The 72,089-nt window shown below is 37.6% G+C and overlaps 4 protein-coding genes and 1 long non-coding RNA gene across 15 annotated transcripts; 1 reads left to right on the top strand and 4 right to left on the bottom strand.

Moving 5' to 3' along the window:
* Positions 1 to 2,486: 2,486 nt before the first annotated feature.
* LOC135673794 (uncharacterized) lies at positions 2,487 to 7,400 on the bottom strand. Of its 3 annotated transcripts, none has more exons than XM_065183104.1 (6): positions 7,143 to 7,400; positions 6,971 to 7,045; positions 5,632 to 5,959; positions 5,082 to 5,373; positions 3,102 to 3,152; positions 2,487 to 2,950 (listed from the first exon to the last, which is right to left on the bottom strand). In XM_065183104.1, exons 3-6 carry the CDS (start codon positions 5,928 to 5,930, stop codon positions 2,546 to 2,548), a joined length of 1,047 nt encoding a protein of 348 aa, XP_065039176.1. In that variant the 5' UTR covers positions 5,931 to 5,959; positions 6,971 to 7,045; positions 7,143 to 7,400; the 3' UTR covers positions 2,487 to 2,545. The 3 variants fall into 3 exon arrangements, with proteins under 3 accessions (XP_065039176.1, XP_065039175.1, XP_065039174.1); XM_065183103.1 differs by having other exon boundaries at positions 5,632 to 5,962; XM_065183102.1 differs by lacking the exons at positions 6,971 to 7,045; positions 7,143 to 7,400 and having other exon boundaries at positions 5,632 to 6,960.
* Positions 7,401 to 8,541: 1,141 nt separating this feature from the next.
* Positions 8,542 to 14,497, bottom strand: LOC135673795 (uncharacterized). 7 transcript variants are annotated; one of them, XR_010513446.1, is made up of 9 exons: positions 14,313 to 14,497; positions 14,101 to 14,184; positions 13,911 to 13,982; positions 12,536 to 12,651; positions 10,607 to 10,856; positions 10,454 to 10,527; positions 10,225 to 10,335; positions 9,220 to 9,354; positions 8,542 to 8,904 (listed from the first exon to the last, which is right to left on the bottom strand). It is a non-coding gene; the product is annotated as an uncharacterized LOC135673795 (long non-coding RNA). The 7 variants fall into 7 exon arrangements; XR_010513441.1 differs by having other exon boundaries at positions 12,536 to 12,662; XR_010513442.1 differs by having other exon boundaries at positions 10,218 to 10,335; positions 12,536 to 12,662.
* A 741-nt stretch (positions 14,498 to 15,238) lies between these two features.
* Positions 15,239 to 21,754, bottom strand: LOC135673796 (threonine dehydratase 1 biosynthetic, chloroplastic-like). Its single transcript, XM_065183105.1, has 9 exons — positions 21,240 to 21,754; positions 20,515 to 20,694; positions 20,108 to 20,377; positions 19,020 to 19,226; positions 18,470 to 18,718; positions 18,316 to 18,389; positions 17,991 to 18,108; positions 15,930 to 16,064; positions 15,239 to 15,617 (listed from the first exon to the last, which is right to left on the bottom strand). Exons 1-9 carry the CDS (start codon positions 21,687 to 21,689, stop codon positions 15,477 to 15,479), a joined length of 1,824 nt encoding a protein of 607 aa, XP_065039177.1. The 5' UTR covers positions 21,690 to 21,754; the 3' UTR covers positions 15,239 to 15,476.
* Positions 21,755 to 31,900: 10,146 nt separating this feature from the next.
* Positions 31,901 to 34,379, top strand: LOC135674985 (laccase-6-like). The gene is made up of 6 exons (XM_065185244.1): positions 31,901 to 32,023; positions 32,280 to 32,431; positions 32,548 to 32,792; positions 32,870 to 32,998; positions 33,073 to 34,014; positions 34,110 to 34,379. Exons 1-6 carry the CDS (start codon positions 31,901 to 31,903, stop codon positions 34,238 to 34,240), a joined length of 1,722 nt encoding a protein of 573 aa, XP_065041316.1. The 3' UTR covers positions 34,241 to 34,379.
* Positions 34,380 to 35,117: 738 nt separating this feature from the next.
* LOC103984996 (uncharacterized) lies at positions 35,118 to 39,639 on the bottom strand. 3 transcript variants are annotated; one of them, XM_009402600.3, is made up of 8 exons: positions 39,157 to 39,639; positions 37,561 to 38,697; positions 37,360 to 37,450; positions 37,086 to 37,243; positions 36,946 to 36,997; positions 36,484 to 36,560; positions 36,268 to 36,361; positions 35,118 to 36,170 (listed from the first exon to the last, which is right to left on the bottom strand). In XM_009402600.3, the coding sequence occupies exons 2-8, from the start codon at positions 38,686 to 38,688 to the stop codon at positions 35,581 to 35,583; spliced, it is 2,190 nt and encodes a 729-aa protein (XP_009400875.2). In that variant the 5' UTR covers positions 38,689 to 38,697; positions 39,157 to 39,639; the 3' UTR covers positions 35,118 to 35,580. The 3 variants fall into 3 exon arrangements, with proteins under 3 accessions (XP_009400875.2, XP_009400872.2, XP_009400873.2); XM_009402597.3 differs by having other exon boundaries at positions 37,561 to 39,051; XM_009402598.3 differs by having other exon boundaries at positions 37,561 to 39,077.
* Positions 39,640 to 72,089: the final 32,450 nt, after the last annotated feature.

Genomic DNA, 72,089 nt, shown 5'->3' on the forward strand with positions numbered 1-72,089 from the left:
TATTTATGGTCGAGGGGAGTCGAGCTGGATAGATAAGATCCTATGCTATAAAAGAGATGGGACATTCCTGATTTACCTTGTAGCAACCCAAAGAGTTATCATCAAGCATGTAATTGTATAATTAATGGTCACCTATAGGTTAAGGAATGGGAAAAGAAAAAAAAAAAAAAACAACTCTTAACTTGAAGTTGTGAGGAATTCATCATAAAGAAATTTATCTTTATGGTAACATGACATTAAACTTATGAAAGATTCATCGCTATGGTAACATGTCAGTGTGTTGCTCTTTTCCTTTGGATGATTAAATCTCTCATTAGACTTAGGACTTGTTAGTGTGTCATTTTGTCTCGTAAATATTCCACAACAATCAATAGTTCGTTATGTCTCCCTTTTGGTCATGTCTTGGTAGTCCTAAGATCTTTTGTTTGAACTCGAATTGCAAGCTTATTTGTGTCACCTCCATCTTCACATCATAAGGCCTTTGCCACTTTTGATCGTGTTCATTTTGTTGGTAATTGACCTTCATCTGCCCTCAAATGAGGCAATCGAAGATGAATTTTAGCTCTGGATTAGTTTGTCGTCTAGTAATTCTTGAAGTATACTAACTTTGTTGAAGAATGGTGCTTCGATATTAGGATCTTAGGACTGCCTCAAACACAAACTCTAGTGCCTATTGCTTCTCTTGTAAATTTAAAGGACAAAACATTGATATATTCTATAAGAACTCTCACCTCTACAACCTCTTGTCCCTCGTGAATGTCTTCTAGCTTCAATTTCAACTTTATAAGTTGAGTCGAGTCACTTCGTCGCAGTATTTATTATCAATTGTGCCTTTTGAGATCAAGTGTATGTCTCAAAACTCCCTTCGACTTTTACACCATATAAGAAGAGTCTTATACCATTAGGAAATTGAAGGACAACATGATTTCCCTTTTGCGTTTGTAAGGGATCAGGTCATTGACCTCCATCCACGGAAAACACTATGAAATTGATGCTATCGCACCATGTTTCTTCTTCTAAATAGACTCCATTCATGAACCACATATAGCCTAAGATGCTCTACCCCTCACTCTTCATTAGGTTGAGTAGGCTTGCTTTTCAAAGGTATCTCTTCATAACGTGTGATACATTACACAAGAAGTATTTGTTGAGAAATCAAGACTTATCTTTTGTAAACTTGATCTATTGGAGCAACTTTACTTTCTTTATATTCCATGTAGTAGAAAAAATTTTCATGCTCTATAGCATTATTGCTTTGTGATGACCATGGAAAATATATCATTCGCATACAAAATCATCACATGAATACCAAATTTTATGAATAATCAATTCTCTCCCTTCCTGGGCCCTTGCCTGAACTTAACCATTCTCCAACCTGTAGAGTCTCAATGCTCTTACTTACATCAAGCACTGTCAAGTTAGATTAACGTTATCGAGTTATTACTCGAACTCAACTATCTTAACTTTTGTGCACACACATGTTCTTCCTAACTCATTTATTCTTGTGATGCCTCTTACGTAAAGGGTTAACCATTCATTTGAATATTATGCTCGTTCCTTTAAATGATTTCATTTTCCACGTCTCTATGCTCATTTTTCCCAAATAATCGGGTGTGCCTTCATATAGCCCCGCTACGTTTGCACGTTATATACCAAATGTTGGATTTAGCAGGTGTTGTCTAAAGATGTGTGACACACTTGTGATATTCGTCTACAAAAGGTTAGCATTCTAGTAATCTCATACAATCCCATAGAGACCTACAAGGAAAAGAAAAGTTAATGGGAGCCAAACACTAGATCACACAAGCAAACATTATATAAAAATGAACTTTGAATGATTGAGTAACCTATGCACGTAAGTGTACATGTGACACCAGTTGTAAAACCACATTGACGAAGAGATTGCCCCTCAAAATGTCATGTGACTTGAAGGATAGGATATGATTCAAATGGAAAGACCAAACCAAAAATCATAACAGAAACATTAGGAGCTTGAACCTCAAAAGAAAGTAACCTTTTTCCTAGGATTGGGCATCATTCCTTATTCTAAGTGGAAGATTTTGATTATCGTTTTCCTTGTAACTATCTGAGACACTAAGGATGACCCATCTAGACATATAACCCATTCGTAGACATATAATTGAAGCTTCAGCCGAATTAGTAACACCAAAGGATACCAGGGTGATAAGACAATTGATGTTTTACATTACAAGATCATCAAGCAGAAATCAACTATGAAAATGGGATTCGTTGAGCGCGACTGTTGCTCTACCCAAAATGTGTGACAGTGTGGAGTGTTCATGCCGTGCACGACCCAACGTACAAGCTTAAAATGATGTCAGTTAATGTTTCCACGATCAAACACATATTCTTATCATCAATTTCTCAGTAACCAAAAGTTCTTTTTCCTAACAGTAATAGAGCTCCCTTTTTTCCTTTATCTTCTCCATGATGACAGAAAAAATAAAAAAAAGAATAACATGATGTATAAGAAAGGATTATATATGAATTGACACCGAAAATGCAGAGAACTAAGTAATGGCAATCATACGTATCTACGGGTTTCAGGTTGTAACATAAATAAGAATATTCCTCCAGCAACTGAAACATTAAGGGACTCGAAACCACCAGCCATAGGAATGCTTACTAGCTTGCAGGCCTGCACAGTTTGCTTTGACAATCCATGTCCCTCACTACCTAATACCAAGCAAAGAGGCTCACCTGCCAATGACTCTGCAAGTTCATGAGACAATGAACGAGTCGTATTGGATCCATCAGCGCTACTCCCTGGATGACCTGCCAACATCTTCATCTTATTCTTAGTCTTTAAGGTCATTAGATGAGACCACGTACCAGAAACCACAGGGAGCTGAAAGGAAGCTCCACGAGATGCTCGAAGTGCCTTCTCATTTAAAGGATCACAGCAGTTAGGAAGCAGAAAGGCACCATCCTGTGTATAAGACAAGCCAATTGTTTCAAGAAAGTTGTTATTGCCCTCTCATAATATTCTCAAACTTGTGTCACCACAGAATTTTTTTTTTCTAAGTTAGTGACATATAATAATAGAAATACAATTAGCTTCAAGGAATGATAAGCCCTACCCATTTGAAAGCCATAGCTGATCTTATCAGAGTGCCAAGGTTACCAGGGTCCTGCAACACAAATGGAAAGAAATATTTAATTTGGTTGAAGCATCATGACCTGAGACAACAGAGTTATTGAAGACGATAATTTGCAGACTCCAAAGTTGAACAGATGAACACTCATTTCTAGATACCACAGAGTTGACCATACTCAGCTATAGAGCATCTCTATGAGTGTTGTTACCCAAAAGAATAAAAAGAAGGTTGCAAGCTATCACATGGAAGATTTAGAATGAATATTTTATCTATATGTCAAACAGGTAGAAGAGGGAAAAATTATATTTCTCATATCCGTGGGTCCACCCACTCTCTGAAGGATGCTTATTATTATACAACAAACCTCATACAATGAAATCTTTGCAGATGCAATCAGAAGATTGGTAAAGGAGATCTATTGTTGCATTGTTACCAGAAATTTAAGAGAAAACCTGGCATGAAGCATGTAAATGAAAATAAGTTACATCAGAGGTTCTTTCTGTACATTCAGTGAAAATGTGACTAACAAGAATGAAAAAATCAGATGTCAATCGAAAAACAGCCAAACACTGTGGTATATGATACATGAGCAAATCTAACTTCCCTTTCCATGTTAAAATGGCATACAGTTCTGGTTAGGTTCTCCAGGTGGTATAATAGAGATCATCTCCAAAACTCAAAATATGATGAGGAATTGCCAACAAACAAGGGTGTTCCAATCCTACAGCTACCCGGATACTATATCCAAAAAGACACATTGAAACTATAGTAACGTGCTGCACCTGTATAATGCACAACAGTCCCCTTTAATCTTTGCAATAGGTTGTGATTACTTCTAAAGCCCTACAAACAGTTTAGAGAATTTGAACATTGTGAAATCTTGAGATCGATTGAATTTCCTGGCGTGTTTTGTCTTCCACATACAACTTCCAAGTAGCAACTGAAACTAGGCCATATAACTGGAAAGTCTAAAAGCAAACAACTTATGACAGTTAATAGATGCAAACCAGCGCTAAATCTTTGTGAAGAACATAAAAGCGAACAAATTGTGATGGAAAGGTCAGGAAAACTGCAGCGATTGTAAACACTGCATAAACAAGATTGGAATCTCTAATTTTCAAACAGATGTAATAGTTATTCGGTAAAAGTATAGTTCATGGGTGAGTGATATAAGAGCAATCTCATGCATAGATCTTATATTAATGCTGGAGGTCAACCAACAATTGAATGTTTCATCCCATTCGCTTTTACCTCCTAGGAATCTACATCAACGCTGCCAGAAACTGCATACATACAAAACCATGTAACATTTTTCATTGCACTACTGTAGTCCTGGTGATAATTCATTAGTAATGCCATTTCACTGTAACAAGCCAAGTTTACTATGAGAATTTAACAATTATAAAATCAAATCGAGCTAATTGGACATAAATAACTACCCGAAGTTTTTTTCTTTTTTTTTATGTTCACTTTTTTCCCCGGGAAGGAATGTTCCTTGGGACATCTAAAAGATCTTTCTTTTACCATATTATTAGTAAAATTAGTCAGAAATCTGATTAAAACCTCAAAGATCTTTCTTTTCATGTTTAAAGCAGAGCTACTACATTGATCAATCAGATTGCAAGACAATCAGATCATACGTAGTTTCCCCGAGGATGATTAAAATTGATGCATAGAGAAGCAAATTTACTCAAGAGTGATAATGGATAGACTTAACTGAACTGCACTTGTGATAGCTGTTGGTGCGAGACAATTTTCTTTATAACTGCCTTAGCAGAGGGATCAATTAAGACACCAGTAATCTTGATTTCTATGTAGCAAATTTGAGAAACAAGTAATGGAACAAAAGCAGACAAACAGGATCAATTAAGACACCAATAATCTTGATTTCTGTGTAGCAAAATTGAGGAACAAGTAATGGAACACAAGCAGACCCCAGGATCAAACAGGAAAAATTGGTACCTGGATCCCGTCAAGCACCAATAGCCGGTGAGATGAAGGGAACCAACGTTGACAAATTTCATCATTCTCCTCAAGGTTTAAGAAAGTTCCAGGGAGCCTCATAAGGGCAATAGCTTCAATGGAATCAATTGACTGCATACCAGAGACTTTCTTCATCACAATAGGGCTCACATGCACGACAGGAGCAGAGAAATGATGGAATCCTCCAAGAGTGTCTGCGCCATCTAGCAAAAGCAAGCAATCCACCATAGACTCATCATCCCCTTTCAATTGCTGAAACCTGCATATCTCCCTGCAAATTTTTGTGCCAAAAAATAAACATTTTTTTAGCAAAGATGTTATAGAATGCACCAATTTCATATATACAGAATGTTATGTCGTTCTAGGTTATTCCACGAACCAGAACTTCTAAGAAATCCCATAACAAAAGGGCACGCGTTAGAAAAGATGCAGCTTCTTCTGCTCTTTTCTACAACAATGCTTCTCAAAGATTCAAACTTTAACACACATTAAGATATGAACGACCGGTTTAATCACCCAGGAGACTGACAAGATGGGGGTACGGCCCACAACAAGGGCGGAGCCGCAGGACCGACGGTAGGAGGAGCTGAGCCGGAGCTTGACGCAGTGCTTGACGAATGGGTTGGACGCGCTCGTTATCCTCGCAGGCCACCGCAGGAACAGAGGAGAAGGAGACGAAGACCACGATGAGACTTGATCGCCGCCATCGATCTCAGGTACTCCTCTTCCCCCACCTCCTCGTCCGCTGCCAGCAGAGGAAGGAACAGCCGACGCGCCGGAGTGGACACGAAGCCGCGAGCCGGCCGGCATCACCATCACAGCCACCATCTTCTGTTCTTCTTCTTCTTCTTCTTCTTCTACTACGGTGAGAAAACACGATACAAGTAACGAGCAGTACAAAATTTGGGTTGGGCCATATAAGCGCCATATTTTGATGGACCTTGTTCCCATATCCACTTCTCTATCCATCATCAAGTTAATTTATTTGAATAAGCAAACAGAAAGTAGATGTCATAGTAATCAGGATCAAAGTCGACATCAATCAAATCAAGTCACATATCACTTGGTCATCAGTTTAATTAGAGGGTCAACTCATTGAACTACAAGTTTAATTATTTTTTGAAAATATATAGGTTATGCAAAATATATATTATATAAATATTTTTTATGACATGAAAGAAGATGATAACGATGAAATAGACATGAGAGAATAACGAGTGTTCTGAAAGACACCCAAATGCTCTTGGAAAATTTTCATATATCTTTGATAATATGACATTAAGGATATTTTGATCATTGCTAGGTAAAATAGTATATAAAAACATGGTACGCAATCCACGCTCTTGCTATGTAAAGATGCTAACATATGCAATTAGGCGAGCATGCGAGAAAAGAGAATAAGACGATGCTTTCATTAATAATGTACACGATTATTCTACCAGAGGCTATTGTTCTTTTTGGTTTATGTCCTGCAAAAGCAAGGGAAGCAAATGCTCCATAGCACTGACAGTGTGCAGAGGAGGAATAATATGGTCATGATTTATGGGGGTGTAGAGTGAGTTCCCTTCCCACGAGAGAAAATTGCTGCAGTCCAAATGAACAGCAAGTGTAGAATCATGTTTGTTTATATGATAATAATGGCGGCAACAGTTTCAGGAGGCTCACTTAGCAACATTATTGGACGCATCAACAGATTCCTACTTGCAGAAGGTGGTGAAGGTGAAAAGAAAGCTATTATTGTAGATCAAGAGATGGTCAAACATTTAGAACTCAGACCAGAAGATAAGCATATAAATGGGGATCCAAAAATTCAATTCACAACCAGCCGTTAATCCAACGCAAGCAAGAACTGCATTCAAGAAACTTACAGGGTTTATAACATCGATCCAATCTTTAGACAGCGACTCCACAAATTCTCCTCCTATGAGATTCCGGACCTTCGGCTGCAAATTCCTCATCAAGTCAATCCTTGAATTCAGAAAAGACGAGATGTTTCGCCGATAGAATCAAAGGCATTGATTAGAACAAGGATCGAATTACCCGATGAATGGCGTGGACCGGAGATGCTTCGGAGGCAGTGGAGCAACGGACCTCGAGGACGGGGGCAGGAGACGGCCGTGGCGCAGAGGAAGGAGAGGACAGAATGCGTCAGATAGAAGGGCGGGGAGGAGAGGGATCGGTGATCAATGGAGTATGGAATTAGGGTTTCGGGGAGAGGGGAAGAGAAGAGGATCGGGGGGTTATTACCACCCGCGAAGAGGAGCGCAACTTACTCGACGAGAGCCGACGACGAAGAGTGCCGAGTGAAGGCGTCATTTATCTACATAAAGCGTCAGCTACCTGTTTAATCGTACGCGACAACCTACCTACCTACCTACCTTAATGATGTCATCTCCAGGGGGACCCGACGACCTACCATAAGCATTCACGAGGCTTCTGGCTAAACGAACGGCTAATTATATATTAACGTTTGTAGTTTTAATATTTCGATCTATAGATTTAAAAAAATTATATTAGAATCTCTATAATTATAAAAATAAAATATATTATCATAATATTATTAATTTTATCGAAAAAAATATAAAAATAATAAGTAAAAATATAATTTTAATATACTAATTATATTTTTGGTGATGATGAATAACGATGCTATTAGGGGTCGTGAGTGACTATTGTTGATAAGAAGAAAGAGCGGTGATAAGAGGTGAGGCGACGACGCAGATGTCTGTATTTGTGTTAAGTCACTTGGCAATTGCTTGGGGCCAACACAGATGCAGATAATGCAAAAGGGCAACTCAACATGTGCATTGATGTCGACGAAGATGTAGTGCAACGTCAACGTAGATGTAAAGTGACACTAACACAAATGCATATGTAGAGTGGCACCACTTAGTATATATATCAACACCAATGTAGATGCAAAGTGACAAAAGGATTATTCAACATTTGCATCGACGCTAACACAAATATAGAGTAGCATTGTCATTCCCTGCATTATTATTGGCTCCGATATAGATACAGAGCATCGGGATCTATGTCATCGTCGACCATCATAAAATAATATTTTTATGCTTTCGTCAATAAAACCAATAACGTTAAGATACATGAAGCTAGGTGCTTCACTTTGAATTCAAATATAAAATTTTGAAGTCTAAAGATCCAAATGTTGAAGTTTAACTATAAAGACAAGTGACAACCATCAAACTATGTGTTATTGTTTCTTTAGACATATTGATCTTTAAGTTTCATCGGCGTACCTTTGAGATCCGCACTAAGACAGATAGGCGATGGGATTTTCAACTTCTAAGGCATTCGTGTCCAAAGTATAACTTTGGACATCTACATCGAAAATATATTTAAATTCACAAAGACATTAATCTGTCAAAAAAAAAAAAAAAACAAAGTTTCTTAGTCAAGAGTAATTATCTATCATTGACAATTTACTCGAATAAAGATATGAATAGACTTATCAAAGTAAATAATTTGAATCAAAAATTTAAGCTTTACAATCAATACTATAGACTTTACAATAACAACATGGTTTTAAAAAATAATAAAAACAATCAATAAAAAAATAAGACAACATGGTTCTGTTCATTCTCAAGTGGCAGATTACTCCCTCAACTCAAAATCACATACAGCTTCAGATGCTTGATCTGGCTACTCACTGCATCAGAAGACAATAGGACTCGTTGTTGTCATAGGTATACTCGTATGCCAGATCTTGAGCTCGACGCTTAAATTCTTGCATGTTCTCCTTCGGCATTTGGATGCCTACTAAGACATTTGCACCAGTCTCACCCTATCAAAAATCAGACAATAAGGATACAATTAAGTTACCGTATTTGATGAGCTTCTTATGGAACTCCAAGAAACCTCCATCACAGGAGGTGAAACTGTTTAATCATCTTTCCTCACACCTTCTGTTCGTTTTGTGAGTTTAGCAGAATGAATCTTGTACAGGTTATTGTTCACTTTTTGCCTCAAAAAAATAAAAAGAACATGTCATTGCATTCTTCCATATATAAGGTTTTAGTTGTGGTGTATCCAAGGTACTGGTAACAAATAAGTAATAATCTCACGATCAGCATAAAGTAGAAGAGGATAAGTACCAAACCTGTGCTCGATAATGGAACAGGCTGATTTTCCATCGTGGACTAAAGGAGTCCAAGAATTTAACAAGAGCACCTGGCCTCTATAGGAAGATAAATCAGCAAAGTAGTTCATCTTGCACATTTGACCAGCCTCCTATCTGAATAGGTAAGGAAGACGAGTAGAAGAGTTTATACCATTACACAGTATGAAGCTTTCATAAAACCATACATGTACCATCTCTGTTATCTATATGCAAAATGAATATTACTGTGGAACTGTCAAAAATGTGTTGGTCTTTTTGAAGTTCAAACACTAATTGACAAGTCTAAACAAGGATAAGCCCAAACCTACCAATATGGTATAAGATAAACCCATTTCAAACTCAACAAATGTAAATTTTGGATAGAGGTGGCTACAATATAAGACTACACCACTTACAGCAAACAATTGTCAATATCAGTAACTTGATGAATTGCCCTTTTGGAAAGCAGGCATTCAAACAGTATACAGCCATTTAAATATCACATGCTACCTTTGTGCAATGCCAAGTGCATCGAGTAACTGAAGAAGGAAAAGAATAAAAAATAAATGAAAACAATGAGATGCTTTTGCCATCACGGTTTGTTGGGGTAGGGAAGAAAATATTTTCCAAGATCCAAGTAAAGGACAGATCCAATCACTGAAGAGTTTCTCTTGAAAATCAAATATTTTACAGTGACATCTATAATCATTTATTAAGTTTCACTGTTATGGAACTTATTCTATACAAGTGATATCTCTCCAGGTTTACTGTCTGTCACCTTCCCCTCTGTGCCTCCTCTTTTGTTTTTTTGTATTACATAATTCAGGCACTTTATGAAATAAGTTTGACAGTCTCTCTGTCTTTTGGCTCAGAATAGAAAAACAAAAGAAAACCCCAAATTCATTTATTTATTCTTTTTGGAATCATGTAACATCAGCTTTAGCTAATAGGATAGCAAATGCCAAGTATATTAAGTTATTAAAAGCCAAGTAACTTACAAAATACCTCAGATGATCCTTTGCCAAGTCATAATTAATAAGATTGATAGTTTGAAATTGTGCAGATTTCATTCGGTTCACCATGGCTCCTAGTTCAGTGTCAGTATGAAGTCCCACACTGCAATATCAAAAGACCAATTGGCTTTAACAAGAGAGCAAAACTTTTTACCACCACATAAAGTGCAAGACTGCATTTAAAATAAGATATTGAAGGAATGAAAGAACATCTTACTTGCCTGTAAAGAACAAGAGCATCTTCTCTACATGAATCATATCTGTATTTGACCTCTGTAATATTCATAGAGCCTACCTGCAAGGCTCTCCTGTGTCTAGAATTTAGAAGTCAAACACTAAAAATAAAGTAGATTAAAGTAATGTTTGCAGATTACCAGTTTACAGAATGTCTTAAAAACTCCCATGCTCCTCTGGTAGAATAGTTGCAAGCATAGCCTCACGTTTCCGACCAACATCAGCAAGTCCAGTTAACAACCTCAGCCTATCAAAGTTCATGTTTGCTCCACTGGTTATTGCAACAACATTTGTACCTTTCAAACCATAGTATTTGCAGTATGCTTCTGCACCAGCTAGAGGGAGTGCACCAGCTGGTTCTAGAATGCTCCTTTTCTCCGCAAACATATCCTGTATTTGAATGTAAAACTTTTGAGTGATCCAACATCAACTATTTTGAAATTATACATTAGTTGCGAGACAGCCAAAAATTAACAAGTGGGCAAAAGCTAATGTTCACAATGTTAGAAATAATGAAACAACATGAAACACAATGTTAGTTGCAAGACATGTTTGAATGGTGTCTTTATTAACGGTCAAAACTTGTTTAGTGTCAACCCTCCTAACAGCCAGAGACTCGAGAATCAGAAACAGAATTTAAGTATATTCACTGACAATATACAATTGTAAACAAGACACACCTTAATAGATGCACAAATAGCATCATGACTGACAAGAACCACTCCGTCAACAAGTTCCCTGCACAAATGAAATGTCTCTTCTCCAACTACTTTTACAGCAACACACCTACATGCTCTAGCATCACAGCCACCGTCTTCTGCTTTTTTCTACAATAATGATTCTCAAAGATCCGGACTTGAACACACATTCAGATGTTAACCACTGGAAACTGGTTCAATCACCGTAGCAGGTCATTTAGAAAGACTAGATTTGAAGAGTAGAGACAAGGAGAGTGACAAGATGGGGTTGAGGCCAACAACGACAACGAATTCGAAGGAGTGACGGTAGGAGGAGCTAATCCGAAGCTTGATGAATGGGTTGGACGTGCTCGTTATCCTTGCGGGCTACCCCAGGAAGGAAAGAGGAGACAAAGACCAGGATGAGACTAGTTTCGTGTCCTCTTCCAGCTGGAAAGGACACGAAACTGCAAGTCGGACACCATCGTCATCATAGCCACCGTCTTCTCTTCTTGCTCTCCTTTGGATGACACGACAGAAGTAACACCAGCTGTAGTCATTGGGTTCGGCCAAATAAGGTCCATATGTGGTTCGGCCTTGTTCCGAACCATCTTCAAATTAATTAATTTGCACATGTCATGTCTACAAAGCATAGTAATCACCTATCCATCTGGTCAGATCTCAAATCAATCGATCCAAGTATACGTATAACTGTATGATAGGCTAGAAATATATCACATATGGATAATATTATATAAATAACTTTTATAATGTGAAAGAGGACAATAAGACATGTTGAGGTGATGACAGAGTCTAAAAGGTTTTCTTCTCTTTCATCCTTACAATAAAATAAAAGACTCAAATGCTTAAAAAAAATCATATATTTCTTATAATAAATTAGACTAAGATTCAAATGAATTAATTAGTGAACCAGGCCAATTGATGTTTTGATTCTCAGTTTAAAGTTTAAACCATCCAAGTGATTGGTTTGATCCGGATTTTATAACTGTTATAGATGCACATCTTGAAAAATAACAATTTTTCATAGTTCATTTAATTTATTTGATCTGAACCAAAAATAAAAAAATCCCTTGTTTGGCAACAGAAATTTAAGCAAAACCTACACTACTCAAAAGGCTTAAAGGGCATGTGGATTAGTGTCCCCAGCAATTGCGTGACACATTTATCACACAATACAAAGCTCATCACCTAGTTGTGGAGAGTAGGCCACGGAGAGAATACTTAAGTCGAGAATTGCATGTACAGATTGAACAAATATTTTAATAGCAAGTGTTTTACTAGGAAACTAAGTGACAAGATATAATGAAAGCAGCAACATATCATATCAATAATAATTATCTTAAAGGAACTCTTTGGGATGGATATGATCACCTGACTGTGTTTGCCATGCCACCTGGATCACTCAGAAAGAAGTTGACTTTGGAGGTAAAACATGAATTATATCCCTAGAAATGGAAATGACGTCCAGGACGTAACACCATGTCTATCTGCAAACAAGCTGACATGATAGCAAAACATTATACAAATTTCCACAAGGTCAACTAAACTCCACCACTACAAATTAAAGAGAGTATTGTTGCTCAATTCAAGCCAGCCTTCATCACACCTTAACCCAATATCCGAAGGTTATCAATTGGTAGGCTTAACTATTGTACTGGTTAATCACAAATACCAAGAGTTTAAGCTTTTAGAAAAGGACCCTCTTCAGCATCTCTTCTCAAGAGCAAACCAGTTAGGTTTGACGTGTGAATGAAACCCAAATGTTATACTTGTGCAAGTCCAAATAATGTTTGAATTACCTACTCTATATTTTTAATTGAACACAGGAAAAGAGAGGACAGATACAGGATTCAAACTCATGACCTACTCTAATTCTATCTTCACGTTTGAATTGTGTAATCATAAATTTAAAAATCTTAAATTTTAGGAAAGAAAAGAATCCAATATATGCTTTAAGATCCTGACAACATTTACAAGTAGGTGAGCATGCAAGAAACCGTTCAATACTTACCAGACTTGCAAGCATGCAATCCACACTCTTGCTAGATAAAGATGCTAACATTTACAAGAAGGTGAGCATGAATAAAAGAGAATAAGATGATGCGTTTATTAATAATGTACAAGATTATTCTACCAGAGATCATATTGTTCTTTTTGGTTTGTGTGCTGCAAAAGCAAGAGAAGCAAATCCACACTCTTGCTAGGTAAAGATGCTAACATTTACAAGCAGGTGAGCATGGATAAAAGAGAATATGATGATGCTTTTATTAATAACGTACAGGATTATTCTACCAGAGACCATATTGTTCTTTTTGGTTTGTGTGCTGCAAAAGCAAGAGAAGCAAATGCTCCATAGCAGTGACAGTGTGCAGAGGAGGAATAAAGGAATAATGTGTTCATGATTTATGAAATGTAGGCATTGCAAGTGAGGTCCCTTGCCAAATGAATAGCAAATGTAGCATCATGTTTATGATAATGATGATGGCAAAAGTTTCAGGAGACAGGGCAGAGAGGCTCACTTAGTAGCATCATTGGAAGCATCAACAGATTCCTACTTGCAGAAGGTAGTGAAGGTGAGAAGAAAGCTATTATTGTAGATCAAGTGATGGTCAAACATGTAGAACTCAGACCAGAAGATAAGCATATACAAAATAAGATTCAAAAACCCAATTCACAACGAAGCCCGTCACAATGATTGATCAGCCATTAATCCAACGCAAACATGAACCGCGTTTAAGAAACTTACAGGGTTTATAACATCGATCCAATATTTGGACTTTGACTCCACAAGCTCTCCTCCGATGAGATTCCGGACCTTCTGTTGCAAATTCCTCATCAAGTCAATCCTTGAATTTTAGAAAAGACGAGATGTTTCGCCGATAGAATCAAATAGAACAATCAAAGGCATCGATTAGTACAAAGATGCAGAGAACTACCGGATGAGTGGCGTGGATCGGCGATTTTCGGAGGCAGTGGGAATCGAAGGACCCCGAGGCCGGAGACCGCCGTGAAGCCTGCCGCTGTAAAGGAAGGGGAGGATAGAATGCGTCAGAGAGAAAAGCGGGGAGGAGAGGGATCGGTGATCAATGGCGCATGGAATTAGGGTTTCGGGAAAAGGGGGAAGAGAAGAGGATCGGGGGGTCATTACCTCCGCGAACAGAAGAGCGCAGCCTACTTTAAGAAAGACGACGTCGAGCGTCTAAGCTTTACCCGACAACCGACGAGCCTTAATGATGCCATCTCCACTGGGAGTGAGCAATCCCAAACGGATAGGAGAACTATTGCCTTGAAGGAGGAGCTCACTGGCCAAGTGCCTTGTGACTTAGAGAGAGCCATGAGACTCGCTGTTGCCTCAGAGATTAGTTCTTGTAATTAATTATAGGAGAACGACGAGTAACTATCGAACGATGTGTTCTTGTTTCAGCTAATTACAGAGATTAGTTCGTGTAATTAATTATTTTTAATATTTCTATTCCTATCTTTTTAAAAATTATATTAATTTTTTTTTATAAAAATAAAATATTTAACTTCGTTTCTTTTTACAATGTCGACTAAAAATACCCAATAATAAATCGAAATGATAATTTTAAAATATAAGAATCGAGATATTAAAAATATCCAACTTTAAGTTTCTTACGTATACCTTTGAGATTTGAGATCCGCACCAAGACTGATGGGTGGTGGTATTTCAAGTCGATTCATGATCACAGTATAATCCTGCTAAAATCCAGCTTCCAAAGATATTTAAACTCAGAAAGACATTAATCCAATCCCAAAAAATAGTTTCTTAGCATTTCAGAAGTCATTATGTAACACCCATAATTTAATGATTTATCCTCAACAAGAATCATGTTAATTTATCAGTCACCTTATCGATCGTGCAACACACAATGTAATGATTTATGCTCATCAAACACCAAGTTAATATATCAGTGGATCACGATACATTCACCTGATTGGCATGAGGTACAATGGACAACATGATTCTCTTCTTTCTCAGGTGGCAGATTAGTCCCTCAACTCAAAATCATACACAGCTTTAGATGCATGTTCACATTCTTCCATCGAGAAAGCTTCCGAGAAAAGAGATATTGATAGTAAATAGCAGACACAGATAAACAAAGGAATTCAGCTGTTCTGCTCTCAGTACCTACTACATAAATAGAGAGAGCCAGGGCTGCATCCGCATTTCTACTGGAAACCAAAACACGAGAACAAACAGAAGAGCAGTCAAGAAAATTCGAAGAACAATCAGTACTACTCATGAATTTCTCCTCCAATCGTAAAGCTTCTGATGCTTGATCTAGCTTACTCACTGCATGAGAAGCCGATAGGACTCGTTGGTCATCTCATAGGTATACTCATATCCGAGATCCTGAGCTTGATGCTTAAATTCTTGCATGTCCTCCTTCGGCACTTGGATGCCTACTAAGACATTTGCACCAGTCTCACCCTATCAAAAATCAGACAATAAACATATGTCACCTCACCATCTTCGATGAGCATCTAATGGAACTCAGATGGAACTTCCATCACGGGAGGTGAGACTGTTTAATCATCTTTCGCATGTCTTCTGTTTGTTTCAGAGTTTAGTGGAATAAATCTTGTATAGGTTATTGTTCACTAATTCCCTCAAAAAATAAAAAGAAAATATCCTTGCATTCTTGCAAATATAAAGTTTCCTTTGTGGTATATTCAAGGTAATGGTAGCAAATAAGGAATAATCTGGTGATCAACGTAAAGAAGAAGAGGAAAAGTACTAAACCTGTGCTCGATAATGGAACAGGCTAATATTCCAACGTGGACTAAAGGCATCCAAGAATTTCATAAGAGCACCTGGCCTCTCTGGGAAGATAAATCTGCAAAGTAGTTCATCTCGGACATTCGACCAGCCTCCCATCTGTATACGTAATGAATACCAGTTCAAGAGTTGATACCATTACACAGTATGAAGCTTTCATAAAACCATACATGTATGTTAAATACAAGATTACATGATGAGTCAGTTAATAAGTTGGGAACAAAGAGTCGACTAATTGTACAAATAAATATAAAAAGGTAAAATTCCACACACACACACACACATATATATATTGAAGAAATGAATAGAAGCAGACTGCTCTGTCATCTATTTGCATAATGAATATTAATTTGGAACCGTAAAAAATGTGTTAGTCTTTAAAGTTTAAACACTAATCTAACTGGCAAGTCTGTGATAAATGATTAACCCAAACCTACTGATATGATATAACCCAGAGGCATATCAAAAGTAGCAAATGTAAATTTTGGATAGCAATGGCAACCATATATGACTACACCACTTACAGCAAACCATTGTCAATATCGGTAACTTGCTGAATTGCCCTTTTGGCAAGCAGGCATGGCAAACAGTATCCAGCTATTTAAATATCACATGCTACCTATGTTCACTTCAATGCCTAGTGCTTTGAGTAACTGAAGAAGAAAAAGAATAAAAAATAAATGGAAATAATGTGATGCTTTTATTGCAGTGATTTAAAAAGTATTAGGCGCCAAAAAGCACCAAGGTTTTAAAATGCTTGAGGCACTAGGTGCTCACCAGAACAAAATGAGACGTTCTGAAATATTAAAATATAAATAATATATAATATAATTGATAAATAGAGATTAACAGTGCTAAAATCTAAATAGAGACTATTATATGATAATAGTAGTTAACAATCTACTGTTAACAGTATTTAATCTATTGTTAGCAGTAGCCAGACGGGAGAAAAGAGTCACCGACGATGAAAAGTAGGGAAGGAGAGCGATGGTGACGGAGGAACTTTCGGACGACAATACCGACGACAGAGGAAGCTCCGGACAGCAATAGCAACGGCGGAGAAAGCTTTGGATGATGACAACGGAAGTTGCAGACGGTGACGTCGTGGGCAGAGGAAGCTTCAAATGTGTCCGTCGGTGGCGAAGGAAGCTGCGGTCCTCTCCGTCAATGGTGGAAGGAGCTACACACGGAAGCAACGATGGTAGAGGGAATTGCGCATGAAAGCTACACCTTTGGACTTGTTCGTTAGCGGCAGAGGAAGCGTCGGTCCTGTGCATCGGCGATGAAGGCAATGAAAGAGATGCGGCGGAGGCAGAGGTTGTGCTAGGGTTGCTCGAGGTCATGCGGGGGAGGGGGGGCGCGGGGCAAGTGGTGGGTTTGCAAGTAACTTTATGTAGCTTAGTTGGTTCAATCAAACCAATTAGCTACTATTCAATCGAACCGTAGACGCTAGGGTTCATCATGGTTTCAGCCAGGTGCTCGCTCGAGGCGCCCAACGCCTAGATTTAGGCAAGTAGCCAGGTGGTGCTTCACTGAAGCGCATCGCTTGGCGAATTTGTGAGGCGCTCAGGCCTTGCCTCGCCTCACCCAAGTGCCCGAGTGCCTATTTAAACTCCCATTTTATTGTCTTAATTTGTTGGGTCTTAGGGAAGAATATGCTTTCCAAGTTCTAACTAAAGGACAGACCCATTCACTGAATGGTTGTTCTCTTAGAAATGAAATATTTTATGGCAACTACTGTAGTTATTTAACAAGTTCCTTTGTTATCGAACTTATTCTATCCGCTGTCTGTCTCCTTCCCCCTCTATGCCTCCCCCTTTCTTTTTTTATTTTTTTTGTATCACATAATTCATACACTTTATAAACTAAGTTTGATAGTCTTCCTGTCTTTTGGCTCAGAATAGAAAAGGCAAAAGAAAACTCCACATTCAATTATTTATTATTTTGGAAGTATGTAACATCAGCCTTGGATAATAGGGTAACAATTGCCAAGTATATTAAGTTATCAAAAACCAAGTGACTTACAAAATATCTGAGATGATCCTTTGCCAAGTCATCATTAGTAAGATTGATAGTTCGAAGTTGTGCAGATTTCATTCGGTTCACCATGGCTCCTAGTTCAGTGTCAGTATGAAGTCCCACACTGCAATAACAAAGACCAAGTGACTTTAACAAGAGAGCAAAACCTTTTACCACCACATAAAGTGCAAGACTGCATTTAGAATAAGATATTCAAGGAATGAAAAAGTGAATTTCAACCAATAGATCAACAGTATTGTGCATTTTTTACTGGATTAAAAACCTACTGATGGTTTTTCTAGATCTAATATCAAATGAGCATCTTACTTGCCTGTAAAGAACAAGAGCATCTTCTCTACGTGAATCATATCTGTATTTGAACTCTGTAATATTCATGGAGCCTACCTGCAAGGCTCTCCTATGTCTAGAATTAAAAAGTCAAAACACTAAAAATAAAGTAGATTAACATAATGTTTGCAAAGTACCAGTTTACAGAATGTCTTAAAACTCCCATGCTCCTCTGGTAGAATAGTTGCAAGTACAGCCTCTCGTTTCCGACCAACATCAGCAAGTTCAGTTACCAACCTCAGCCTATCAAAGTTCATGTTTGCTCCACTGGTTATTGCAACAACATTTGTACCTTTCAAACCATAGTATTTGCAGTATGCTTCTGCACCAGCAAGAGAGAGAGCACCAGCTGGTTCTAGAATGCTCCTTTTCTCCTCAAACATGTCCTGTATTTGAATGTAAAATCTTTTAGTGATCCAACATCAATTATTTTGAAATTATACATTAGTTGCAAGACAACCAAAATTTAACTAGTGGGCAAAAGCTAATGTTCATAATGATAGAAAGTTTGAAACAACTTGAAGAAGAACAACACAAGAAATCGCTTCAGTACACATGTTTGAATGGTGTCTTTATTAATGGTCAAAGCTTGTTTAATGTCAACCTTCCTAACAGCCAGAGACTCGAGAATCAGAAACAGGATTTAAGTATATTCACTGACAATATACAATTGTAAACAATACATACCTTAATAGATGCACAAATAGCATCACGACTGACGAGAACCACACCGTCAACAAGTTCCCTGCACAAACGAAATGTCTCTTCTCCTACTACTTTTACAGCAACACCATCTGCAAATCCACCTACATGCTCTACCATGATCCTCTGCCCATGATGCAAAGACAGTGCCATTGCATTTGCATCAGAGGGTTCAACTCCAATGATCTTCACCTGTAGAAAAAAAAAGTGATCAATTCCTCTGACCCTTTTTTTTCTCAGCTTTATTTAGTTGAATGGTACAGTAACAGATTTGAAATTGAATTTTCAGTGTTATAATGAAAGCAAGTTTAACTACATGAACCTAATAATGCAATTTTGGTTTCACTAGAACAGGAACAGGAGCTCTCAAAATGATAGATAAAAATATTACTAAAATATCAAGTAATACTGTAAAAGTATATTAAAATTGCTTCACAACGGAACTTATTAATGAGGACCCATCCTTGAAGAAATTTTCCTTGCATTAGTCTGGCTTCTTTGAAGCGTATAAGACCCACTTAGAGGATAAGAGTTGTAGGTCTTCTGTTTAATGGGATTTTGCAGGCTGATGAGATTTGCTTTCCTCCCACATCTCCAAGACACATTAAAACTCACAAACCCAAGCGAATATGCTCGGAGACTTATTATTTGTGTTATGCAGTTATTTTAGTGGGGTTCCAATGGCGATCTTTCTTCTCTCTTATTTTCCTAAAGGTCTTTATATTCTTTGAGTACATGAAAAACCCAATTGGTGGGTCATATCCTAATAATACACTGACCATAAGAAACCAAGACTTTAAAAGCAATATATTACTTGTTAACATTTCTAGATTTACCAACTAAAATCAATTTATGAACTTTGGTCAATAAAATTTAGAACTGAATGTTCCAATCATACAAGGATGTTGAAGTAGCTAAGTATAATATAAACATGTCCCAACAATATATTGCTTTACAACATTAAACCAATAAGGGGTATTTAATAATGTGCATTTATCTAAACCTTTGTTACAAATATTATAAAACGAGTTATAGGCTTAGAAGATATAAAGATACTATCGTAATGGACAAACCTCTGGGCAGACTCGTTTTACGTAAGCAGCAATTCCTGCTATTAGTCCACCACCTCCTACAGGAACAAATATTGCATGCAATGGACCTGTCAACTGGCGAATAATTTCCATTCCAATGGTTCCTTGACCTGTAATAACATCAGGATGATCAAAGGGGTGTATGAATGTGTGGCCTTCCTGCTCAGCACACTGCTTAGCATATGTCTGCGCTTCATCATACGAATCTCCCTTAAGGACAACCGTTGCACCTAATCTCTCAACAGAACGCCACTACAAAAAAAAAAAGGAAAATAAGTGAGATGGGACAACAATTGAAACCAAAAAACGACAACCAGATGTTAATTTTCTATTCCATGAATTCCCATCATAGAAGAAAGTAAACGATGGTGTTTAGTTGATTCAGACACCTTAATTTCTGGTGTCGTAACCGGCATTACAATCACAGCATCACAGTGTAACTTCTGAGCAGCTAATGCGACCCCTTGTGCATGATTTCCAGCAGAAGAGCATATAACACCCTTATCCAACTGCTTTCGTGAAAGCTTAACCATCATATTGTAAGCTCCTCGTAGCTTAAATGAGAATACCTGTAAAGCGAGTCCAACCATCATTCCAAGAAATAAAACTACTGGTGGCAATTTATTGTGCCGAAAACACTTTCCCCTTTGATCCAAAGACCAAAAAGAAAATCTAATTTTTGGATTTCTTTAACAAAAAGTTGCGGACTCCTTTTTCTGCTGAATCAATAGTTCGACAAACCCACTGTTTTCCTCATGGAGAAGAAAGAAGCTTCCTGTCCATCTTGCTCGAACCACGTGACTTAATAGTACCAGAACTGGAATCAACAAAAGAGAGGAAAAGAGGAAGAATTGAAAGTGTAAGCGAAGAAAAATTGCCTAATATATGAGACTTAAGAAAGTGTAGCAATCCACATTTGCCAAAGCAGTAGTAAGGACGCAAGGAAATGAAGGTGGAGATATAAAGATGAGAATAGAAACCAGACGGAGCAACACCATACATTCTTACTGGATAAAAAAGGCTTGAAATTCCATTTAAACAAGCAATAATAGCCAAAAGGAAACAAAGATGGCATTCTTTTTCCAGCAGCAACAGATGGAATAGCAATCATTACCGGTTGCAAGTCCTCTCGCTTGAGCCAGAGATTGACCCCGAGCCTCTCCGACAGCTTCGGCGCCAGCTGCAGCGGGGACTCGATCGCCACGTCGTAAACCCTCGAGGAGAGCACGTTGGTCAAGTACTCCATCGGGGTGAGCGCCCCGTTCGGGCGCTCCTCCCCCACGGCTGGCCGTGTCCTTTCGGTGATCGCCCCAAGAACGCCGCTTTCGTACTGCAACGAGTCCACCGATACCCTCGCGAGGGGGGTCGCGACGGTGTAGGTGGCGCCCGCCTCTCGCTGCGTCGTGACGGCAGAGGCCACCAGGGTTGGCAGCCTTGCGCCGCTGCCGCCGATGGACGTGGGGCGGAAGCGTTGGGGCGAGAAGGCCGTCCTTGGCGCTGCAGCCGCTGCCGCGCGAGCGGGGATGGGCGGGAGGGGGCGGCGGGAGACGGCCTGAGACTCCATCGTGGACGGGGCGGAGAGGCGAGACGAGGCGAGGCGAGGCGCGGCGAGGGAGAAGATTCACGAGTGTCACATTTTAATAGCACTCGGTCACAAACAATTACATGTTACCCGATCCGCATGCCCGCATTTCCAATCCGAGAACATCACTTGGGGACCACTTTTTAGCACGACAAATATCTGACTCGGTTGACCACGAATCACGCACAAGATCAAAACTTGTATGCATATTTACACATATTTACACGAGTGATCAGCGGATTCCGCGGAAGAGCATACCGGAAGAAATCATTTAACATCATAACATCCACCGTACATTGTCAGATCAACGGTTGACGATTAATAGATACTAATCTGGCTTGGCCACTGCGGTGTGTCAAAAAGAAGGCGACATGGTTTCTTCCAAAGAGCCACGTGAGTCCTTCATCTTTTCTTCCTTTATATATATATATATATATATATATATATATATATATATATATATCATGCTTCTTTAACTCAAAAAAATCCATGATAAAATTTCATCTGCATGAGAAAGAATATAGCATTCACTTGATATATATATGTATATATATATATATGTATATATATATATATATATATGTATATATATATATGTATGTATATATATATATGTATGTATATATATATATATATGTATATATATATATATGTATATATATATATATGTATATATATATATATGTGTATTTATATATATATGTGTATATATATATATATATATGTATATATATATGGCACTTGAAGAGATTAAGGGTATATTGATTCCTTTGGAAGTGATATAATTTTGGTAAAAGAACTTTATGGTTTTAGTAAATCAGATATGTGCATGACAATATGATAAACAACAAATACAGATTGTACCCAAAATTAAGGTTTCAATTATTGAATCACTGTGAGGAAGGCCTCCCATCTTGACATGACCATGGCATGGAGTGCCTCATGCTTCTCATGTTTCTTCTTCTTCTTCTTCTTTGCGAACCCTCGTAATGGAGCGAGACAATTCCACACACATAAAAAGTTCACTGCAACAGTGCCATTTGCTCGTGCAAGCAGTAAACAATGACTGGTTGTCTCCGTTCGAATCTTGTCTCATCCTTTGGGCGACCGGTGGGGGATGGATTTTGGCCTTTTCCTTGAAGAAGTCATAAAGTAATGCCACCACTAACTTCTCCTTAATCTCACCCAAAACAAAGATTCTTCTCATCATGTTTCTCATGTTGAAATTATCCATCCTCAATGAATCCAACAGACTCTCAAAATTCAAATATAAAACATAAAAAATAAAAGAGATAATGATTTCAGCTAATTAGCTTTTTAATTGGAACACAAAATAAGGTTAAGACATAATTTTAGCTTTGATATTAAAAGGATAAAAATTGATCGATGTTCTATCCGAAATATTAGAACTATAGGTTTATTATATATGATAATATATTCTCATAATTAATTCAATGGTTGTGAATGAAGGATTAAGATAGAAAATTGGGGGATCCTCGGCTGTGACTGGTTGTGAATGGTTGTGAATGAAGGTACAACCTTCATTCACAACCTTCATTCAATGGTTGTGAATGAAGGTTGTACCTATCGATCGGAGATGATAGAGAGTCCATTCGGCTGCCCAATTATTTGGCCCACAATCAACAATATTGCCGCTATTTCTTGCGTGCATCCTCGGCTAACAGACACAACCTTCCATTGTATCATCACAACTAGTCGTGCAACAATCAAAATCAACTCCATTTGAGTAGTTGATTGCCACTATTTGTGAATCTTTATGTCGTGGTCTAAGGTGTTTTAGTTCAATCCTAAATGTGCAAAGTCATCTATGTGAAGGCTCGAGCGGAGAAAGTGGATGTGAGGTCTAGTTGAGCTTGAGCATCGTCACTTGCTTCGTTGTCGTACACATAGGTCGAAATCAGGAGGAGAATTTTCTGACTTGACCCTTCCGAAGTTTAAGTTAGTACCAAGGGGGGTAGAAGTGAGCCGAATGCTTTTAGCCTCCCCTTACTGATATTGATCATAGGGTTTTTATATTTGTGAAGGAGGGTCGATCGTATACAATATGATGATGGCGATCAGCTCCTTGGGTGGCTGGCTTGTGTAAGAAATTTTAATGAAGTCAACTTGTGTTTCTAAATCATTGTAATAGAAACACAATAAAACTAATGCGAAAACGAAATAGCGTACCTCCAGCCATTGTCGCCAAGAGTTTCTGCAGAGGTTTCTTCTTGGACTTTGGTTCTTCTCGGCTCAGAACTCTCGCTTTAGATGGTGTGGGAAAGTCTTTCGCTTCAAAGAGATGATTGAGCCAAGGGACCAAAATCCTCATGTATATATAGATGTTCTCCCATCAAGAATATTTATCATCACCAACTCATAACGTTCAAGAATTAATTCAAATTTGTAACGTTTGGACCATAACGAAGAACTTAATGATATTAAATATTTAATTTAATAATAACGGTTTCATGCATAAAGAATAAGAAACTGAAATCATTTAAACCATAATAAATGAAGAAATTCATGATAATGAATTATGAATCTTAATAAGAACGATTATATTATTATTAAATAACATATTTAATAATAATCGTTACATTCTCCCACTTGGTCAATACGTTTATCTTAATAATTTGAATTAATCTTTCTCGAACAATTTTCTTAAGAAATAAATACATGAATCATAGCGATAAGTCCTCTAAGAGCGAGTATTATCATCCATGTATCACGATGTATTTAGTTTCTTAATCTTAATGTGGTAATATTACTTTATGAATAAACCTTATGTTTATTCTTGGTCCAACAACAATATATTTTCTCAAAATAATGTGCACATAAATGAAAAAATTTCACAATATATAAGAGTTTCAATATCATTACAAAGTAGAACTAAGTCCCATTTTCTTTACATGATCATTGAATTTTAGATGTGGCATGCCTTTAGTCAAAGGATCAGCAATCATCAATTCAGTGCTAATGTGCTCAATGACCACTTTATTTTCTTTTACACGTTCTCTTATGGCTAAATACTTAATGTCGATGTGTTTACTTCGACTTCGACTTTTATTGTTTTTAGCCATAAAGACAGCAGCTGAATTGTCACAGAAAATTCTTAATGGCCTAGAAATAGAATCCATGATTCTAAGCCCAGAAATGAAACTCTTAAGCCATACACCATGTGAAGTAGCCTCAAAACAAGGAGACAAACTCAGCTTCCATGGTAGAAGTAGCAATCAAGGTTTGCTTAGCGCTTCTCCAAGAAATAGCTCCACCGGCCATCATAAAAATATATCCTGATGTTGATTTACGAGAATCAACACAACCGGCGAAGTCTGAATCTGAGTAACCAATTACATCCAGATTGTCTGTATGTCTATACATAAGCATGTAATCTTTGGTTCCTTGTAGATACCTCATCACTTTCTTTGCAGCTCTTCAGTGGTCCATACCTGGATTACTCTGATATCGACCTAGCATCTCCACAATAAATGCAATATCAGGTCTTGTACAGACCTGAGCATACATAAGACTTCCTACAATAGAAGCATATGAGATGTTTTTCATTGATTCCTTGTTCTTTGGGCATTGGTTCAAATTGAACCTATCACCTTTCACAATGGGAGCAACACTTGGTGAACAATCCTTCATCCGAAATCTTTCTAAAAGTTTATCAATATAGGTTTCTTGTGATAGACCTAAAATGCCTCGAGGTCTATCTCTATGGATCTTAATGCCAATGACATAAGATGCTTCACCCATATCCTTCATATCAAAATTTTTAGAAAGGAATTGTTTCACCTCATGCAGTAAACCCTTGTCGTTGGTTGCAAGCAAAATATCATCTACATATAAAACAAGGAAACATATTTTACTCCCACTAACCTTCTGGTATATGCATTGATCCATGAGATTTTCAACAAATCCGAATGAAGAAATCACTTCATGAAATTTAAAATACCATTGGCGGGAGGCTTATTTTAAGTCGTATATAGACTTCCTAAGCTTGCAAACCAAGTGTTCACCAACACTAGAGGAGAAACCTTCAGGTTGTTTCATATAAACCTCTTCCTCTATATCTCCATTAAGAAATACCGTTTTCACATCCATTTGTTGCAATTCAAGGTCAAAATGAGCAACTAATGCCAAAATTATACGTAGAGAATCTTTCTTAGATACAGGAGAAAACGTCTCCGTATAATCGATTCCCTCTTTTTGAGTAAATCCCTTTACAACAAGTCTTGCCTTGTATCTCTCAATGTTGCCTAACGAATCTTTCTTTGTTTTAAAGACCCATTTGCAACCAATAGCCTTTGCTTCATTAGGCAACTCTACAAGATCCCAGACTCCATTGCTCATCATGGAATTCATCTCTTCTTTCATGACATCATGCCATAATTTTGACTCTTTGCAACTCATGGCTTGTGAAAATGTTTCAGGATCATTTTTGGCTCCAATATTATAATCACTAGGAATTGCTGATCTTTTATTTCTAGTAGATCTTCTTAATGTTGTACCAATGGTTCCTTGAGGAACTTGTGGTTCAACTAGTTGTTCAGGAGCTTGTTGTAATTCCTGAACTGCTTGATCTATTAGAATACTATCAACAACTTGTGGAATTTCAATGATTGGTTGTTCAGCACTAGTTTGTACTTGAGGAGTGCTATGAATTATAACCAATCTATCATTTGATGTGGAAGGTTGAGATTCTATATGATCATGTGCGGAAACTATGTTCTTGATATGATCGCTCCCACTAATCACATAATCCTCAAGAAATTTAGCGTTTCTTGATTCCACAATCCTAGTTGTGTGAGATGGACAATAGAACCTGTAACCTTTGGACTTTTCGGCATATCCAATGAAATATCCACTAACAGTCCTCGGGTCCAGTTTCTTCTCTTGTGGATTATATATCCTGACTTCAGACGGACATCCCCAAATGCGCATATGTCGCAAACTCGGTTTCCAACCTTTCCATAATTCAAATGGTGTCTTTTGGACAGCCTTAGTTGGAACTCGGTTTAATATATACACAACCGTCTTTAGTACTTCAGTCCACAAGAACTTAGGAAGACTGGAGTTGCTAAGCATACTCCTCACCATGTCTAATAAGGTTTGGTTTCTTCTTTCTGCAACACCATTCTGGTCTGGAGAACCAGGCATAGTGTATTGGGCAATAATCTCATGTTCTTGAAGAAACTTAGCAAAAGGACCAGGTGTTTATCCATTTTCAGTATATCTACCATAATATTCTCCACCCCGATCTGATCTCACAATTTTAATTTGCTTACCACATTGGTTCTCAACTTCAGCTTTAAAGACTTTGAAGGCATCCAATGCTTCATTTTTGTTATGAAACAAATATATATACATATATCGTGAGTAATCATCTATAAAAGAGATGAAGTATTTCTGACCATGTATGTCGGACAACATATATCAGTATGAATTATCTCTAATAAGTCTGAACTCCTATTAGCACCCTTTTTGGACTTATTGGTCTAATTTCCCTTAATACAGTCCACACAAGTCTTAAAATTAGTAAAATCAAGAGTACTAAGTACCCCATCTTTAACTAATCTTTTAATTCTCTCTATGGAGATATGTCCTAATCTCCGATGCCATAATATAGAGGAGTCCTCATTAATATTACACCTCTTAATGCCAACGTGAACATGCATTGAACTTTGAGTATTATCATTTTGTAATAAAATACGGTAAAGACCATCAGACAAAATACCATTCCCAACACAATCAGATTTATGTAATAAACAAAATGATGTGTCTTTAAAATTAAAGGAATACCCAAATGGTACGAGTCTGGAAATAGAAATTAAGTTTCGTGAGAAACTTGGTACATAAAAGGTTCTTTCCAATTTTAAAACAAAACCACTACTTAAAGTTAAAATGCATGTTCCAATTGCTTCCACATGTGAGCTCATCTTATTTCCTAATAAGATGCTTTGCTCACTTCCCACTAGCTTCCTTAGGTTTTGCATACCCTGCAAAGAGTTTGCAATATGGATTGTTGATCCAGAGTCAATCCACTAGGTGTTAATATTAACATTGACCATATTAGATTCATAACATACATATGACGTTCGTTTACCTTTCTTTTCAAGCCATTGTTGGAATTTCGTGCATTCCTTCTTCATGTGTCCTTTTCTTTTGCAAAAGAAACACCTTACTTCTTTCTTGATATCAGCTTGGGGTGGTATTTTACCTTTTCCCTGCTGATGAGTTTTTTGATTGGCTTGATGTTTGTCAGTTTTGTTTTTCCCTCGAGTGGTTACTACCAATGCACTCTCATCCAATTCCATCACTAGCCACTCTTCTTCTCGAACACACATGGTCATTAATTCATTGATTGACCATTTGTCCTTATGTGTATTGTATGAAATTTTAAAAGGGCTATATTGAGGTGGAAGGGTGTTCAGAATATAGTGCACCAAGAAGGATTTTGACATATTAACCTCAAGTTTCTTAAGTTGAGCCGCAATATCTGGCATTTGCATTATGTGCTCACGCACACCCTTTATGTTGGTAAGTCTAAGGGATGAAAATTTCATAATAAGGGTACTTGCTATTGCCTTATCCGAAGTGATGAATTGTTCATCAATAGCTTTTATCAAGTCTTGGACATTTTCATGCTGGTCAACAGAACCACGTATGCCAGCAGTCATCTTAGTTTTGATAAACATCACGCTGAGCCGATTGGATCGCTCCCATCTCTCATATAACGTGATCTCAATTGGAGTGCTGGTATTAGTGACTATAGGTGGTTCGTCTTTCCTGATAGCATAATCGATATCCATCCACCCTAAATGGAGGAGAACTCTCTCCTTCCATATCTTATAGTTATCACCATTAAGTTCAGGAATATCACATCGAATATCAGAGAAATTAACAGTTTGAGAAACTGTATAAAATTAAACATGCTTATGTCAAAATTTGAAGCTTAATTGACTAAATTACATGTTTTACCAATGTGAAACATGCAAAAAATATGAATCTCATGACATAAAAATTGCCTGTGGGCTAAATTTTTAATTCAAATAGATTCATATGGTCTTTATGATAAAACTATCAAATTATATTTCAATTCATAATCCCTGTGGGTAAATTATGAAAATAATCTGATATTTTATCCTGATTAATTATATTAAATATAATAAAAGATCATGTGGGATAACAATTATTATATGAAATATAATCAGTCACGATATGATGTCTAATTACTTATGTGATCCTTATTTTAACTTTATATATAATTTTAATTAATTAAGAATGCTATGGTAAATTCTTAATTAATTAAGATTATATGGGTCACTAGACATTTTAAACATAAAAAATTTGCTCATAAGCATAATTTAATATAACTAAATATGCATACAGAATATGAGCATTTTACCAACTAAAATGTTGAAAATGATATTTTCTCATGATTTTCAATAAAAATATATCTTGAAGTTTCCAAGAAAAAATCAAAATCAAATCATTTTCATCGTATAAAAAATGAAAACTCTTTCGTATCAAAGCAGAGGTCAAAAGGCTCTGATACCAAATGTAAGAAATCACTGAAACCAACTTGTGTTTCCAAATCGTTGTAATAGAAACATAATAAAACTAATGCGGAAACGAAATAGCGTACCTCCAGCCATTGTCGCCAAGAGTTTCTGCAGAGGTTTCTTCTTGAACTTTGGTTCTTCTTAGCTCAGAACTCTCGCTTTAGATGGTGTAGAAAAGTCTTTCGCTTCAAAGAGATGATTGAGCCAAGGGACCAAAATCCTCATGTATATATAGATGTTCTCCCATCAAGAACATTTATCATCACCAACTCATAACGTTCAAGAATTAATTCAAATTTGTAACGTTTAAACCATAATGAAGAACTTAATGATATTAAATATTTAATTTAATAATAACGGTTTCATGCATAAAGAATAAGAAACTGAAATCATTTAAACCATAATAAATGAAGAAATTCATGATAATGAATTATGAATCTTAATAAGAATGATTACATTATTATTAAATAACATATTTAATAATAACCGTTACAGCTTGTACCTCTGTGCGAGCGCCGATCGATCCACATATATCAATGCCACACGATGCTGCTCCGAACTTTCCGGAACGACGTTGCTATGTACAGCTTCGGATGGTCCGGGAAGAGGTAGACGCCCTCTCGAGTCCGAGATGTCATATTGACACGATACTCCACCTCAACCTTGAGGTTTCATATTCGTGCTGACGTTTTTACTTACTGTGGCCATTGGGGGCAATACCAGAATATGTCCTATTTGAGGCTTCATCTCTTTGTACATAATAGAGATGATTTGCTCCACATCGAAATATATTTACTGATCAGACTTTGAAGACTGCATAGCTAATTAGTTGTGTTTACTTCTTTTTAAAATCATGGGTGTTGGTTAATGTGACACATCATGGGGACTTCTGCATGGGAGAATCTAGCTACAGGAAAAATTAATAATGAGAACAAACAGAGGGTAGCAAATTATATAATTGGAGTTATTTAGATGTTTCTGTCGATGTTATCACAGGGTTTAGGTCAACTGTTTGGTTGACACATTTGCTGTGTGGTTGGGGTCTGCATATAATGCATTCCATGGGCTTGTGATCAATTTTGATAATGGGTAGTTATTAACTTATTATTTCCTAATCATTGTTTAGTTTGGTATAATAGCCATTAGGTTATTTTGTACTGATAACTAACATAGTTTGGCTTCTGTGATGATTTATTCTAGTACATAACTGGAAATTTCATGTTACTGTCTTTTTTAATGGGGAAAAGGTGGTAGTGTTGCTTGCTTTGTTGTCTTTAGCTTTTTATGCTATTTGAAACATTGCAGTATTATTATGTGGTCAGCAAAATGTTCTACAGGACCATTTGGAACATTGAAACATTGCTTCCTTTTCTTTCTCTGTACATTATTTGAAGCAGATTTGCATAGATCGTTTTGAGGTAAATATTGCAGTATTTCTTTGAGTGGAACTGCTAAGCAGTCAGTCAAACAAATTAGAACTATGTAAAGTCAAGTGATACACCTTATCAGGCTTACAACATACATGTGATTGATTAATATAGATGTCATAGATCCAGTTACCATCAATAGGAAGTGCCACACCAACATACTCTATCATGTCAAACTTTCTTATGACAGTATAAATTTGCACAAAAGTAATCACCATCAAGATTGGAGTTCTTTTGTTGAGAGTATCCATTATCTCTACAGTTTGAGGCCTGACTGGATGTTTGTTTGCAGCAGAGCATCTGCACAAAAATGTCAACTCAAGATTGCTCCCAGAAGAACAAGTCATGCCAGCACCTGGATCTCCACAATGCTTAGTATGCATGGCAGCTACAATCATCATGGAAATCTGCTTCAACCAGCATCGCAAACTTCAAAAGCAGAAGGCTTGATCCTTAATATTTCTAACACCCACGGTTAACCAGCATTTGTACCCTCATTCATGTATGCATAATTACCAAGGCCTTTTCCATGCTTCTGTCTTCCTTCCTCTCTCCGAGCACGGGCTATGTAGATGAGAATAATTCCTCCCTGCAAGGACTGGGACAGATAAAGTCACAGGAGAAGTAGGTGGAAAGTAAAATCATTGCTGATGAGTGATGTGTTCCTTCCACAAAGTTACTTTTAAAGCTCTGCTTCAGAAGCCTGGGCCATTTTCCAGTGGGTGCATGCAATGCGAAAGAAGAGCAAAATTTCATGGACACACTGTTCCTCCCGGAAAAGGATTGGTAGGCATTCCAGGCTCCAATATGACCTCCTTTTAGAGGTGGATGTAAAGAATAAGGACTGTTTATTTCGCAGCCTTTTAATTCCTCTATCCCTCACCTTTATGGTTTGTTCTCTTTGCAGTCAAAACAGCCAATAAGTTTTGTACAATAATGACTTTGGATGGCCACCTCTCCGACAGGTTATGATAACAAATCACGGTGTTGGGAGGAACAGGGTGACCTGCCCTTCCTACTCTCCCGCACATCTGGACAAATCTCTTGCAGAGACAATCTCTCTCTCTCTCTCTCTCTCTCTCTCTCTCTCTTGCTTCAGTCATTTCCACGCTTCAATCGAACAATTGTATATAAGCAGACCGCTCCTTTTCCATCCAATGTGCACAACAAGAGGTACAAAAACAGGAGTAGGAAGATGGCTTTGTCTTCTTCTCGTCACATCCTGTTGCTGAGCTTTTTGCTGTCATGTTATGTTCCACTCGGCCTTGCTCGCAGACATTGGCCTGTGGGAGGATCCACCAGGTTCTACGACTTCAAGGTCTCCGTTCTTATCTTTGTCTGCATGCGCACATATGCCTCTGTTCTTAGTTTGCAGGCTTTTCATTGAGTATATGTTGCGTAAGTTTTTAGAGGACAGAGAGATAGAGAGATTTAGTCATTTGTAGAATCTCCTTTATTGCATGGAGTATTAGAACGAAGGGTCGTTTCTTTGTGAAGTTGAGATTGATATCAAAGCTTGTCGTGGAAATCTGCTTGTTTGATGGCTGGACTGTGTGTGAATGTTATGAGCGCAGGTGCAAACGACGAGGGTCACGAAGCTGTGCAAGACCAAGGACATCGTCACCGTCAATGGTATGTTCCCCGGCCCGGTCATTTACGCCCAGGAAGATGATCGGATCATCGTCAAGGTCACGAACGAGAGCCCGCACAACGCCACCATCCACTGGTAATAATCTTGCCACCCGGCTCATTTTACTGCATGTCTACGCTGCTCATGCGGTACCAAACTCACAGCGCATGCCGAGAACTAATCATGGCGTCCTCTCCATCTGTGCATTGTAGGCATGGAGTGCGGCAGAGGTTGTCGTGCTGGGCGGACGGGCCGTCCTACATCACCCAATGCCCGATCCAGGCTGGGCAGAGCTTCACCTACGAGTTCACCCTGTTCCAGCAGAAGGGGACGCTGTTCTGGCACGCGCATATCTCATGGCTCCGCGCCACCGTCAACGGCGCCATCGTCATCTACCCCAAGACCAGCGTCCCCTACCCCTTTCCCTACCCTTACGAGGAGCACGTCCTCATCTTTGGTAATGTCGTTTCCCTTCCCATGAGCTTCGAGGAGAGATGGTTCGAGGTTTTGCTGACGCTGCAAAGCTCGTCTCAGGGGAATACTGGCACAAGGATATGCTGCAGCTGGAGAAAGAGGTGGTCGCCAGCGGCGGCGGCCCTCCACCTGCGGAGGCGTACCTCATCAACAGCCACCCTGGGCCGCGTTACAACTGCTCGGCTACTGGTAGCCTACCCTGCTCTCGCTGCTACCATTGCTTCTTGTTGATGATTGTCACACGACTGGTTTCTTGTCTCCAGATGTGTACAAGATCGACGTCGTCCCCGGCAAGACGTACCTGCTGCGGCTGATAAGCGCGTCCCTGAACATGGAGCACTTCTTCGCCATCGCCGGCCACAAGCTGACCATCGTGGAGGCCGACGCCGAGTACACCAAGCCCTTCACCGTCGACCGCCTCATGATCACTCCGGGGCAGACCATCAACGTCCTCGTCAAGGCCGACCAGCCCATCGACCGGTACGACATGGCGATGGGGCCGTACATGTCCGCCCAGAACGTCACCTTCCAAAACATCTCCGCCATTGCCCACTTCCAGTACACCGGAGCCACGCTCGACGACCTCAGCCTCCCCGCCCAGCTCCCCGTCTACAACGACAACCTCGTCGTCAACACCAACCTGCACATGCTCCGGAGCCTCAACGCCACCAACCTCCCCTCCGAGATCGACGCCAACCTCTTCTTCACCGTCGGCTTGAACGTGGAGGAATGCCACTCGTCCAACCCCAACAAGAGCTGCCAGGGACCCAGCGGCGGCGTCTTCGCGGCGTCGATGAACAACGTCAGTTTCGTCAAGCCTAACATCTCGCTCCTCCAGGCCTACTACAACAACATCAATGGTCTGTACACGGACGACTTTCCCGGCGTGCCGATCAAGACCTACGACTTCGTCAATGGCGCGCCCAACAATATCCCCAACGACACCCAGTCCCTGATCGGGACCAAAGTGAAGGTCCTCGAGTACGGGAGCAGGGTGCAGCTCATCTTGCAGAACACCGGCACCGTGACGACCGAGAACCACCCTATCCATCTCCATGGCTACAACTTCTATGTTGTGGGCTACGGAACAGGGAACTACAACCCCATGGGTGCGAAGCTCAACCTGGTTGATCCGCCATACATGAACACCATCGGAGTGCCGGTCGGAGGATGGGCCGCCATCCGGTTCGTCGCCGACAATCCAGGTACTACTGACCTCTCTCAGTATCATCGTCCTAACACCCACTAAATTCTCGTAGACACAGCCTCTTAGAACACGCGTCATGCACGCTGCATGCAGGTGTGTGGTTCATGCACTGCCATTTTGATGTGCACCTGACCTGGGGCCTGTCGATGGCGTTCATCGTGAAGAACGGCGAGGGGCCCCTGGAGACTCTTCCCCATCCTCCGGCCGACTTGCCTAGGTGTTGATCTGCCACTTGGAATCATCATCACCAACTGCTGTGCTGTGCATCTGCTCATGTGTTCTGATGTGTCATACCTCGAAAGCACTTTGATTTCATTCTTTCAAGCAGCTTCCGTCCATGTGAAGTTTTCCCCAAATCTAAAAGGATGTCCAATAAACACATCAATGGATGCATAGGTGCGTGCGCCCGCATTATACTTGTAATCAAATCACATTTGGTTGTATCAGAAAGGTGTGGAAAGAGGTCACCTTATGGTTGTTCTCGAAATCTATATTGCTCTGTTCTCGCATCAATTTTGTGCTGACATTAATGTCCATCACAAAGGCATTTGACAGGTTTATCCATCATACTAAGAATTATCTGGATCGCGCAACCTAAACTTTTTATTTAGCGAGATATAATCTTCAACGAAAAGCAAAATTCTGTGTAATTAAGCACTAAGTCAAACACAAAGATCCTATACTTCATGTGCTTTAAGAGATTCTCACTTTTCCTAAACCATGTTAGACTCATTCTATGATAAATAAACAAAGATGACTTGGGTGCGAAGTCTCAGCAAGTGGAGCCATCTGAATCGTGATTTAGACAGAATTAGACTATGGTTGTGTTTCAGTCCACTGTAGCAATGGATCATTTTGGAGGCAGTAGCAGGTTTTGGAAAGAAAAAGACCAAAACATCAATGAAATGAGGTCACCAGTTTAACTTTTCCAAGCATCCATAAATCAAGATGAATACAAAGTTTACCAGAAAGAACCCTTCAAACACATGCAAAACCTACCATGAGTAGTTACAAGAGGAGCAAATTCTAGAAGATGAACACCCCAATTCAGACCTCAGGACAAGGTTCAACCCACCATGACCAACCGTAGCAATTCAATCAGATAGGAAATACTTGAAAGAATCTATATAATTGAATGAGCGTTCTCTATCCGAAAGTACAAGTTAACCCTCACCCAGCTCATCTGCCGGTTGCCGCCTTAGACAATGGGGATGCTTTACACCAATATTGCCAAATGTTTTTATGACATATCAGGAAACCCAAAGGTGTCCAAAGCTGATACAAGAAAAATACCAAACCCAAAAATCTCACCTACACTGCACAAATGTACAAAGAATTCAAGCCTTATCCGCCTAGCTTGATCTTTTGATGGCGTCAATATCTCTGTGTCCTGCCAGCTTATGTATAATTCTGATCCATGTAGAATTGGCAGAAGCACTGGAGATGTGTTCCTTTGTATGTTCTACTTACATAATAGAGCGGTGTGAAAGAGGTACTGCCAAAAGCATATATAGTGGTACTATGGCAAAAAGAAATCGATACGACCATGTGCAGGCCAAATTAATCATAGATGTTGTGGTAATCCATAATTCTGGTAAGATCTGATCCATCCATCTGATCCAGCAGCAACTATAACCTGACCCCAGGCATGTGAGGTGGTCTGGCGAAAAGTCTTCAGGGACTTGTAGTGGGACTTGTAGAAGGTAGATGCAACAAAGTTTGAGGGAAGTTTCTCCTCCGGCCAAGTTGCAGAGCTCTTCCGCAGAGACTCCAAGAACTCATGGCTTAGAGAGAAACAACTGGAAGGCGATAAATTCAAGGTGTATTTACCAATCAAATCTTTTATATGACAATTAAAGTCATATCCTAGGAGCCCAGCATTCTCCCTGAAGACATCCTTTTGCAAATGGGGGACCTCAGAGGTGTTTGTTCCTGATTTTCTGCACTGCAGACCACACCAGGGTATCACAATAGATGCATTGCTCGAAATGAAGCGCTCACTAGACCAGGTGCTCTTCACGTGGTGAGATGTGGGTGCCACATCGCTAGCATGATGGCTCCACATGTAGACATTGGAGTCTTCACTGGCAGAAAAGATATGCTGTCCATCTGCAGTGAAGGATGCAGAGACCTGACTTCCAGAGTTCTGGATACCTGTGAATAGCAATTATACGAGACACATAAGGACTATTGGTCTGCGAATGAATGTCCTGGAATAAATGGATCATACTAATAGGGCAAGATTTCATACACTTGAATTTCGAAACCACATCAATCCCATCAAAAATTCGGATTTGTGAGTCAGCAGAAGATACCATCAGTTTGTGAGGATTGCTTGGGCAAAACTGGAGATGGAACCAAAAGTTGTAAGAAGATAGAAATGGTAATAGACAAACAGCATACATGAAGTTGGCAAATACAGATATGAAATATCAACCATATAGGGGTCACTTCTGCAGAAATTTACCTGAAATCCTGTTATCCTTTTTGAGGACTTCTTTTTGCCCTGCAAGGAGACCTGAGCATCTAGCTGCAGATGATTATCTGATCCATGCAGAAAAACAGCAATAAGTAACATATACAATCCTATGAGGTAACGAGATAAACTGTAGCAAGATTTCTCATTATTACAATAATGACGAAAACTCCAAACTCAAATCCATTCAATGGAGCAACAGAGTCAGAAAGAGTGCGATGTATTGGTCTGCAGGATTTATTGGAGCTAAGTACATATCCAGAAAGTGTATCAAGCATCCGTGAAGGGAATAAAAACATACATATGAAAGTGATCTACATGGTAAAGAAGACTTAGTTATCAGTCTAGGTGAATAAGAATGTAGTCTTTTTATGAGGATCACGGTATTCCACTATGTATAAAGATGTCAACAAGAAAAAAAAAACACTATCATGTTAGAAGATTCACATTTACCTGATGCATCATAAAAGCGGCAATTGCCTGCCATGGTGCCAATAACTGCTCCCTGCACAAAAGGGAAACATTTTTTTTATAGAAAGTCTCACAATGACAAAACTCTTTAAGAACAACTACAAAGAACAGTATCAACACACCTTTCCATCAGGACGGTAGCAAACTGCAGTGACTATTTCTCTAGTATCAACCCAACCCACAACACGACATACTGAAATTTCCCATATACGAACTTTACCATCAACGGAGCCACTGATGAAGTAGGCCTCATTTATAGGATTAAACTGCACACATGTCACTGCATAATTCATCGGATGATGCAAAAGAACTTGTGAGACCAACGAACTGACTGGAGCTAAAATTATGTGAATGACAGATAATGGCAACATAACAACATCAAAGGGAATTACCTACCGTAATCATTGTGAGGGAATATTTTGACACAGTCTTCGGAACCAACTTGCCACATGCGAACAGTTTTGTCCATGGATGATGATAGTAAGCACTGACAAAAGCATAAATCTCACAATCAGAAAAAGATTCGTGCAATACTAAAAGTCTATATCAATAAATTATCCTTCAGTATAGAAGCAAAGTGTAAAAATGTTAACTGACCTTATTATTTGACCATGAAATATCCAAAACATCCCCATCATGCCCATGGAACTCATGAAGTGGTTCCTCAGACAACTGAAAAGCTTCAGGAGGAATGACAACACACACTGGATCTGAAGTTATTCTTGTGCTTCTGGACTTCAATTTTTTCTCTTCGTCAACATAGAGAGGAGTTAACTCAGAAGTGTCATTCACTGTGAAGTATATGCATGAAGGATCATCTCCAAGAATGTCTTTTTCATCTGTTCTTTCACATTCCGTTACATACCACACACGCACAACTCCATCTTCACCTCCGGTAGCTAAATACTGACCATCGGGGCTAAACTTCATGGTTAAGATGGCACCATTATGGGCTTTGAAATCTTGCCGCTTGTAGACTGCAGATAATTCCTTTGATCGCTTCTTGTAAGGATGGACTTTGACCCTTTGAGTCTTAGTACTTCCACCCCTGCAAAAGTTAGAAAAATTGGAACTACACTTGTCCCCTTGCCTATCCAACATGCAAGCAGCAGCACCCAATCTTCTGAGCCATCCAATCTTTGTCCTTTCTACTGACTTCTTAGATATGATTGATGCATCATCTTCTTTCCTCATAAGCTGCTGGGTCAAGGATGATGGACCAAAATTTCTCTCAAGTTCATGAAGTGTTGAACTCCTATTATAACCAACTTCATGAAGGCTTCTTAAGCTACCATCTTTGCCTAAATTATTCGCACTGCATGATGCACCCATCTCCTCATTGGACAAGCTGGACATAGAACAATTGCCCCCTGAACAAGGGCTTCTTAGCACAGCACCACTGTCTGACATGACTCTACCAATATCCGGCTCAATATCACCATCCACCTTTAGCTCTTCATCAGGACTATCTGATTCTTCAGGGGAGCTGTTCATCATATCCACACCAAAAATTTTCATGAACTTGTCCCGCCGTTCCCTCACGCTGACAGGATCCTTGATCCAGACCTGGGGAACAACCCGTGGCCAACTGATGAATTGGTCTTCAGGGAACAAACCATTATCCGCCAGGCTCCCGGGACACGAATCGGAGACAGACGAGACGTAGTCTCTCGAGTCGAAGAACACTTCATCCTCTTCTTCTTGTAAGGTGAAATCTTGAGCCATGATTTATCACTTTAGAACCATGCGACAAGGAAGTACATCTCAGTATAACATCCCGCTGCCCTTATAAACAGCAAGCAAGGGGAGGATAAACAAAAGGATCAAATCTCTGCAAAATCTCCATCTCGGAATGCTAAGATTCAACACCTCCGACCCGAGCAGTGGAGGCAACGAATCTAGACTCTCTGTTGCTTCCCATTACAACTAAGTAAGACACGGTTCGTATTAAAAAGGAGAGTAGGACATGCCGACTTCGACAAATCTATGAACGGGGCCTTGATCTCCGACACCAATTAAGGATAATTAGAAAGCCCGAACCACGAAACGGAGAAATGCTCATCAAAATCCGATTTTGACGAAGTAGAACTGGAAATCACATCAAAAGAAACGATCTTGACCAAGAAAATAAGATAAAACCGATCCAGAAAGGAAGCATAACCAGAAGAGAGTAGGAGAGAAGAGGATGCTCACCTGGCCTCCCATTAAAAAGCTGGGGAACCGCCGTCAGATCCAAGCAACCTTTCTCCCTCCGGGCCGGCCACCAAACCTTTCCAATTTCCTCACGTTCTCTGTCGATTGGACGAACCTCGGCACTAAAAAATTCAACTTCTACCCCATTAAAAAAAACGAATTTGGACTAAATAAATCGGATAAGGGGGAGTGGAGCCTCGATCTCCGAGATCGGGTGGCCCGAGGACCGCGATTTGGAGGGTTTTGGGCGAGCTCTGGCCCCGTCCTCCTCGTCGCCCTCCCGAATCTGGTGCTGCCTTCGCTCTCAGTTCTCCGTGTCACACTTCCGCTTGAATTGAATTCGTTCTTTTCCTCTGCTAGTAATCGATCGGGCTTCCCGTACGGCCACCAAATGAATGGATTGAGGTCGCCCACTGTTTGATCCCTGACCTCCTCGTGGCCACCACGCCCTTCCTCTTTTACCCAGTCCCGAGTGGGAAGCAGCCGAAGTAACCCTCCCATGTGGTAGAATTAATACCCCTTTGCGGCCCCTGACATTGCTTTTCCTTCCAAAAACATTTTAAGCGATCTTTATAAAAGAAATTGTTTTCAGTTTTTGATTTTAATAGAAAAATATTTTTGATGGTGACAACATTGAGCGTCAATTCCATCCTTCACCCGCATCGCTCATAACCCATCACCTATGGATCGATTTTTGTCGTTTATTATCGTCCCAATACCACCTACAATTATTGTCATCGCCAACCTCCGACATCTAATTATGATCACCAATTGTTGATTTTGTTTTTTCCTATCAACCAATGGGAGAGAAACGCTTCGAAGAATATCCTCCAACATAACGAAAAGTAGAGAAAATAAAATTAATGAAATCAAATGTTGACGTGCGAGTGGGTCCCCCTCTCTAAGGTCCAATTATTTGATGGCGATATGACACGCGGCGACTCATCGTCCCACGCTCCCCGAAACATCGCGGTAGGCCGCAACGGGACAAAACGGCACATACAAGCCAAATCACAAGGGAGAAGGACTCGGGGCCGTCGAACACCGCGGGCCCCGGCCGCCGGTGGGTGGGGCCGCGGCATCCGTCTTCACATATTAGCGATGTGGGTAGAGGTTGTTAAGTAGAGGGTAGTCATTGATCGGTACATTAACAGTAGATGTATTCAACGCGTACATTATTATCTTTTTTTTTTTTTTAATATTGTAAATAATTTAAATCAACCTATATTTTATGCAATCATTCTTAATTAAAATTTTATTTATAATCGTTAATAATTTATAGTTTCCAATAGAAAAACTTTTAGATCTATCTCTACCTCTCCAAATCTTCTTGAGTTTGTAGTGTCATAGCAAATGACATTTTGTTCGTCCATAGCAGATATCGATTCTGTAAAACCCTGCAAAAAAGAAACTTGGGAGCTGTGAAGTATTCTGCAATATTGGCGTGGCCACTGTTCCTTTGGAATGGAACCTTTAAAGAGGGAGGACGAGAGTTCCATTAGGAGAAGATGTACAGCTGCAGGGCTTACAAAGAAGAGTTGGGGTCATATATATATATGTACATTGTAGATAAACTAGTTCACCACCACCAGTTACAACCACACCTTCCATGTGCTGTCATCTTCTAGGGTTTCACCACTGTAAACTATTGATTATAGACTAATTCTGACAGACTTAATTAACCTAACAAGCGCGTCGATCGATACGATACAAGTTATTCCAATCATTCTCTAATCTCTCCCTTATCTACAGATCCAATCAAGTCTTGTTATTTACATGACATGCTTTCTCGCAGCAGGAATCCATGTGATGGAGACACTGAACCTTCCTTCCTTGCTCCGACCCTATGTAAAGCCAAAGTTTGCTCTCAGTGAAAACAGTGATGGCATGCATGTGTTTATGCTTCACCTGTGGAAGTTCATTGAATTATGTATCTTATCCTTCAAGACAACCCAATAGGATATTGAAGCTGCTCCATGTCATGAGAGTTTGACATGGGAAACCAGTAAGTTTGAAGGGTGAGATCAGCTGTCCACCTCCAGCACACCAGCTTTGCAAAGAGGCGTATCTTCCACCCCCTTAATGCCCGGGATTCCAACTTGAGGTACGCACAACTCCTAGATTTTGATATTGTATGCACCTTCATTTCATTTGACAGAGACTTAACTAGTTGTGTTATATTTGGATTTCTACCTAGGGTTAGTTATCTTAAAATTTTTATAATTAAATCTAGATTAAAATTAATTAAGGATATTCTGATAATTTATTGTGGATATGGTATCTCCTAATTAGGTTAGGACTATATCTAGATTAGATGGAGATTTAATAGAAATTTTAATTGGATTAGGATTATAAATCAAGTAAAGAAATCTTAAATAGATTAGCACTAGGGTTCTTATGATACTCATCCTATAAATATAGCATGACCCTCTTTCTTCTTTCAAGTCTTCAAAAGAGCAAGGTCAGTGACAAACAAGTGTTGACAACTGGAGAGAGAGGAACAGGTGGTGAACATACAGAGATCCTTCTCTTTTAGTTGTTAATATCTTATATATGTTTAGTTGATATCCTTTATCATATCATGATCTGTTTAGCTTGATATAAATTTATAAAAAAAAAATTCTGTGATTTAAATCAACTCAGATCTCTCCAGTCTTTTAAATATACTTTTATTTACTGAGGAGAAGGACTAAGTGGTACCAATATGCCCGGTAATCTTGCTATAGTGATCGCTCCGATCTGTACACGACTGCAGCAAACTGTGAGACTAGAGTAAGACAGCCACAAGCCTGCTACAACTTACATCTAACACCCGTAGGCACTCGATTTGCTGCGTAGTTCAGTTTGAAAGGGCAGCCTCGAGTGTATCGGCTGACGAGGGTTGGTGCTTGACTTTTGGGCAGTACGTGCATCACGAACCATGTTAAATTCCAAGTTGCATGCTAGAGTTTGGCGCTGCCTGCACGTTTTCCTGGAAAGCAGCATATAGAGCATGACATAATTGGTTGTCCGAAAAGGAAAGAAATAAATATTGCTTGAACTTACAGAGGGTTTTGGTCATTCATGAATCTCTCAGATTTATCAACAGCGATGCTGCTGGTAAGGTCTGAATCTATCTGTACTTTGTAGTTTTGATACAACAGTTGCTAACTCGTTGGTAGATAGGAAGATAAGCCACTAAGGATTAACTGTCAAGAATGAAACCAAAAAGATATTACTGTATTTGATATGGTACTCCGAAGGATTTTTCTCAATAGAACTATGATATTTTTTTTATGTAGTTGGGAAAATCTTTGTTGTTATCATGGAAAATCTTAGCTACCCGTAAGATAGTGCTCCTGTTAAGGATGCTGATCTTGGATAAATAATTTATGGGCGAGAGGCTTCGTGAGTGAGTTTACTAGTTATTCTGAAACACGTAGTATGTGTCTGACAACTTATTCTCGCACGAAGTGAAAGTCGATAGTTATGTGATTCATGTTTCATGCGTGAGTGGAATACTCGATTGGCGTATAGGTAAGTAACTCTAACATTATCACAATATATGGTAGGAGTAGAGGTGGAGTTGATGTCAAGTTCCTTGAGTAGATTCCTAACCCAATTGAGTTCTATAATAGCGATTACAATGACATGGTATTCAACTTCAATTATAAATCGTGTAATTATTTTTTGCTTTTTAGAACTCCAACTAATTGGATTAGCTCTAAGAAAAATAATATACCCCGACATGAATGTTCTATCATCAAAGCTTCTTATCCAATCAGCATTAACAAAGATATAAAGATGAAGGAGGGAATATTTACGAAAAAAGAGGTCATGATTTAGGGTCCCATGAAGATATAATAAGATTCGTTTAACCATAGACCAATGCATAATAGATGACCGATGCATGAATTGTGATAATTTATTAATCGCAAATGAGATATCTAGACGGATGAGAGATAAGTACTATAAGGAGCCAAGTACTTGGTAGTATTGAGTTGAATCCGTAGAAGGACTTCCATCATATAGTTTGAGTGACTCACTAGTAGATAGAGGAGTTGTAACCGCTTTTGCATCATGTATATTTATCTTTAATAATAAATATTAAATATACTTTCTTTATGATAGAAGAGTCTTGAAGATGTGTATGTTGCTTACGGTACCAAAAAGTAGCTCAAGATTCCTAGATCTTTGAGGGAGAATCGATTTGCCAAATTCTTGAGGAATGCCTTGATTTCCATAGGATTGTTGCTCATGAGACAATAATATCATCCACATATATCAGAAGATATATTGTATTGCTGCTTTGGTGACTAAGAAACAGTGAGGTATCAGACTTGGAATTGATGAAGCCAATTGATATAAAAAATGAGCCAAGTTCGATGTACCAAGCTCTTGGAGCTTGAGGAAGTCCATAAATAGCTTTTTGTAGTTTACAAACATGCCTTGCATACTGAGAGTGAATGAACCCAAGAGGTTGCTACATGAAGACATCTTCAATTCGGGTTCCTTGTAAAAAAGTATTGTTAACATAATGTTGTCATAAATGCCAACCTTTTGAGATGGCCAAACTCAAAATAAATCGGATTATTATGGGTTTAACAATAGGACTAAATGTTTTTATAAAGTCAACACTAGGACATTGATGAAACCCTTTAGCCACTAGACACACTTTATATCTGGCAACAGATCCATCTAAGTTTTGCTTAATTCGAAAGATCCACTTACACACGATGATATTTTGTATGGGATGAGAGGGTATAAGGGTCCATGTAGAATTATGGAGGACGACATCATATTCTTCGTATATAGCGTTACACCAATACGGAGATTTTTGAGCTTGAGTAATTATGGTAGGTTCATTGGTCTTTGACGAGGATTTTGTGAAAGCATGTAGGTTAGGGACTTATCGTGGTTTAAAGATATTATTTTTAGAGTGTGTTGTCATTAGATGTCTAGGGGCTATAGGTTATGTTGTAGGCATGAGCGGTGGAGAGGCATTGACATGGGTTGGGGTAAGCTAAGGTATTTTAGTGTCACTAGTCCCAGAAGAGGATAAAAATAGTGATTGTATTTCCAAGGGCATTACTTCAGCAGTAGGAGAACCTTGTGAAGAAGGGAGAGGAGCAATGGAGGGGGTGAGGAGCTGCTGAACCGAGAGAAGTAGAGAGTGTAGATCCCGAGGAGAAGGACTAGATGGTGTTGTAGGAGACTTGTTTAACGGGATTAGCAGTGTACTTCAGTGATGTATATTTGTTGGAGTAGGTCGCACAACAGGAGACTTAGGGTTTTAAAACGGAAAGGTAGACTCCACAAAAATAAGTGCGACATTACATGCATAGTGGAAGAACAAAAATAAAAATCCTAGAATTCTACAAAATAGTTTCATCGTCGTGTAAAGATTGGTACGCAAAAATCATAAAATCAAAAATCGCATGTATATGAGGGATATGTTTTACCTAGGAAGATCGTATATCCCTGAAATCCTGTATATCTATGAGAGAGGATGAAGGAGGTTAACTGTCATCCTCTCTAGTAGTGATCAACACGGTAGAAGCTGTGAAGACGCTTCTCGAATCACTACCCAAATCTCCATATGCCCCAAATAGGGGCTGTTGGCTAAGGAGGAGTAGGGGAGAGGAGAATAGGTGGTGGTAGCAAAAAAGGCCTAGCCTATGACCCTTTAGTTCCCTCCTATTTATAGAGTCTCCTTATTAATTTAACCATAATAGATCTTGCCCTATTGGGTACAGGATATCCATCCAACTACCCAAGTCTCTTAGATTAGTGGATCTCTACCCAATAATCTCTCATTAGCTCTTATTGGATCTCATCTATAGGATCCAATAATTCAGGAGCTTATTAGATATCCAATAAGATAGGGGTTCCAATGAATATCTCATATTTGAACCTCTATTCATCATAACACCTACCGTATATGTGTAACCCTCTAGGCATAATATCGAGCTAGCTATGAGTTATCTTATCAAAACTCATTATGGCTCAGTGAATTATTATCTTCATAATAATTCACTCGACTTATCGATTGCGGGCGTACTAGGCCACTACGCCATAGTCTCCGGATGATATAAGGGAATCCAATCCATTTGGACCTGTATATCCTCAATTATTATGATAATAGTTCATAATAATTGAGGATAGGCTCCTGGCCAGCTTGATATTAGGCCTAGAGGGTCACACACATATGGTAGGCATTGTGATGAGTAAATGTACATATTTAAGATATCCACTATAGCTCATATCTTATTGGATATCCAATAAGCATTTGAATTATTGGATCCTGTGGATGAGATCCAATAAGAACCAATAATAGATTATTGGATAGAGATCCACTAATCTAAGAGGCTTGGGTAGTTGGATAGAGATCCAATACCCAATATGGCAAGATTCATTAAGTTTAAGTTGATAGGAAACCTCTATAAATAGGAGGGAACCAAAGGTTCATAAGCTAGAGCTTCTTTTGTTGCTATGTCATATTCTCCTCTCCCCTTCTTCTTTTCAAATAATAGGCCTAGAGATTTGAGGAGCGTCATCACAGCCCTGCTATGTGGATCACCACAAGAGAGGACACTTGACTTCCTTCATTTTCTCCTATAGATCTATAGAGATTCAGGGATATACGATCTCCCTAGGTAAAATATAATATTTCATATATGCAGTTTTCGATTTTACAGATTTTACGTACAAATCTTCGCATGACGATAAATACATCATTGGAAAATTTGGGGTTTTTGTTTTTTCTGTTCTTCCGCTACATATGTGATGTCGCCCTTCAATTTCCCTACACATCCATCTCATCTTCATTAGTTCCATCGACATCTCGGCGTAACTTTATGTGTCGTAATCATCCATCTTGGCCAGGTGGGTCTCGTTGTAACCTCCACGCTCCCATCGCATCTCCTCGTGTAATTACAACATAATCACAAGCATACAGGTCCAACAATAAATGGAAAACTTTAGAGGCTCACAAGCCCTAATAATAATAATAATCACATCACATGTCCACACACATCACACAGTCCATGATCATCCGTCCACATCACACATGACATGTACACATCACCATGTAGGACTACTATATAAAAATAATTAATTAAACTATTTAATTAATTATATGTAGTATTTTGGGAACCTTACTATAGGGTGCCCCACATGGCAGGTAATCCCTTGTGCAGCTAGGAAACCCTAGCCACTAGGGACTCCCCTACGGTTAGGAATCCTATGCCATAGGGCTGCCTTGTGTGGCTAGGAAACCCTAGCCACCAAGGAGTCTTCTGTTACGATCAAGGAGTCCACATCACACATGAATTAGTGCAGCAAAAAACTTTCGAGGATTTAAAATTACATTCGTACGATGAAATCGTTTCCGATGTAAAACCGTTTTCGGAAACTTAACTTGAAAGCGAGTTCATAAATGAGTGCAACAAAAGTAATGAGAAAGTAAAGCACATATGGAGGTTTACAGTAAGGTAAGCAGCAAGAATAATTGCAAACCAGAGAAGATGAGAGTTTATAGTGGTTCGGTCAATCGTGACCTACATCCACTCCTCCGATTCCTCTTCCGTCGAGGCCACCGGCATCCACTAACGATCTTCCTTTACCAGGTGAAGATCAACCTCCTTCTTACACCCCTCTTCTCCTTTTACCGGGTTTAGGATACAACCCTTACAAGCACTCACTCTCCTCTCTTAAACAGAATTCTAACACTTAAGCTAGAGGAGGGAAATTCTAGATATTGCAGCAGCGTTTTCTCTCTTTTAATCTCTCTGTGCTTGTATCTTTTACCCAGGGATGAGAGGGGTATTTATAGGCTCCAAACTGGTTTGAATTTAGAGCTAAAAAAGATCACCTCCCGGATTTCTAGGGTCCTAGCGGTACTACCTCCTGACTGGGGCAGTACAACCGCCTGACAGCTCGGAGACTAAGCCTTTGGGCGGTGCCACCACCTGATTGGGATGGTTGCACCACTTGGCAGAGCCCAGAGACCGAGCTCAGGTGGTTCCACCGCCTGTCAGGGGCGGTTGCACCGCTTGGCAAAGCTCGGAGACCGAGCTCAAGCGGTTCCACCGCCTGTCAAGGGCGGTTGCACCGCCTGTCAAGGGCGGTTGCACCGCCTAGTCTTACTTGGAGACTGAGCCCAGGCGGTGCCACCACCTGACTGGGGTGGTTGCACTGCCCAGCTTTCCTGGGAGACTATCTCCTGGGCGGTGCCACCGCCTAGTAGGAATTCTGGTCCGAATGGGTTGATCCATTCGGCCCAATTTAGGTCTATCAATGGCCCAATTACCCCCAGATTAATTTAATGGGATCACCTCTCATTCCTAACTTAATCTACATGCTAACTATGATATTTCTTAAGACATTTACTGCAACTTGCTCCGGTGTGTCAATCGTTTCTTCCGACGAGCTTCCGGCGAACTTTCGGTGAACATTCGACGAACCTTCGGCGATGCTCCACCGGACTTCCGGCAAACTCCTGGACTTGCGACAATCCACTTGGCGAATTCCGATGAGCTTCTTTGGCAAGCTCCTGGACTTCTCGGATTTGTTCCCATAGAACCTTCAACGATAGTCCAAACTTCGTCGAACTCTCGAACTCTCAACATGATCATAGTCTTGACTCCAGTGCAACTCCCGCTACATGTCTTACTTCCATCATAGTTAATCCTGCACATGTAAAACAAAACTTCGATCGAGACAATTAATCCTAAGCAATTAACCAAGTTGTTCGACATGTCATTGGTCCCTCGACGTTTTGTCCGATTCTTCGACGCATCGTCCTCTCCTACGGCCTATTGCCTAATCGGCCAGTTGACTCCGCAACTCCGATATCCTTAGCACAATACCCGCTCTTCTTGGTCTGATGCCCAAGTCCACAGCCCGAAGCCTTCTGTCGATACGTCAACCGAACCATCGGCTCGACGTCTAATCTTCTGACATATTCCTCCGACACAACATGATTTTTCCTGCTTTAATTGTCTCATCCTGATCGAAGCATCCTGCATCACTCAAAGAGCAAATTAAAACATAAACACAATTATCAATTGGTTTCATCATCAAAATACGAGATTCAACAATCTCCCCCTTTTTGATGATGACAATCAATTGATGATGGAATTAAACTTAACTCCCGGAGTTTAAACAAACTCCTCCTATCAATATGTCATATTGATATAACCTTGAATTCAAACTGAATTCAAGTTATTACAATATTCATCATGAATACTTGCAACACGTCATCATGAACTTATGCATAAACTTATGCATAACATCATACTTCTCCCCCTTTGTCATCAACAAAAAGAAGTCAAACTATTCTTGTGTTTGTGATATAAGTTTAACTCATTGCATAAAAAATATAATATCAAGTTTTATCATCATGCAGTTTTGAAGCTAGAAAATTTAGCAAGTGTTACGTCATGCTTAGAACATTCAAGCTATCAAGTGTTAGATATGCAAGTTTTACAACATACAAGATAGCACTTTTGGTAATGTTCAAGATAGCAAGTTTTACATCATGCAAGCTAGCAATGTTATAACATTTTAGAACATGCAAGCTACCAATTTAGAGATGTTTAAGAAAGCAACTCTTGCTTCTTGAAATATGCAAGTTTGCAAGCTAGCAAATTTTTGCTTCCTTTGTAATGTTTGAGCTCACAATTTTGTTTTCGTTGCAAAGTACAAGTTTAGCATGTTTAGCATCTTGAGATAGGCAAGATAGAACATTTTTGTATTTTCTTGAGATTTCAAGCTAGCAATTATCGGTGATGTTCAAGATAGCAATTTCTTCTCTTTTGAGAAGTATAATTTTTGCCTTCGTCTTGAATTGTGCAAACTAGCTAGTTTGCCTCTTTTTATGATGTCCACGCTAAAAATTTTTGCTCCCTTGTCATTGTCAAAAAGAAGGGAAGACCCTTATATCAATTTTCATATTATGACAATGGTAAGTATCATTATATATTCAAATTAAAACATACACAATTTCAAAAACCTTATTTTTCATGCACGATACTGAAAAATAAATCAATCATCATTAATGGGCATATCATACATGATACTCAAACATTAAAATTTTTAAGCATTTATCAACATGTTGATTATGATACTAAACATTCATCATTTAAAGCATTCATGATACATATCATATGCAATACATCATGTACATCATTGTCATAAGTATTGCATGCATAATTTTAAATTCATGAATATTTCATCATTGCATGCATCATACCAAATCATAAAATATAAAATCATCATTAATGCATGATTCCAAATCATTATTCTAACAGAAAATGATAATTGTTAATTTTCACATTATTTAAAAAAATCAAAGTATTACATGCATTTTTATGTAAGGGAAAAATCATAGTGTTGCATCCATCATTCCAAAACATTTCAAGTCATGCAAGCCATAAATACAAATAATTCATGTCATGAAGGATAAAATCATTTGAATACCAAAAGACATATTCATATAGTAAATATTTTCTTTAAATAAAATATCAAGAAAAATCATAGGAGTACAAAGAAGAGATATTGTTTTAAAAGAAAATCAAGTAATAAATCCAAGAACTCATAAGGAAAAATCATGATTCATTTAGAAAATCTCCTCTTAAGAAAATATCAAGTAGAATCATAGAAGATCGATTAATGAGAAATTTTGATTCATAATTAAATCTCATGTATCGAATGTCGAGAAATCAAAATGATGATTTATATAAAAAAAATCACAAGTTATATTCAAGAGAAAAATCATAATTTATTTTCAACTCATTCAATTTGTCAAATTAACATTTCTTAGATATGCATGATACTAAAACATGGTTTCAAATGTTTGACATATAACATGCATAAATTCAAAAATTAAAAGGAGAAGGGAATAATTCAAAGGTACAAAGATTTCAACCATCTCATAAACAAATGTAAGACCAAGTTATGAATCCAAAATTCCATGAATCATAATAATCAAAATGATCATCAAAGGTAATCTCATGTTATTCCAAGAAATCAATATCATGATTTTGATAAAACTCATTTCAAATTCAAATCATCAAAATCACTTTTATGGTTCACAAAATTCATAATATAAGTAGATTCATAATTTTATTGATAATATATTTTCTTTTTTTTTTTAAGTATTTCATTTTAAGTGATTGATTTCATGTTAGCATGCTTTTTCATTTATGTTAAATAAAAACATGCATCAATGTTTAAGATCGAAAAATGAATAAAACCATCAAGATCAATAGATTCTCAAAAATGAATTGTTAGGATCAAGAAAATCCGAAAATAAAATTTAACACTTTCATGCATTCGGTTTTGCCATATGTTTTTCAAATACACTCATGAAAATAACACATGCTTATCATCATATATAACTTAAAATATCATGCATAAAATTGTCAATCATTATATCATTATGCATTTCTTCAAACCAAACATGACTTTATTTAATCAAAATTGAGAAATAACAATGGAAATCAACATGATATACATTATTACTTCTTAACCACATATAGCATGATTTTATATTTTCAATCAAAATCATTTTGTTTGTTTATAATAAAATATATATTTCATGATTATTTTCAAAACTACTAGCATGATCATAATTTTTGCATTTTCATTTTATTATTTAAACATGCAATTTTCAAGAAAATTAATTCTATACTAAAAAAAAGAAAATGCATTATGGGAAGCATCATGTAATTTCGAAATAAATTAAGGGGGTTTTGATTACATCATCGTTGAATGCGTTTAAGGAGTAGTTTGTCATCTCGCCTTTGTTGATTTTCTCCTCGTCTTCGGAGAAGCTCGATTCATCCCTCTTTGTGTTCTTCTTGCGTTCAAAGTAAGTAGGTTCATTCTTTTTAAGTTTATTTTTGTTCTTCAATTCTCATTTCATTAATTTTTTAAATTTCTTAGTGAGTAGTTCTTGTTCACCATCACTTGAGCTTATGCTCGAGTGGTCTTCAAATGTTCTATGTCACAAATCCTTCCTGTTCTTTGGAAGGTGATTTTGTTTATCATGTTCATCATGTGCATTGTGCACCATTTCATATGTTATCAATGAACCAATAAGTTCTTTAAGTGAAAAAATATTTAAATCTTTTGTTTCTTGTATTGCCATTACTTTTGATTCCCAAGCTTTAGAAAGTGATCGTAAAACTTTACTAACAAGTTCAAAATTTGAGAAACATTTGCCAAGAGCTTTTAAACCATTGACAACATCCATAAAATGGGTGTACATGTTGCCTATAGTCTCGCTTGGTTGCATTCGAAAAAGCTCAAACTCATGAAATAAAATGTTAACTTTCAAGTCTTTGACTCTACTAGTTCCCTCGTGTGTGATTTCAAGTGTTCGCCAAATATTAAAAGTCGTTTTGCACGTAGAAATCCGATTGAACTCACTTTTGTCCAAAGCGCAAAATAAGACATTCATAGCCTTTGCGTTTAAAGAGAAATACTTCTTCTCCAAATCCGACCATTCATTCATCGGTTTAGAGGGAAGTTGAAAACTGTTTTCAACAATATTCCATAAATCTAAATTCATATAAATCAAGAAAACTCTCATTCGAGTTTTCTAATAAGTGTAGTCGAATTCATTAAACAACGGTGGACGAACAATCGATAAGCTCTCTTGAAAGCGATGAAGAGCCATTTCTCTCGGATGTAAATCCGAAATGAGAAATACCGAGCTCTGATACCAATTGTTAGGATCAAGAGAACTAAGAGGGTGGGGGTGAATTAGTGCAGCGGAAAACTTTCGAGGATTTAAAATTACGTTCGTATGATGAAATCGTTTCCGACGTAAAATCGTTTTCGAAAACTTAACTTAAAAGCAAGTTCGTAAATGAGTGCAGCAAAAGTAATGAGGAAGTAAAGCACATATGGAGGTTTGCAGTAAGGTAAGCAACAAGAATAAATGCAAACCAGAGAAGACGAGAGTTTATAGTGGTTTGGTCAATCGTGACCTACATCCACTCCTCTGATTCCTCTTCCATCCAAGCCACCGGCATCCACTAACGATCTTCCTTTAGTAGGCGAATATCAACCTCCTTCTTACACCCCTCTTCTCCTTTTACTAAGTTTAGGAGACAACCCTTACAAGCACTCACTCTCCTCTCTTAAACAGAATTCTAACACTTAAGCTAGAGGAGGGAAATTCTAGAGATTGCAAGAGCGTTTTCTCTCTTTTAATCTCTCTGTGCTTGTGTCTTTTACCTAGGGATAGGAGGAGTATTTATAGGCTCCAAACTGGTTTGAATTTAGAGCTAAAAAATGTCACCTCCCGGATTTTCGGGGTCCTAACGGTACTACCTCTTGACTGGGGCAGTACAACCGCCTAGTAGCTCGGAGATTGAGCTTCTAGGCGGTGCCACCACTTGACTGGGATGGTTGCACTGCTTGGTAGAGCCCGGAGACCAAGCTCAGGTGGTTCCACCGCCTGTTAGGGGCGGTTGCACCGCTTGGCAAAGCTCGAAGATCGAGCTTAAGCGGTTCCACCGCCTGTCAGGGGCGGTTGCACCACCTAATCTCGCTCGGAGACTGAGCCCAAGCGGTGGCATCGCTTGACTGGGGCGGTTGCACCGCCCAGCTTTCCTGGGAGACTATCTCCTGGGCGGTGCCTCCGCCTAACAGGAATTCTGGTCCGAATAGGTTGATCCATTCGGCCCAATTTGTGTCTGTCAAGGGCCCAATTGTCCCCAGATTAAGTTAATGGGATCACCTCCCATTCCTAACTTAATCTACATACTAACTACAATATTTCTTAAGACATTTACTGTAACTTGCTTCGGTGTGTCAATCGCTTCCTCCGGCGAGCTTCCGGCGAACATCTAACGAACCTTCGACGATTCTCCGACGAACTTTCGGCAAACTCCTGGACTTGCGACAATCCACTTGGCGTGTTCCGACGAGCTTCTTTGGCAAGCTCCTGGACTTCTCGGATTTGTTCCCGCAAAACCTCCGACGACCGTTGTAACATCCCATTAGTCCCACATCGGAAGTGGGGAATATGCATGATTAGCTTATAAGGGCCTGATGAGTGTACTATATTACCTCTCACTTAAGCATTTTGGTCCGTGGTTGCAAGGACCAAAATGGAGTTATTAGCCAGTTGGCTCATCAGACTCGGGTCGTGACATTTGGTATCAGAGTCGACCTAGCATTTGGGCAGGGTGAGAGGGCTCGAGTAGGAAAGGGCTACTCGTGGATGGAGTCAGAGAACTCATCACGGCGTGGAGCCACCACTGAGTTAATCTTCACATGCACTATTCTAGGGTTCGATCTGGGTTATGTCTGGCCTTGATGAGGATGTCAAGCTAATTGAGTTGGGGATAATGTAACATCCCATTAGTCCCACATCGGAAGTGGGGAATATGCATGATTAGTTTACAAGGGCCTGATGAGTGTACTACGTTTCTTGCTTTAATTGTCTCATTATGATCGAAGCATCCTGCGTTACTTAAAACACAGATTAAAACATAAACACAATTATCAATTGGTTTCATCATCAAAATACGAGATTCAACATCCTCTTCCCTGGCTATAGCGCAACCATGGGCAGCTAGTAAACTGTTGAATCTCGTATTTTGATGATGAAACCACTTGATATGTGTTTATGTTTTAATCTGTGTTTTAAGTAACACAGGATGCTTCGATCATGATGAGACAATTAAAGCAGGAAAAATCATGTTGTGCCCGAGAAACATGTCAGAAGATTGGACGTCGGGTCGGTGGATCGGTCGACGTATCGACAGAAGGCTTCGGGCCGTGGACTCGAGCATTGGGCCAAGAAGAGCGGGTATTGTGCCAAGGATATCGGAGTTGCAGAGTCAACTGGTCGATTGGGCAATAGGCCGCAGGGGAGGACGATGTGCCAAAGAATCGGACGAAGCACCGAGGGACCAATGACATGCCGGACAACTAGATTAATTGCTTAGGATTAATTGTCTCGATCGAAGTTTTGTTTTAAGTGTGCAGGATTAACTACGATGAAAGTAAGACATGTAGCAGGAGTTGCGTCGGAGTCAGGACTTTGATCACGTTGGGAGTTCGAGAGCTTGACGGAAGTCCGGACGGTCGTCGGAGGTTTTACGGGAATAAATCCGAGAAGTCCAGGAGCTTGCCAAAAGAAGCTCGTTAGAACTCGCCAAGTGGATCGTCGCAAGTCCAGGAGTTTGCCGGAAGTCCGTAGGAGCATCGTCGGAGGACCGTCAGATGTTCGCCGGAAGCTCGCCGGAAGAAGCGATTGACGCACCGGAGCAAGCTGTAGTAAAAGTCTTAAGAATTGTCTTAGTTAGCACGACAATTAAGTTAGACTTGGAAGGTGATCCCATTAACTTAATCTAGGGGCAATTGGGCCCTTGAAAGAACCAAATTGGGCCGAATGGATCAACCCATTTGGACCCAGATCTCTCACCCAAAGGTGGCACCGCCTGGGTCGGCGGTGGCACCGCCCAGGGCTCAGTCTCCGAGTTTTGGCTGGGCGGTGCAACTACCTGAGCTCGGTCTCCGAGCTCTACCAGGCAGTGCAACCGCCCCTGACAAGCTGTGGCACTGCCTAGAGGCTCAGTCTTCGAGCCATGTTAGGCGGTGCAACCGCCAGACCCTGGAATTCCGGGAGATGACAGATTTGAGCTCCAAATTCAAACTGGTTTGGAGCCTATAAATACCCCTACAATCCCTGGGTAAAACATAGAAGCATATATAGATTAAAAGAGAGAAAACACTATTGCAATCTCTAGAATTTCCCTCCTCTAGCTTAAGTGTTAAAATTCTGTTTAAGAGAGGAGAGTGAGTGCTTGTAAGGGTTGTCTCCTAAACCCAGTAAAAGGAGAAGAGGGGTGTAAGAAGGAGGTTGATCTTCGCCTAGTAAAGGAAGATTGTTAGTGGATGCCGGTGGCCTCGACGGAAGAGGAATCGGAGGAGTGGATGTAGGTCACGATTGACCGAACCATCGTAAACTCCCGTCTTCTCTGGTTTGCATTTACTTTGAGCTGATTATCCTTACTGCAAACCTCCTTCATAGCTTACTGCCTTCTACGCTTTTACGATTGCGTTTCCAAGCTCAGTATTTTCCGAATCGTGTTTATACGTAAATCGCTTTTCTCGTACGAACATCGTATTTTAGTTTGCGCTTACATTATGATTTCCACCATAACTGCAAACTGCCTTTATAGATTTGTTTTAACTGCTTCTTACCTGATCTCAAGTTAAAGTAATTTACGAATCGACTTTTCTACTGAAATCGCCTTTGTTGTACGAACGCAGTTTTAAACGTTGAAAGTTTTCCGCTGTACTAATTCACCCCCCCCCCCCCCCCTCTTAGTGCTCTTGATCCTAACATAAACTTGGTCACCTGCTTGCCCTATGCAGCAATGAATCTTGGTCGCTTGGGTCTCCCAAGCAATTAGGAAACCCTAGCCACTAGGGGTACCCCTTATAGCCAGGAATGCCTAGTTGTAGGGGCTCTGTCTTGCTTAAACTAAGAGCAGCATGGCTGCTCTCGGTCTGTTGCAGGTGGCCAGGCAAAGAGCCCCCTTGAGAGCTCTCGCCCAAGGCTACAAGCAGCCTTTGGCCAACCTATAAGGCAGCAACAATTGCTGCCCTTTTATGTCAACTATTTTGACATCAAAAGACCTCCCTTAAATACCTCTCAATAGTGAGAAAAGGAGTGCAATCTAGATTTAAAAAATATGACAAAAATTACAGCAATCACACAAAAATAATTCTACGCGATTCAACACAACACGCGTAGTTTTAAAGCCAATTTTTTGCACGAACAACCTGGCTTTGATACCACTATTAGAAAATTTGGGACAACATCACATGCATAGTGGAAGAATAGAAAATAAAATCCTAGAATTTCGTACAGAAAAAGAAGGTTTCATCATCATGCGAAGATTGGTTCGCAAAAACTAAAAAATTACATATACGTGATAGATGTGTTACATAGGGAGAATGTATTATCCCTAAAAACCTATAGATCTATAGGAGAGGATGAAGGAGGTCAACTATCCTCCTCTCTAGCAGTGATCCACATGGTAGGAGCTATGAAGATGCTCCTCAAATCACTACACAATCTTCCTTTCCACACGCACCACCCGATCAATAAGGGGCCAACACTTCTTGCTGTCCACATGCCTGAAACTAGGGATGTTAACCGAGGAGGAGAGGGAGAGAGGGGTATAGGAGGTGGCAGCCAAAAAGGGTCTAGCCTATGGCCCTTTAGTTCCATCCTATTTATAGAGGTCCCCTATGTACTTACCCTAATGAATCCTGTATGATTGAGTTCTGGATCTCTATCCAACTACTCAAGCCTCTTAGATTAGTATATCTCTGCCAAATAATCTCTCATTATCTCTTATTGGATCTCATCCATAAGATCCAATAATTCATGGGCTTACTGAATATCCAATAAGATAGGAGCTCCGACGGATATCTCATATCAAAATCTCTACTCATCGCAACACCTACCATATGTGTGTGACTCTCTAGGCCTAATATCGAGCTAGCCGTGAGTTATACCTATTAGAACTCCTAGCTGAGTGAATTATTATCTTCATAATAATTCACTCTACTCATCGACTACGGTCGTACTAGACCATTACGCCATAGTCCCCAAACGATACAAGAGAATCCAATCCTTTATACATATCTAATCTTAGTTACTATGTATTTATAGTCCCTCATCTATTTTATATCCTAAAAATTATATACCGAGCATGGTGCTATCAGACCCATATGGTTTCTACTCGAGTCTCGCTTTAATCATATTCCCTCGGAGAACTCTTTCTCTCTTAATCCAAATGACCTTGGTTAAGGATTTGTCTAAGTAAGAACACATAGGATATTTCTCTTATAACACTAAGAGCGGATGATCCTCTATCGACTCTCAATAGTCCTTGTAAGATTAGTTGCCACTCTTAATGACTGGATGTGTTAGATCTAGAACTTTCAGACCTATAAGTCTGGTATCAAAGAGTGGAGTACTTATACAGGACATTCTTAGTGTCTTAAGTCTAAGGACCAGATACATCATTGGAATGACAGAATCGTTGTCTGACAATGAGGTATAATCAACCATCCAGCATTCTGCGAGCAGATCAATCAGTGAACTCATTTTCCAATGAGCACCTATACCGTATCCCTAGTCTCTCCACATGAGCAGTTATGAGACCAACCGCCTCTATCATATGGATGGGTATACAATACACTAGTCTATCCGGTTATCTCGATGTCCCTCTCGAGTAACTTATGACTGAAATTATTTAGGGTTTGTGTTTAAATGTGAATCGGTCTCATTACCGTAATCTTATCATGATCTGATTCTCATTGCACAGATCCAAGGACATCACAATATGTGCAATAGATAATATAAAGTGAGAAAAGTGTCAAATAAATAATAAGCAAAAAGAGTGTATATTATGTCACACATATCATCGCTCACGTGATTGGCTTACCCGGCACCTATGACTAATATTATAGGTATAAGGTATGACATATGCAACTTATGTTATTAACCAAACTCTCCTTAGTCGAATCAATCTGAAGTTTCCATATGAGCTGGTGAGAAATCAAATATTAAAATATTTCAGAATATTTGATTCTCTATACTATATTCATATACTAAACTCAAAAGAAACAAGCTTGATACTACCAAGAAATACATCTTTATTGACTATGAGAAAAGGAAAAAAGGTTAAAAATGTATAGATCCACAAATATATAGGTATATGATATCTTGAGATTGTATTTGATGAAGTTTCTTTCTTATTATCCTCTATAAGTAGTTTCTTTTGAAAATATCAATTATAATAATAAAAATGATATATGTTCAAAACTTATAGTTAAGTCTCCTTTATGATCTAATGTTCCTATAGATTTTGGCTCATCATCTTCCTTAACTATATCTACTCCTATTATTTCTTGTTGAGCAAAGTGATAGGAGAAGTAATAATGTTAATGAAAAATAAAATCTAATATTGAGAAAGTCAAAAGGAATAATTGTCAAACCAACACGTTATAGAGATTGAAGACAATATAAGCATATCTCACTATTTTTTTTTTTCTGAATCAATTGATGATTTTGATCCTACTTATTTTGATAAAGCCAAAGGTGTTAAGAAGTGGGAAGATGCGATGAATGAAGAAATGGTGGCTCTAAGTAAAATTGAAAGATGAGATCTTATACCCAAGCTTGCAAATATAGATCCAATTACTTGCAAATGGGTCTACAAGATGAAATATAAGTCAGATAAAAGTATAGATCATTATAAGGCAAAACTTGTTGTAAGGGAGTTTTCTAAAAAATATGGAGAAGTTTTTTAGGAAACATTTAATCCCATGGCCAAGATGACATCTAGGATAGTGATTGCTTTAGTAGCTAATTTTAGATGAAAGCTTTGACAATTTGATATGAATAATGCATTCTTATATGATAAAATTGATAAGGACATTTATAATGAACAACCAATAGGGTATACTTTTATTTGCAAACCAAATTATGTTTACAAGTTCAAGAAGATCCTCTATGGGTTAAAGGAACCTCCATGAAAAAATTACTCAATACTTATATTTTTGTAGTTATTTTTCTTCTTATTCATATGTTAGCTTATTTATTAAAATGCAAAGAAGTTTACACATTATTATTCTTCTATATAAGAATGATATGATCATCACTAGTAATGATGAAATAGAGATCTTAAAGCTTTAAAGTAATCTTTTTCTCTAATTTGAAATGAAAATATTGGGAGAGCTTAATATTTTTTTTGGTCCGAAAGCGATGAATATAAAAGAAGATATATTTATCTCTCAAACAAGCTATTCAAAGAAAATTATTGAAAGATTTAAAATTAACAAAGGTAAGAAGGTTTCTACTCAACTTTATATGTAAATATAAAACTAGGTTGTAATTAACAAGGTTTTTTCTGACCCTCGAACTTTTTGTGCTTTTATTGATAGTTTTATTTACTTAACAATTACAAGATCAGATATTATATTTTAAGTTGGTCTTGTAAATCATTTTATGTAATCTTCAAGGAAGTCACATCTTAATGTAGTAAAGAGAATTTTAAAATATATAAATTATACCTTTGTGATAGAACCCTTACATATTCTAAGCTTGGGGTTGATCTCTTCAGGAGATTGGCCTTCTTGGAACTCTATAGGGGTTCCTTCCTCCAAATTACTGCTCAAAGACTGCAGAAAAGATTCATATATTACTTGTTAAAAGAGAATGAATACATGGCTCTTTTAGGGCTTATAAACCCTAACTCCTAATATGACTCTTACTCAAGACTCATATTCCTTTATAACTCATAATGCTTCTCTAAGAACAACTCCTAATATGACTCCTACTCAAGACTCATATTCCTTTACAACTCCTAATGCTTATCCAAAAAATAACCTCCTAACCCTAGCCGACCTCTTCACCTCTTTAATAGGGGTCGGCTAGGTAGGTAAACATCAATTCCCCTCTCAATTAGGACTCTCCTAGCTAGAGTCCAAACAGACCCACCCTCTTCAAATCAGCCTTGTCCTCAAGGCTGAGGATTCATGAATTCTGAGAATTTGATCTTCAAGTCGTCATAGTTTTCCCAAGTGGCACATTCTATTGGTAAGTTTGCCCGCTGTATTAGCACTTTAGTAGTGGGTCATCGTCGTTGAGTCACGATCCGTCGATCAACAATGGCACTCAGCTGGGTCTGGAGTTCTCCTTGGGTAGTCATATTTGGTGGATGGCTTTGGGCTGTCTCCAAGCACCTGTTTACTACATTCGTCTAGCTGTCGGTTTGTGGGTGATACACTATACTTCTTTTAAATTTAGTGTCCTACATCCGGAATAACTCTTTGGAAGGTGGCAGCCCTTTGATGAAGTCCATAGAGATGTCAGTCCACATCGAGTCTGATATGGGTAGTGGTTATAGTTTCCCTGGACTTGCCACTGTTTCACCATTGTGTTGTTGACATACATCACATTATGCCACATATTCAACAATAATTTTTTTCATCCCTCTTTAATAAAAATTTTTCTTTACTCTTTTGTAGGTTCTTAGGAATTCAGAGTGCCCTACTGAAGGTGTGGAGTGCATTTCATGCAGGATGATTTTGATGCAAGGGGAGTCAGATATAAGCACAATATGACCTTTGTAGCGTAGATCCATCGAATCCCGAGTGTAGTGGGCTATTGCACTTGGATCCTCCTTCAATTTTTTTATGATGTTGCTAATCTTTGGATCCTTCTTCCATTCTTCCCTAATGTCTTGAAGGAAGCTAGTGGTAGGAAGGGAGATGGCTGAAAACTTAGCTTGCTCAAGTAGCCGTGAGAGTGCATATGCAACAACATTTTTTTTCCCATTTTTCTAAATAATTTTATAATCAAATCCAAAAAGTTTGGTTACCCATTTTTGTTACTTAGGGGATGATATCTTTTGCTCCAAAAAAGTACTTAAGGCTTCTATGGTCATTTTAATTTGAAATCGCCGACCGATCAATTAGAGTCTCCACCTCGTTACTATGTGCACAATGGCGAGCATCTCCTTATCATATATTAACATATTTTGATGGGAGGGAGATAATGCATTACTGGTGTATATGAGTGGTCGACCATCTTACATAAGAGCGGCTCCAATTCCGACTCCAAATGCGTTGGCCTTAATGATGAAGGGTCAGTTGAAATCTGGTAGCGCTAGCACCGGTGTCGTTGTCATGGCTGCCTTAAGTTTGTCGAAGGCAGCGGAAGCTTTGTCCGACCATTGGAAGACATCTTTTTTCAATAGAGAATTGAGAGATGCGTTGATCTTCCCATAGTCCTTAACAAATTTTTGGTAGTAGCATGTTAGTCCAAGGAACCCGCGTAGTAATTTCACATTTGTAGGTTTCGGCCAGCCTTGCATTGCTTCAATTTTTGTTGGGTCTACCACTACTACTTTTGATATTATGTGCCCAAGGTACTCTACTTTTTACTAGAGAAAACTGTACTTTGGTTGCTTAACAAAAAGAGTATTCTCCTAAAGGATCGTCAAAACAATCCATAAATGTTGAAATAGTCTCAAGAGAAAGGTTGTAAACGAGAATATCATCGAAAAATACTAGCACAAATTTATGAAGAAAGCTCTGAAAAATATCGTTAATGAGACTTTGGAAGGTTAAAGAAGCATTAATGAGTCCAAAAGGTATTACCAAGAATTCATAATAGTCGTTATGTGTGTGGAATGCAGTTTTTGGAATGTCATCTTCACATACCTGAATTTGGTGATAACCAGATCGAAGGTCCAACTTTATGAAGACTCGAGCTCCTTTTAACTCATCAAGAAGTTCATCCACCATTAGTATTGAGTACTTGTCCTTGACAATGATGTCATTTAAAGCTCGGTAGTCGATGCACATCCGTCAAGTTCCGTCCTTTTTGCATATAAGTTGCACCGATGAGAAATAAGGGTTTCAACTTAGGTGAATTACCTATGTTTCAAGCATCTCCTTTACGATCTTTTCAATTTCATCCTTCTGGAGGTGAGGATATTGATATGGCCGAGTATTCGTTGGTGGCTTGCCCGGAAGGATTAGAATCCGATGGTTATATTGTCGAGTAGGAGGAAGACCGTGCGGCTCAGCAAAAATATCAACAAATTCAGCAAGCAATTGGGCAAGATTTTGATCTTTAATTTCTATTTTTTTCCCCTCTGGTGGCTATTGGAGATGCATAAAAAAGCCACCATTTACCTTGTGCAAAACTTTCTCCATTCGTTGGGTCGAAACGGTGGTTACGTTGCTTCCGCGCTTCCAGCATAGGATGATCTGTTGGAGATACATCAAAAAGCCACCATTTACCTTATGCAAAATTTTCTTCATTCGTTGGGTCGAAATGGTGGTTACGTTGCTTCCGCACTTCTCGCGTAGGATGATTAGTTTGCCTTTGTAGTAGAATTTCATAATTAATTTAAAAAAGTTCCAAGAGACATCACCTAGCATCGTTAGCCGGTCAATGCCAAGCACAGCCTCATAGTCATCAATTGGTAGGAGGAATAAGTTGATGATAATTTCTTGGTCTTGCAGTAATAGTTTCACCTGTGGACATCTTTGGTCGCACTTTAAGATTCTTCCTTCGGTGACCTTTACGTCTAACTTGCTGCAACCTTCGATGTGGAGTGTTATCCGAGCAGCAATTTTACTATTTAGGAAGTTATTAGTGATACCCGTGTCAATGAGAATAGTGATCGGTTGTTGTTTGTGAAGACCTTCAACTTTTATCGTTTACGGGTTTAAGTAGTCGGCTAGTGCGTGTACCATAAAGTCGATCGGTTGTGGCTCTTCTTCCATATCTTCTTCTTCATGTTTAAGGCTTTTTTCTATATGCTCAATGACCTCTTCTTCTACTGATTTAATCACAAGAAGTCTCCCTTTTTTATAGTGATGCTTGCGGCTCCATGGCTCATCGCAATGCTAACATAACCCCTTCGCAGATCGCTCCCGAAGCTCTTCTCTTGTCAACCTTTTTAGTACAGAGGCTCGGTTGATAATAGGGGGAGCTGAGAGCTTCGGTATTGCTAGTCAGGGAGTGACTCTAGTCCTCCGGGCTTCATGGTTCAATCGTTCCTCTTAAAGTCATGCGAAAGAGATGGCTACCATAAGCGTATATGGTTGTCGCGCTTTAACTTCTCCCCAGATCTCTAGCTTCAAGCTATCAATGAAGGTCTCAAATAGCTATTTTTCATACTAATCATGAGTTTGATTAGATAACCTTTCAAATATGGTTTGGTACTCCTAAATAGTGGAGGTTTATTGGATCTTTGCTAGTTGTCCGTTAATATTCTCGTAATCGATTGGTCCGAAGCGGATCAGTAGTCATTCTTTGAATTATCACCATAAGAGGACTCCATGAGTATGTTCAAATTAGTCAAACCACTATATAGCATCCCCTTCAAGATGTATAGTCATAATTTCCACTATATATGCGTCCGCGGTTTTGTGGTACCGAAAATATTGTTCCGTGCGCGAGATCCAACCAATCAAGTCTCCTTCTTCCCATCTAGGAAAGTCCACCCTTATGCGAGGATAGTTGGGATCAATCATAGAGCCTCCCCTCTCTTGGAAGTCATCTCTTCGGGCTTGGTGTGATTGGTTAGAGCTCTCTCCTTGATGTGATATCTTCGGGCTTAGTGGTCGGCTCAAACTAAGTTCGGTAAAGAGAGTTCGAATCTTATCCTCCATTCGCATCTCGAAGGCTTCAAATTTAGCATTGATTACCTCATCAGATACCATAGTATATGCCTCCAAATCTATAATGTTAAGATATTTCTTTGTTATCGGGTTAAAGGCATGTATTGGTTGAGAGAAGTGGTGGTCGAAAGGGTTAGTGGATTGGTGGGTGTAGGCTACGGTTTAGGCTTATTTTGTGGCTATTTTAGATGTAGTTTGAGAGTATGGTTTGGTGGAGTTTTGGGGCTATGATGGTAGTAGATGAAGGTTAGAGAAAAAAGTTTTAGATCTATGGTAGATGGCAGCAAAAGTTTGATAGAAATCAGTAGAAGTTGGTATATATATGTGTTATCTTGTAAGAGCATAATTATCGTCGAAGAAACAACGGTTTCTCGATGAAATTTCTAGCAAAAAATGAGAGATTTTAGGAGAAAATTTGACAGTAAAATTTTGATTTATATAACAGCAAAGATGACTAATTTAATCAAGAAAATTTTGGCAGTATAATAACAAGGAAATTGGTGTAAGTTACGATAGCAGAATTCTCGTTGAAAAATTTTAGCGGTTTACGATGAAAATTTACAGCAACACAAGAACGTTTTTAGAGATAAATTCCTCAATAGATCAATCTTAGATGGAAGTCAAGATGATCTATGAAGTGTATAAGAAATTTCGTTCAAAAAGGGTTGCAAATAGATCGGTTAAGGCAACAATATGCGGTTGAAATTTTCTACAACAATCCTTCGTTCGCAAAGATGATAACTTTTGTGATGAAAAGAATTTGTAGGAATATAGGAATAATTTTTTTTTGGATTTTCGAATAAGGATAACTAAATTACAACAGTAGTAAGGTAGGAAACCAAAACATGTTGTAATTTACGGGGAGATCAATGGATGATCCGTAGTGGTGGAGATGATGGCGGAATTCAATAATGATCTTTTAAGCAATTATGGGAATTGCTTTGGGTGACTGTGAAGGGTTGATGGATAGTTGTAAAGGGTAGTGAGACGCCAAGAACACTATTATGATACTAGATGTTAAAACCTTTGTAGATTCTAAGCTTGGGGTTGATCTCTTCAGGGGATCGGCCTCCTTGGAACTCTATAGGGGTTCCTTCCTCCAAATTGTTGCATAAAAGATTCATCTATTGCTTGTTAAAAAAGAATAAATATATGACTATTTATAGGGCTTCTAAACCCTAACTCCTAATATGACTCCTACTCAAGACTCTTATTCCTTTATAACTCCTAATGCTTCTCTAAAAACAACTACTCCTACTCATGACTCATATTTCTTTACAACTCCTAATGCTTCTCTAAGAAATAATCTCCTAACCCTAGTTAGTCTCTTCACCTTTTTAATAGGGGTCGACTATGTAAGTTAATATGAATGTCTTTCTCAATTAGGACTCTCCTAGGATTATTTTATAAGGACATATATCTTGGATTATATGGTTACGCAGATGCTGCTGTTCTAGGAGGTGATGGATAATCGTAGATCTACTTTTTTATATAGTTTTGCTTGTATCTTATGGTATAACAAGTAACAACAATCAAACTCTTTTTCTACGACCAAAGTAGAAGTTTCCGCACTTGCTGTTTGAGAATATATATGGTTGAGGCATTTAATCGAGGACGTTTGTCATCAAATTAATAAACCATCTATTTTACAGTGTGATAATCAAAGTATCTTCAAATTGACTATAAATCTAATTTTTTATATAAGAATAAAGAATATTAAAATTAAAGATCATTTCATTTGGGAAAAGGTGCTCGAGTCATTAAAATCATGGAGGTCAAAAGCACAGATAATGTCGCATGTATCTTTACCAAATTTCTTTTCAAAATATCATTTGAAGATCTTGGAAGCAATCTGGAATTTATTTCTAAAAGTATATTTTATCTAAAAATATATTTTAAGGAAGAGTGTTAAAAGTTAAAATATATTTTTTTTAAAAATCTTATATTATTATCTTATATTTTAAATAAGTTGATTAAATATAGTTGGAGGTATAAAAGATTCTTGATTTAAATTATATTTCACACCTATAAATAGATGACATCTATGTAGATTCATCCAAGTCTTATGTATCGAGGCCTATAGGGTTGAGGTCCAAGAATAGTTCAAGATCTCCGTAAATTTTTTTCTTCTAAAAAAGTTCAATATAATTTTTCTTTTTCATCTTGATTCTTTTTATTTGATTTAATCTTGAATTAATAGTATCTTGTTACATGTAATCTTGGACTAGTAATATCTTTTTTTCCTTTTTCTATTTGATTTTACTAGGAGGGGTTAGCACATAAGCCCATACGGTGGACAAAGGCTGTCAACCTACAAGAACATGTAGCATGGTCTTGTAACTGTCGTAGACCATGTCCCATTATATAGCGATCATCTGGATTACAATAAGCCAATATTGCAATTGCAGCCCATACTTTTACAATTCCAAATGCGAGCTAACATGAGTACCTTAATGCATAAAGCTCACCCACTTAACACTACCCGACTTGTAACCCAAGAGTGCAGGAGTGACTAGCTGACTTCACATGATAATATGCAAGTTAGACGTTGTATAACCTAATATAACATGCACTTCACACTACATGTTGTAGCTAACATGACCTACCGCCCCAAGTACTTATCCATCTGACGATACTGTTCATATGTGGACAAGTAACTTATTGTTAGTGTCATGTTATTATAGGTGAATAATCCTAAATAGGTTTGTCACATGATGTGTAGGCTCGACTAAGATATAGAGTGTTCAGACTTATAATTCACACCTAGCATGAGATTTATTTGCCTAAGGTACAGGTCTAGATTATTGGTACTGTCCCTAACAATTGATTGTCACGTATCTTTGATTGTAGGATGTTGTTTAATGATAAGATGTGATATGTCGAAAAAATCGATCGACTACATGATATATTAATCATATTTTGATATATAACCTACATTGTATAGCTTACGTTGTACAGGCCTTGGCTAGTTAGACTCATGATTCATATTGCACATATAATTGATCTATAAAAAGAACAAGTAAAAAGAAGTCTTAAAAGGATTATATACTTATTCTAAAGTATATAATGCTTAGTGATACTTGCACAATTGACATATATTGGTATTGATTTATCTATATTATCTCATACAGGCAAGTACATGTTTGATGCATGGTGAATAATCTGATCGATGTTCCTCCATCCCTATTAATATATTTATTGAATTTTATATATCATATGCATACTTGATACATGATTGATAGACAGATGAGTGAATTGCTTAGGTTGAATGTGAGATCTTCATGTGGTTGTGTCCCATATGACAGGAACTTTGGGCCTATCATGTAGCCAGTAGCACTAACTAGATCGAATCCCCTTATAGCATCTTCTTAATATGATCTACTATCTTATGATTATGTGCTTGATTGATTGAGTTGATGTTACGATCATCTAATGGTATGCTAATATGATGATATGTTACGACATATATAATTTTGATATAATAAAAGGATCTAAATGATCTTTGTCAATCGTAGGAGAGCCCGTAAATTGAAGGACAATTCTTTTCAGGAATTAACAAGTTGTCAGATGTGTCCATTGATAGTTGAATGTACTACTCTATTTATTATTGGGAATACAATATAGGTTCTTTATCTATTATTAGGAGATAAACTCATCTCGTTGGGAGTAGTGTCCATTACACATTATAACTCAAATATCAAATCATTCTAAAGTACATATGTATGACTGACTGTATTCATGAAAAATATTATATGAAAGTATATTGCATGCATCCTAATGACTTATGATGATGCCTAGTTATTCTAATAATTTTGTACTCTTATTTGTTATTATCTGACTCATTTGTGCTCATTCAAAACTGTTTCCATAAGCTATAAAGTATATTATTTTAAGATAGTATGATTGTAATTTTAAGTTAGCAAAAACACCTGAAACTACTATTGGAAGAGCCTATGAGACGAAGTGTTAGTTAGATACTTGATAAATATAATGATTATTTGTGAGATAATATTATATATATATATATATATATATATATATATATATTAAAAAAAAAAAAGAGATTCACGTATAATATATTTTTTAACATGCGTGACAAGTTAAGTGCTACTACCTTTGAACACTGTTTTAGCTTCTTGAACGGTGGAGCTGTCACTCGTAGGTGTTCCCTTCCTAACGATGCAGCCACTGCCAACTCAGTATCTTGTTCGAGAAGAGAACTAGATATAGTTGTTCCCAACATCTTTATTATCTGAGTTCTTCCTAGTAGTATACGCATTTATGAGATCTGGTAAGAGTTCTTTTGATGCTCATAATTAACAAGCTGGGTTTTGGCCGAGGGTGGCAAGACTCTTAAATTTGGCTTGCAAATCGAAATCATCCTGCCAACCACATGCATGCATGTCTCGTCACTCATTCCATTGCAGAACCGTCCAACTTCCAACACCTTCAGCATACATGATTTAGGGTTGTCATATGCCTTCTGTCCCATCTTATAGCCGTCCCTCGAACACCCCACGCTCTTAGATATTGTTGTCAATGTCATCTATCTTTCTAGAAGAGAGCGATAGAAAGAAAGATGAAGATGTTGTGAGACAAGGCCTCTGATGGGCATGACTACTCCCTAATTCGTAATTAAAGGAGAGACACGTAGAACAGTTCACGTCGGGATGAGAAGGAAGCTTTGTCCCTGAAATCTTGCTGACATGGAGAACTATATATAATGCTTGTTCGGCAGTGGACATCCCACGCGAGAAAGACATGACATAGATCGTAGATTGAGGGGAGTATGCATCACGGGCACATTCAGAATTAAATATAGATACTATGTTATTATTAAAAAAAATTAGTATAAAAAATTAAAAACAAATAATTATATATCAAAGATTATATTTTTTTGTATCTTTAGATGTCATTCAGAATTTATTTTCTGATATATAATTGTATCATCATTCGATCTAAAAGAATTAGATATCCATATGCAAAAGAACTAAACTAGTATTCTCCTCTCTTTCTATCATTTATAGGACCATGATGAAATATTTTCTGATATATAATTGTATCATCATTCCATCTAAAAGAAGTAGATATCAATATGCAAAAGAACTAAACTAGTATTCTCCATTCTTTCTATCATTTATAAGATCACTATAAGTGATGGAACAAGGACCATGAGAGATGAGAGAATATTCATAATCTCTCTTATATATATTGAGTCTATAGTAGATCATTTCTATTTATAGGCGAGAGTAGAAGATCTCGGATTAATAATTAAGAGAGTATCTCACGTCAAAATCATCTCCTAGGGAATATTACTATAATTAAACTTCTTTTTATTGATTGATAATCATAATCAAAATCTAATTGGATCTATAATATATTTTATTTAATTAGAGTCATATAATCTAACATTCTTTCACTTGGTTTATTAATTAATAAGATATAAAATAAATTTAAAATAAAACTAAAAAATATATATTTAAAAATAATTTTTTCTAATTAGATTCTAATTTTTAAAGTATTTTACATGTAACTATAAATTTTAAAATAGGTTAATAAGTCTAATAAGTTCAATAATATTATATCATATCCGACTACTAATGCGAGTCATAATAGTTATTTCATCAATATTATATTTTCTTTTACATACTATAATACTATTAGTCTTTCCCTTGTAGTCCATAATAAACCCTATAATTTATCTTATTATGATAATCCTATTATCACATATGACCCTAATATGTATATACATAAATGTAAACAGAATAGTAAAAATAAATAACTTTAATTATGTAAGTAAATATGTCAATTATGATATCTACTCAAATATACATATTTTATATGTTCCTCCCGAGATCAATCACGAGAACATGTTCTTTACATAGTTTTGCTTGTAAAGCCTTAGTAAATAGATCAATAATTAATACAGTGAAACACAAATTCTCAATTAATATTAGTTGTTTAATCGGACTCTTTCTCTAACTATCAGGTACTTTATATTGCACTGTACATAACTACTAAAGTACTTATTATTTTTAGAGAAAAAAATTATAGTAATATGTTACAAAGTCTTAGCATTTGAGTTTGAATACATTAAGTTCTGAGGTAAAATTTTGTAGTTATAAAGCTTGATTAGTGGTCCCAAAGCATGTCACGAAATCATCTTTTATTTTGATAATATAATATACACTATATTATTTTTAAAAATTATCCCTCTAAAGAATATAAATATAAATCATAAAGTGAATTTCTTGAGGTGATTTGTAGAATCAATATTTGAAAATCTCATCATTTGAAAGTGATCTATTGTATATGAGTATATAATACTTCGCTCATTACGTATATCTTATCACTTTATTACAATCTTCTAATATTTCATTTATGGGTAATTTTAATATCTACCTAATATTTTTTACTGTAAAACTGATATTTGATATGATAGAAACTTAAGTATATAATAGACTTTCAATTATATATTTATAAGGAATATTTTTATTTGATTCTTTTTGAAGTCATTTTTAGAACATTAGCTATGACGAAATTTTTCATCGATGATAATAGATATATTATTAGCTGAATAAAACTACATACTAAATCTCTCTAAGACTCGATCAATATATATATTTTTTTTAGACAATCCTAACAATCTTTAAGATCTATTCCTAAATATCTCAATGCTAATAATATAAGCTATCTCATCTATATCAATCATTTTAAAATTATTGATAAAAAGTATCCTGATATCGTGCAATAAACTAAGATTACTAGTGACAAACAAAAATATCATTTATAAACCAACATAACAAATTTGCACCCACTTATCTTCAAATATAAATAATATTTTTTAAATCTAAAAAAAGTAATAGTATCATGCAACTTTATATACCATTATTTATAAGCCCATTTAAAGTCATAAATTGATATTCTAAATTTGTAAGCTAAACTTTTCTTTCCTTTATGAATCTTTTAGGATATTCTATATAAATTTTCTTATCTAAATCTCTATTCAGAAAACTTATTTTCACATCTATATAATGTAACTTAAAATCATAATATGATATTAATATTATAACGATTATTAACAAGTTCATTTAAAAACTAGAGAAAATATGTCACTATGGTCAATACCTTCTTTCTAGTAAAACCTTTGATCAAAAGTTTTACTTTATAATATTCAATATTATCAATTGAGTCATGTTTAGTCTTAAAAACCAATTTACAATTGACTTTTTTATAATTATTAAATAATTCAATGATTTTTAAATACTATTTTGATTCATTAATTTTAACTCTTCTTTCGTTATATCATACCATTATTCAAAATCATCATTTTTTATAACTTATAAAAATAATAAGGGATCCTTTTAATTCTTATATCATAATGTGATTCTTATAGATATACCACATAATTATAAAAAATGATAGATCTTCATTCTTTCTGATATATTCTCAAAACTATTAATTATAGTTGTTCTATAAGATCATTGGTAGTCATATCAATATCATCCGAGAGCTCATCAATATTATTTTATTATTCACCATTATCTATTCATTCAATAATTTGAAGAATAATAATCTCTCAAATAAAAAAATAAAAGAAACATTAATATATATTTTTTAATATTAAAATTTTAATTTATCATTCCCACTAATTCATTATTCTATAAAATCAAACAAAAAGATCAAAATCCTAATCCTCATCTATAAAATTTATCACTCCTATCAAATCTGATAATTTTTAATATTTCTAAGTATCTTTTGAACATGAAATGATTCGCATATGTAGGTATATATAATATCAAAAAGTTCATAAAACTATATTTTAATTCAAACACTTAACTATAAAATCATTGTAAACTCAAAATTCATATTAATTCTATACAAACTATTATATAGAATTTTATAATTAACTTTTGTTGAATCATAAATATATTGAGTTTATCATTATTAAGAGAAAGATAATATCTTAATAATTCTAGATAAAGAAACTAAATTTCTAGATTTGTAAGAACATAGCATGCATCCTCAAGATTCATCAAATAAATCATATTTAAATATAGGCAATAAGTAATAAATTATGACTATCACTTAAGATAATTCCTTATAACAATATATCTTTCACAACAAATCTCATAGTCCTTCAAATATTAGAAGACTTCTATAATATTTGCATATGAAAGCCAATAACTTTCTCTTTCAAAACAAATCTCATAATCCTTCACAAGTCCTTTCTTGCTATAGAAATAATATTTTATTATATAGGTTTTTCTTTTATGAGTTTGTATAGTCTTTATAAAATTAATTAATTTATTTAGTGAATTATGCTTTAATTTTTCTTTATTGTTACCTACTGTTTGAGTAGTAATCAAAATATCATGAGATATTTTTCACTTTAATCTTATTTCTTCTACATAATAGTTAGCCATTTAAATTTTATTTATCTTTTATTTATGTTATAATGAATTTTAAATGAGTTAAACTAAAAATAAAGAGAACTAAGAATGGATTATACAACTCATTATATCTAATATTCTTAAACTTTATAACTTTATCAATCATAATAAATATATATCCTAGAATTTTTTGAATATCATAACATTAAGTTATAGTTAGTTCTCTCATTAAGTACCAACCAATGACTTGTTAACAAATTTCAATGCACAAGTTATATTCTATAATGAAATCTAAATATTATTAGCAATTAT

This window comes from Musa acuminata, chromosome BXJ1-5 (assembly GCF_036884655.1).
Source record: "Musa acuminata AAA Group cultivar baxijiao chromosome BXJ1-5, Cavendish_Baxijiao_AAA, whole genome shotgun sequence".
Classification (NCBI taxonomy): Eukaryota; Viridiplantae; Streptophyta; class Magnoliopsida; order Zingiberales; family Musaceae; genus Musa; species Musa acuminata.

Bases quoted from the DNA above. Each gene is read 5' to 3' on its own strand.
- LOC135673794 (XM_065183102.1), bottom strand. From the start codon at position 6,074: ATGATGGATAGAGAAGTGGATATGGGAACAAGGTCCATCAAAATATGG. The intron at 5,374-5,631 runs GTCAGTCTCCTG...AAAAATTTGCAG, and splicing joins GTGGGCCGTACCCCCATCTT to GGAGATATGCAGGTTTCAGC. The intron at 2,951-3,101 runs GTAGGGCTTATC...TCTTATACACAG, and splicing joins CAGCTATGGCTTTCAAATGG to GATGGTGCCTTTCTGCTTCC.
- LOC135673796 (XM_065183105.1), bottom strand. From the start codon at position 21,689: ATGGAGTCTCAGGCCGTCTCCCGCCGCCCCCTCCCGCCCATCCCCGCT. The intron at 20,378-20,514 runs GTGTCTGAATCA...TTTTTTTTGTAG, and splicing joins TTACGACACCAGAAATTAAG to TGGCGTTCTGTTGAGAGATT. The intron at 18,719-19,019 runs GTATGTATTGTT...ATTCAAATACAG, and splicing joins CTATTTGTGCATCTATTAAG to GACATGTTTGAGGAGAAAAG.
- LOC135674985 (XM_065185244.1), top strand. From the start codon at position 31,901: ATGGCTTTGTCTTCTTCTCGTCACATCCTGTTGCTGAGCTTTTTGCTG. The intron at 32,024-32,279 runs GTCTCCGTTCTT...TTATGAGCGCAG, and splicing joins CCAGGTTCTACGACTTCAAG to GTGCAAACGACGAGGGTCAC. The intron at 32,793-32,869 runs GTAATGTCGTTT...AGCTCGTCTCAG, and splicing joins GGAGCACGTCCTCATCTTTG to GGGAATACTGGCACAAGGAT.
- LOC103984996 (XM_009402600.3), bottom strand. From the start codon at position 38,688: ATGGCTCAAGATTTCACCTTACAAGAAGAAGAGGATGAAGTGTTCTTC. The intron at 36,998-37,085 runs GTGTGTTGATAC...CCTTTTGTGCAG, and splicing joins GCTACCGTCCTGATGGAAAG to GGAGCAGTTATTGGCACCAT. The intron at 36,171-36,267 runs GTATGAAATCTT...TGCTATTCACAG, and splicing joins TGTGGTTTCGAAATTCAAGT to GTATCCAGAACTCTGGAAGT.